Source organism: Pipistrellus kuhlii, unplaced genomic scaffold (assembly GCF_014108245.1).
Source record: "Pipistrellus kuhlii isolate mPipKuh1 unplaced genomic scaffold, mPipKuh1.p scaffold_m20_p_62, whole genome shotgun sequence".
NCBI lineage: Eukaryota > Metazoa > Chordata > Mammalia > Chiroptera > Vespertilionidae > Pipistrellus > Pipistrellus kuhlii.
The window spans coordinates 817939-888633 of record NW_023425565.1 but is presented as its reverse complement, the minus strand read 5'-3'; the positions used below and the strand labels follow the sequence as shown (position 1 = coordinate 888633).

General features: G+C 46.3%; 2 protein-coding genes and 1 pseudogene across 3 annotated transcripts; 2 read left to right on the top strand and 1 right to left on the bottom strand.

The window, feature by feature from the left end:
* Nucleotides 1-16607: 16607 nt before the first annotated feature.
* Nucleotides 16608-24482, top strand: CDK20 (cyclin dependent kinase 20). Of its 2 annotated transcripts, XM_036420117.2 has the most exons (8): nucleotides 16610-16937; nucleotides 17384-17497; nucleotides 19779-19967; nucleotides 20444-20565; nucleotides 20735-20797; nucleotides 21535-21658; nucleotides 22082-22237; nucleotides 23553-24482. In XM_036420117.2, exons 1-8 carry the CDS (start codon nucleotides 16863-16865, stop codon nucleotides 23748-23750), a joined length of 1041 nt encoding a protein of 346 aa, XP_036276010.1. In that variant the 5' UTR covers nucleotides 16610-16862; the 3' UTR covers nucleotides 23751-24482. The 2 variants fall into 2 exon arrangements, with proteins under 2 accessions (XP_045430995.1, XP_036276010.1); XM_045575039.1 differs by lacking the exon at nucleotides 19779-19967 and having other exon boundaries at nucleotides 16608-16937.
* Nucleotides 24483-27933: 3451 nt separating this feature from the next.
* LOC118708694 (F-box/WD repeat-containing protein 12) lies at nucleotides 27934-64028 on the top strand. The gene is made up of 11 exons (XM_036420111.2): nucleotides 27934-28079; nucleotides 31398-31435; nucleotides 36978-37141; nucleotides 37495-37613; nucleotides 49176-49385; nucleotides 53653-53811; nucleotides 54920-55130; nucleotides 56208-56386; nucleotides 56470-56597; nucleotides 63484-63593; nucleotides 63785-64028. The coding sequence occupies exons 1-11, from the start codon at nucleotides 27990-27992 to the stop codon at nucleotides 63802-63804; spliced, it is 1428 nt and encodes a 475-aa protein (XP_036276004.1). The 5' UTR covers nucleotides 27934-27989; the 3' UTR covers nucleotides 63805-64028.
* A 5423-nt stretch (nucleotides 64029-69451) lies between these two features.
* Nucleotides 69452-69999, bottom strand: LOC118708701 (annotated as a pseudogene).
* Between the last annotated feature and the right edge of the window lie 696 nt (nucleotides 70000-70695).

Here is a 70695-nt window from a genome sequence, read left to right as displayed (position 1 = left end):
GCAGGAAATCAACAGCCAGTCCAAGGCAGACCAGTCCAGACCTGGTCCCCTTTCCAAACAGTAACTTTTATGCTTAGCTTGGTCTTAGCTTGAGTAGGCACTCACATGCCAACCTGCAATTAAGAAAACTAAGCTCTAAGAGAAGAACATTGCCCAGGCCCTACATCTAGAAAGTGTGGGGGCTGGGACTGAACCCCGCCCCAGTCCTGCCTGAGGCTCTTCCCCCTACCCCTCAGGTTTACTCTGATCAGCTGCCTGGCGGACAGCTCAGGAGCCTGGGAGGGGAGGGAGGCAGCTGGCCACGGAGTTGTTAGTTCGAGTGATACCAGAGGAGCAGAACCTTGGTGAGTCTTCCTGCTAGTGGCATATTCCAAAGCATTTCCTACTAAATACCAACTCCCTAAAGACCTTCCCCCTGGTGAGGACAAATCCCTGCAGAGAATCTATACTAACGAAAGGGTAATATGAAAATTGGTCAGGACACCTTCATGGTAATGACTGAACAACAGGCTGTGTGGAGTGACAAGACCAGCAGGGGGGTTAGTGAGGGACAACCAAATGAATGAACAGCTGGCTGCCTGGGGTGACCAGGCCAGCAGGGGGGTTACTGAAGATGACCAAGCAACTGAACAGCAGGCTGAATGGGATGACCAGGTTGGCAGAGGGGGCCATGAGAGGTGGCCATGCTGATGGGGGGGAGGGTGTGTGAAGTTGGGGGTGACCGGGCCATGGGGGGGAGGCAATTGGAAAGCACCAGGCTGGCAGGATGGGGGAACAGTGAGGGGCAACTAGGCTGGTGCGGGCAGTTAGGTGTGACCAGGCCAGTAGGGGGGAAAGTTGGGGGTAACTAGGCCAGCAGTGGGGGTAGTTAGGGGTGATCAGGCCAGCAGGTAGAGGAGTTTAGGGGTGATCAGGCTGATGGGGGCGGGGCAGTTAGGGGCAACCAGGGAGGCAGGCAGGTGAGTAGTTAGGAGCCAGCAATCCTGAACTGTGAGAGGGATAGGGCCTAAACCGGCAGTCAGACACCCCCTGAGGGGTCCTGGATTGGAGAAGGTGCAGGCTAGGCTGAAGGGACATCCCCTCTCTCTCCCCTACCCCCATGCATGAATTTAATGCACTGTGCCTCTAGTATAAAAAATAAAAGAGAGAAAGCAAGAGACAGTACCTTCAGTTCTTGTGCCTCTGCAGGAAGCTTGGGAATACCAAGGTCTCCCTTTTGAGAAAGAACATCCTATAATGTGGGAGGAGAGGGAGGAGGATACATATGCAATACTTTAAACTAGGGGTGTCGAACTCAATCAGAGAAGGGGCCAAAATCTAAAATCCAGCCTAAATCGCGGGCCGAATGGTTTACTGAACAGTCATAAACTGTCATTGTGATGGAAACGCAGTGGAGTGCAGTGATGACAGCGAGGTGTGGGCCACATTGCAAGGCCTGGCGGGACGGATTTGGCCCGCGGGCCTTGTGTTTGACACATGTGCTTTAAACAATGAAGAATTTTTAAAAAGTAGAACACCTGAGCACCTTAGCGCAGGCGTATGGCACGTGGTTGGTGAAGTATCTTCTCTCTAGTCCCCACCCCCACCTGGCACATATAAGGGCCAATCAATACTTGTGCATCCGTCCCAGTGTGGACTGCACAGGTCAGAAGGTGTTTCAGAGGCAGAAAGACCCAGTCAGAGTAGAAACCTCACCCTTGAGGTCAGCTTTCAGCCTTCACTCTGCTCCACCTGACCCAGACAGCAGCTGGCCCCTCCACACAGCCCTGCCAGGAAGTCCAGAACATCCTCTCAGAAACAGAAACACCAGTTACCCCACTCAGCTGAGACTGTCATCAGGGGAAGGAAAAGAGGGTGGGGTGCCCTGAGATGTAGGTTGGAAAGTTGCATACAGACCAACACCCAGGCAGTTTGGATCGAGACCTGTGGTGCTACTGTAGACCCAGTTTTACATTCGTGGGGCTGAGGCAGGGCCAGGGAGCCTCCCTGGGCCTCGCCGGATAGAGGGGGACAGGCAAATGCATGTGATTGCACCCAGAAGCGGCTGCATCGTCACACAGCAGTCCTGACAGGTGGTGGACACACAGCCTGTCTTCACAGTGGCAGGTAGCAAAGAAGGTGAAATGTGATTGGCAGATCATTTCTGCCAACAGCCGGAGCTCAGCTCCAGGTTTTTCTTCAACAAGACGGTGCAGGGGAAGGTAAGCCTCCCGTGGCTGTCTCTGACTTCACCAGATCCTTGCGCATAAATCGGGTAAAGCTCACTATGCTTCTCTGTAACCTCGGAAGGTAGGGTCACTCAAGTGAGTGGAAGAGGAATCACCAGCAGGCCTCCTGCCAAGCAGACAGCTTCAGAGCTGGCATGTTGCCCACCCTCTCCCATCTGGCCCCTCCCCTGGCGTTGGACCGCTCCCCTTCCCCACAGACTGGCCCTGCAGAGAGTAGATGCACTTCATTCAGTCTCCTCCTCTCCTCAGAACTGTTCTTTTCCCGCCAGGGTTTGCATCAGGCCCTGCAGGGGGCGTGGGGAGAGGAGGGCTGGTTATGGGGAAACTGCCCAGCAGCAGGCAGCTCAGCACTCAGAGAGAAGCCACGTGTGGCCAGACACAGGGAGAGGCGGAAGCTGGCCATGGAGCACTGCGAAGGCAGGGCCGAGGGAGTGGCCACCGCACACAGAGGATGGACTGTTGGAGATGCACAGAAACAACCGAGGTTGAATGTCACATTTTATTGATGGCCAGATACAGTTCCCTATAGCATTCCTCCCCCCAAACCCCACCCCTTCCGCCGAGGGTTATAAGTGGTCCATATTTACAAGACAATAAAAGGCAGGACAGACAGATTTTTAAAACACCTTTTCTCCCATCGCAGAAAAGCCCTTAGGTCTTCTGCCCTGAGAGATGCCTCCATACCAGTCCACAGTCTTCCCCCCGCCCCTGCCCCCATACAGTCCACAAGTCTCCCCCGTCCTGCTGTGCAGTATTAAATGCGCAGAGCAGAGGAACCACGCTGATTTCCTGTCTCTGGTGACTTCACTCGGCCCATTTCCACTGCAGGCTGCGGTGGCAGCTTCAAGTGCCCCTCCTTGAGCTGCAGGGGGTGGGGGCAGGGTGCCCCTGGGCCTCCCACTAAGGTCCTGACTCCAAGGACCTACTGCACATGCCCAGCAGGCACCTCCTCTGCCTTGATAAGAAGAGGGAGAGGACTTGAATCAGCAAGACCCAGCTAGTGTTCCTGGGCTGGAGCGGGTAGGGGCAGGGGTGACTGCTCGGGGGCCCCAGGGTGCTGGGACAGTGGCTCCAGAGCAGGCGGAAGCTGCCAGCTCCCCAAAGGCTGCAACTCAGAGGGAGGCGGCTGCCCCCACCCATGTAGGGCCCAGCCCCTTGTGCCATGAGTGGCCTGGGGTCCCCCAGATGAGTTCCTATGCCACCAGCCTCCACCTGTGAGAAGGGCTGTTGGAGGGGAGCAGGAAGTAGGTCCAGGGCTGCAAGGTTGAAGCCTGAAGACAGAGAGTGATGGAAGCTTCCGGGCTTCCCCAGTGCCCTAGCTGGAGTCTCCAGGTCACAGGAGGCCACATTCATGCTCAGGACACTAGCATGCCCTGTGGAGATTGCTTGGCTAGTAAAACCCCCCGCCCCTCTGGGGAATTGGCAGGCATAGCTCTGGAGAGTTCTGTTGGAGTCACGTCTGAGCAGAAGGCCCTGGAGGCCAGAGCAGTGGTGAGGGGCATAGAATCCACCCTGATCGGGTCCTGGGGCTGCAGGGGCTGCCTGCCCATGGGGCCTCCTCTGGAAGTTCTTTCGTTTCCGATTCTGAAACCAGGCCTGGGGATGGGGGTGGGGTGGAGAGAGGGAGAGAAAGAGAGAAGATATTTTCTAATTAAGCCCAGTACCAAAATTATCACCAAGCAGCCTGTGGTCTGAGATTAAACAGTTGTCCAATGTAAGTTCCGCTAGAGCTTAAAAGTAAAATCCTTGGCTGATTCAAACCCTTCTCCGTGTGGCCTAACCTACCTTCCGGACACATCTCCCAGAGTGCTCACCTGCAGCCAGGTGCTGAGTGAGCACACCTGTACATTCGCACAAACACAGGGGCGCAAGCCAGCACTGGCCCCCACTCCCTGCCCTTGAAATAGCCTCCTTCCAACTCCGGACTGGCTGCTAAGTATGCTCCCCAAACCAATACACAGGTTACCTTCTCTAGGGGTGTCGAACTCAATCAGAGAAGGGGCCAAAATCTAAAATCCAGCCTAAATCGCGGGCCGAATGGTTTACTGAACAGTCATAAACTGTCATTGTGATGGAAACGCAGCGGAGTGCAGTGATGACAGCGCGGTGCGGGCCACATTGCAAGGCCTGGCGGGATGGATTTGGCCCGCGGGCCTTGTGTTTGACACATGTGTATCTAGCCGGTAACAGCAGCGCCCCAGCACGCCGAGCCCACAGCCTCCCTGCGGGTCTTGGAGATGCCCGCTTGCTGGGCCCAGCAGCCAGCAGGGTACTGGTGCTAGTTTATCACCAGAGTCGATCTTGCTTTCCTCCCTCAGCGCCTTTGCAAACCTGCTTTTCCAGCAGCAAACTTTTCCAGTCCCTCTGGGCCTAGTAGTTCCTGCCTCCCAGCTGGGCCAGTCACCTTCCGCGTTTCACATCCTGGCTCCAGAGCGGCGAGTCCGGCCCACGCGCCATTGCGGCCTGGCAAGGCCCGCTCTTTTGCCTGGTCTTGAAGTTGTAACTACTTCTCAGGGTGTGATGACGTCCTGGCAGGCTGCCTGCCCCTCCCTGGGTCCTGTTCCCTGGCTGCCTGGTAAGAGCCCACTGCAGGCTTTCGAGTCTGTAACTCAAACAGCACAGGCTGTGGACTAGCTCTTTCCCAGTTCACTTGGGAAAGTTTGGAGTTGGGGGAAGGCACTGTCAGAAAACATTTCTGGAAAAATTTTAAATATCAACCAGCTGCCTCCTGCACCCCCCCCACTGGGGATGTGCCCACCAACCAAAGTACATGCCCTTTACCAGAATCGAACCCAGGACCTCTCAGTCCACAGACCAACGCTCTACCGCTGAGCCAAACCGGTTTTGGCCATTTTTGGAAAAATTTAGTTCAGGTTACCGCTGCTTCCAAAAATAGGAAGCCCCAAAGCCTGCAAAGTCCAAGTTTATCTTTCTGCATGTGCTGGGTGCTGCTGGGAACCCTCCCCGTCTCTGGACTGCTTCATTAACTCTGGGTTGCATGAAGTTTTTTTAAAGTAAAATTTTTAACAGAGCACTTGACAGACAGCAAACCCTCCGTGAGCGCTCATTCCTTCAGCAACCCCAGTTCACCCCCCACCCCACCCCCACCCCCACCCCCACCCCCAATTCATCAGGCACCTTAAAGGGGCTGCTAGGAACTGGTGGGATGAGGCCCTGGGGATCAGGAGAAACACCGGGGGGGGGGGGGGGGGTGTTAGAGCTGCCTGGCCCAGGTAAAACGCAAGATGCCAACACCATAAAGCTCTCCAGGTAAGAACAGCACTCAGTCCAGGCCAAGGGCAGGCATGGGAGCTGGGGGGTGGGGGGCAGCACACTGCGGTCAGCTGAGGCTTACAAGCTTCTGCAGGCAGGCTCCCAGAGGTTCTGACTGGTAGTTCCAGTTTGAAAAGCACTCAGGACACTCAGCAAACCCTGGTTACACATTAATCACCTGGGGGCTTCCCAGGCAACCTACCAATATTCCAGGCTCCACATTTCCCTTCAGGCAGGGGTTCTCAAACTCATCCCAGCAGGTTCCTGGAGGCCGCACCCAGTCCCCCCTTTCACCCATTGCCCCCAGGATTACAGTGTTCCCTGGGGTGGGGGCAGGGGATGAGATCCAGAGGACCAAATGATCCAGGATTCCTGGGATTCCTGACTGCCTTTTGGGGACCCCTGTGAGGTTAAAACCAGTTTCTTTACAAAACCACACTCAGGTGTGATCGGCCTTTGCCCTTTGCACCTAGAGCAGCCGACACTCCAGTCTCCACTGCCACTCCTCTGACCACATGCACTTTCTGGCTGTGAAAATATGGTTACTTTTCTTAAACAGGTTAACAAGTCATGTTTTGTTATGGTTATTTAAAAAGTGTATAGATCCAGAGACATTGAAGCATGCAACAGACTGGCGAATTTCAGGGGTGTGGGATTAACCAAAGAATTTATATGCATATGCATCACCCATGGACACAGACAAGAAGGTGGGGAAGGCCGGGGGAGGGGGCAGGAGTGGGGTCAATGGGGGGAGGGGGAGAGAAGGGGGATGAAATTGTAAAACTTTCAACAGCAAAGATAAATTTTTAAAAATTATAGTTTTAATTTTCTGAGTTTCAATTCCTAACATGGTAAATGTTTGGCCGATATAACCCAGATAGATTCTGTCCCTAGCCAGAGCTGTAATCTAAGCTCCTAACCTCTCTGATCTCCAATGCTTACTTCAGAGGGGCATGGGAAGGTTAATTCGGGTGTGTGTTTGAAGCTTGCATGTTCAACGGGCTCTCCCTCCCTTCACGAGCACAAATGGACACTTCACCTGGATTCTTGGCTCAGGAACCTGGATTTGCCTGGCTAACTCTTCTCTCCTAGTGACATCCAGGTTTGGATCCTTTTCAAAGGCCTCAACAAGAACCTTGAGTTGGTTTTTGTTATATCTGATCCTCGTGGGCCTCTGGCCTCCTTGGAGCCCTGGGACAGTCACAGCAGAAGCGACATCAGCCTCCGGCCTCACATGTAGATCTGCTAACACTTGCTCCCCGTCCAGGGCAGCCTGGAGCAGCAGCCTGCCACGCCAAGGAACTTGGTTGCAGGCAGAGGTCTCTGGGCCCTCCTGAGACTCTGCCTCGGGTGCCCTGTGCTCTACAGAACCTGCTCCCAAGTCGGCCTCAGTGCCCAACAATGGGGGGCGGGCAGGAGAGGGAGAGGAGGTGTGCCATATAAACTATAATCACAACCGATTGCCCCTCTGGCACAGCTGGTCTGCCAAACCTCCACTTGTACTAGGAACCAGATCCACCAAAAACCAGATCCTCCAAAACCAGAACATGAGGAATTTCCACCGGGGAAAAACTAACAGGGGGATTTCTATACACTCCCGTTTGTACTTTCTCTTTGGACCTGGGCAAGCTCCACAGACCTCAATGTTAGCTTTGGGCCCCTTGAGTCCATCAGAGCTGGGCTCACCGCGACTTGCTGATTCAGTTCAAAATGGAATTTCTCAATGGAGAAAAGTGAGCAACACACGAGCCCCAAGCAAGCCAGGTTTCCCCTCCCTCAGCCCTCCGCTGAGCTCCGGAGGCTGCGGAGCAGAAGTTTCCACACCTCGACAAATCCCTGCAGCTCCTACCTGGACGCCTTCTCTCAGGCAGCCTTTTAGGGTGCTTAGCCTCTCCCTTTCCAAGTGTCAATGCCAAACGTCACAGTGAACTTCAAACCACCCCTGGTCGGACCCGCCCCTGTGAACCCACAAGGCATTGCCCAGAGAGACCACCGGGCTCCCCACCACGCCCAGCCCGCAGCCTCCTCAAAAATGTACCTGTGGGGTACATGTCAGGCTGGGCTCAGCTCACCCACCAGCCACGACCCAGGTGAGAACTTCCTTCCACGGGGACTCTGGTAGGAAGTGCAGAACCCACCCAATCGGGCCCCTTTAAAGCGCTGTAGGACCCACCCTAATACTAAAGAGGGGCAGGATGCTCAGGGCGCAGGCCTGTGCTCTCTCTGCTCTGGCCTCGCCCAGCTGCGGAAAGGCGAACACACCTGGGTGGGCGGCTCAGCTGCAGGACCCATTGCGAAGGTGTAGACCACACACCATCACCCACGGAGAAGGCCAGACAGGAATTACTGACCCAGTCCCTAGCCAGGGCAGCAAACTCCCCAATAGCAGAGGTGGGCTGAGACCCAACTTTCTTCCTAGTGACGCCCTGCTGCTTTCCTGTGGGACTCTCCACAAAATGGATTTACAGGAAGCAGCTGCTTATAGAAGATGACAGTCAAGATTTAGGATTAGGGTTATGCGGTGTATCAGAGCCTCCTCCTAACTGGATAGTCTGACCAAGACCCAGGGTTTTCAGTAGCCAGTAAACCCATGTAAGTAAAAAGAACACTGGGTTGAGAAATGCCCGGGGCTACAGAAGAAGGCGGAGCAATAACACAGGGTGGGAAGCTGCTGTCAATTGGCTTTTCTCATTTTGGAGATTAGATTACTTACAGTCACATTTTTTAAAAATTTAAATATGGTTGGTAGTAGACAATGTATTAGTTTCAGGCATACAATACAATACAGTGACTCGACATTTATATGCCCTATGATGTGACCACACCGTGAGGTATATGAGTCAAGTGCCCGTCTGTCACCTTGTAAATTCACCACAGTATTACTGACCATATTCCCCTTGGCCTTTTTCACCCATCCTCCCACCAGAAGGTCTGGTAACCATCAGCCTGAGCTCTGTTTCTATGAGTTTTTGTTTTGTTTTGTTTGTTACTTTGGGGTGTGTGAGTATGTGTGTGTTGTTTTGTTTTAGATTCCACATATAAGTGAAACCATTGGTATTTGTCTGTCTCTGACTTAGTTCACTGAGCATAATACCCTCCAAGTCCATCCCTGTTGTCACAAATGGCAGGATTTCATTCTTTTTTACTGCAGAGTAATAGTTCATTGTATATATCTACCACATCTTTTTTTATCCAGTCACTCATTGATGACTGTCTAATTTGCTTTCATATCTTGGCTATCTATAATAATAAATGCATAATATGCAAATCAACTAAGCAGCCAAACAGCGGAAAGACCATCTGGAAGACCATGCTATGACACTCACTGGCGCCAGGCCAGCCAAGGTGGGTGCAATGCTATTAGTCATGGGGCCCCGCCATCACCCCATGATCACCCGGCAGAGGGAGGCCCAGGCCACCAGCTGGCAGGGCAATCAATCAGGGGGCTTCACAATGGACCCCAAGAGGGAGGCCCAGGCCATTGACCAGCAGGCTGTGGTGGGTAGGCGGGGCCCCCCTTTTGTGGGGCATGATTGATTACCCCAAAGAGGAAGGCCCAGGCTACCCAGACAGCAGCACTGTGGCAGGTGGGCAGGGCTCCTAGACTGAGAGAGGGCGCAGGCTGGGCTGAGGGACCTCTCCCCTCCAGTGTGCAAATTTTGTGCACCATGCCTCTTGTATATGTATAAAAGGCTAAGCAATTGGCCAACCAGCGGGTAGGTATGACATGCACTGACCAGCAAGGACCAGATGCTCAACACAGGAATTTCTAAGCAAGAGCAACTTTGCAGAGTGCCCTCTCACACTCGGGACCCCTCAGGGGGATGTCAGACTGTCGGTTTAGTCCCAATCCCTGCAGGCCAATCCAAGGGACCCCACTCACTCTGCAGACACCCTTCCAGCCCTGGCACTGCCCCAGATGCGGTCGGCCAGGGAGGGACCAGGGGAGGTTGGCTCCAGGGCGTGTACAGCCCATCTCACGCAGTCCTGCCCTGCCGGCCACCTTCTAATTAATTTCTTTTCAATGTGCACGAATCCATGCACCAGGCCTCTAGTTGTAAATGATACTGCAATGAACATAGGGATGTAAATATCTTTTCAAATTAGTGTTTTCATTTACTTTGTATAAATGCCCAGAAGTGGAATTTCTGGGCCATAATATAGATCTAGTTCAACAATATATTTTAGAGAATTTCCATATTTTTATTTTATTTTTAATATAGTTTTATAGATTTCAGAGACGGGAGAGAGATCTAGAAACATCAATGATGAAAGAGAATTGTCAATCGGCTGCCTCCTGCAGCTTCCCCCTCCCCAGGGGATTGAGCCTGAAACCCAGGCATATGCCCTGACTGGGAACTGAACTGTGACCTTCATGGTTCATAGGTCATTGCTCAACCATTGAACCATACCAGCCTGGCTCTCATTGTGGTTTTGACTTGCAATTTCTTATTTTCTTGATGATTGGTGATGTTGAGCATCTTTTGAGGCAGGATAGTAAGAAGCTGGGAAAATTTCTTGGCAAGTGAAATGGGAAAACTGAGACAGGTGGCTGATTCAAACTGGCCCATCCAGCGCCCTGATTCACCTGCCTCCTTCTCCCTTGCATGACTTCTCCCTATGTATTAGACCTCAGGACAATGAGGTTCTGGTGAGCATCACATAATCTTAGAAACAAAGCCTCAGGTCTGTTGACCACAGAGACAGAGTTTTAGTCAAACTAGAGGTAACAGGCTGGCTGGTAATCTCAGTGGTTAGAAAATTGGCCTGGGCATTGAAGGGTCTTGGGTTTGATTCCCAGTCAGGGGCATGTACTTACCTGGGTTGCAGGTTTGATTCCTCACCCTCTTTAGGGCACATAGGGAGGCAACCAATAGAGGTGTTTCTCTCATCTCTCTGTCTCTGTCTCTCTCTCTCTCTCTCTCTCTCTCTCTCTCTCTCTCTCTCTCTCTCTCTCTCTCTCTCTCTCCTCCCTCCATTCCTTCCATTCCCTCTCCATAAACAAACAAACAAACAAACAAATAGGAAAAATATCCTGGGTGAGGATTAACAACAACAAAAGCAACAATAACGAACTAGATGTAACATCTAGGTTTCAATGTTTTGGCACCAGAGAAGCAGCAAAACCAGATGAAGCAATGACATGATTCACATCAGAACCAGACACAATGATCAATGACCCCCCTACCCTAGTCCCAACCAGTCAGCAGAAACCACAACCCTAACCCTATACAATCATTTTGATGAATCTCCATATTAAAGGACACCCTGAAAAACATGAATATTCTATCTCCTCCCCAGAGATTTCCCCTTAATTCCCACCTTTAGAAAATAGATAAAAACCCTTAAGGCAAAGGACCCAGTGTTCACTCTCTTTAGAGCATGCCTGAGCCTCCCCCTCCTTTGCTAAGGCACTTATCTTTGCTTTCTTTCTCCAAAGAACTTTTGCCTTGGTAACTTGTTTCCTAAGTCCACAGAGCCAGCTGGCTCACATATCCCTCTGTGACTTGCTTTCTAAAAGGCTAAATAAACTTATTCTGATAGAGTTCTTGTCTGTGAATTCTTTCTTTGCCAAACTAAAGAACCGAGGTCTAATACCACAGCTAACATTTTCAAAACATCTATATGCTGCCTTTGAAGAAATGTCTCTTCATGTCATCTGCCCCTCCTCCTTTTTTTTTTTTTTTATCAGATTGTTTACTTTTTGTTCCTGAGTTGTATGAGTTCCTTATATATTTTGGACATCAACCCTTTATTGGATATACGTTTGCAAATATATTCTCCCATCAGTAGATTGTCTTTAATGGGTTCCATTAAACTAAAAAGCTTCTGTACAGCAAAGGAAACCATTAACAACCTCATTTTAGTGACATCAGATGTTCCTTTTAAAGTTATAGCGTTCTGTTTTCTTTTGGCTGTATTAATTTGTAAATAAAATGTTACCTCATGAAGACAAAGAAAGAAAAATAAATTATTTCTATCAAAGACTGTGCTGAGCTGAAAGATTGAAATATCAAAAGCCTTGGCAAGATAAAGGGGTTGAAGAGTAGAGTAGGAACTATTCATGAGAGTTGCTGAGAAGACAAACTTGAAATGCCAATATAATGCCTTCCTGAGAGTCTCAAGTTATGCCATTTTAGCACAAAAGCCAGTGATAGAAAAAGTGGATTTAATATTTGACTTAATTGCCTTTTCAATTCATAGTCTCAATCAACCTGTTTGGAATGTTCTAGTCAACACCAAGGAGGTAATCTGTCACATGGTCCCTCTACATCCCCATTTTAATTTTGTTTTAATGGCTTCATTATGAAAATCACAGAGGAAAATATATAATACAAATGAAGTCAAAAGCCAACAATGATCCTACACAGGTTTAAAAAATGATAAAAATCAGAGTAAAACATCATTCTCTTTCCCACAGTCCTCAATACCTGTTTCTTTCATTGTAAACCCAGGGGTAACCATTTATATTTTTCTTCCAAAATTTATATTATCTCTATTACAGAGTTTATCAGAAAAAATAACTCAGTATGATGAAATTTTTGTAAGTAGTATAAACATACATGAATGAAAAGGGGCTCTGTAATAAATCTGACAAGCTCAGTGACTGAAAATAACCTACAGGGTATTCTGGTCATATATTTCTAACTGGGCAGGTCAGGGTGAGTAATCATGCAGGCTTTAAGCAAGCTGTATTTATTGTCTTGTGCATCTAGACAAGTGGTCAGCAAACTCATTAGTCAACAGAGCCAAATATCAACAGTACAATTGAAATTTCTTTTGAGAGCCAAATTTTTTAAACTTAAATTATATAGGTAGGTACATTGTCATTAACTTAATTAGGGTACTCCTAATCTGGCCTTTATTAAAAACTCAAGGGGCCAAAGAGCCATATGTGGCTCGCAAGCCACAGTTTGCCGACCACTGATCTAGGGTAACACACCTTTAGAATGTTAGTAGCAATCCTCTTTTGCAGCCCCTTTGAGACAGTAACCAGCCTTAATGGAGCAAATAATCTTGTTAACTATCTGTAATCCAGTTATAGAATTTCTAGCCTGGCTTTCTCCCACCTTCATGCCATCTTCCTCAATTCTCTCCTTAATTCCAAATGTATGAAAAGAACCACAAACCTGTAATCTCTGGAGCATTTGAGATCTTGCTTCCTGGTATGTCATCAATTTTGTTCAAATAAACACTTACAAAAATTGGTTTTGCCCTGGTCAGTATGGCATAGTTGGTTGGAGTGTCACCTCATACACAGAAGGTTTTGGGTTCAATTCCCCTTCAGTCACATACCTAGGTTGTGTGTTTGGTCCCTGGTTGGGATATGTACAAGAGGCAAGCAATTGATGTGACTCTCTCACATTGGATATTTCTCTCTCCGTGTCTTTCTCTCTCCCGTCCTTCCTCTATGCCTGGCTGGCATGGCTCAGTGGTTAAGCATCAATCTATGAACTAGGAAGTCACAGTTCAATTCCTGGTCAGGGCACATGCCCAGGTTTTGGACTCTATCCACAGTGTGGGGCATGCAGGAGGCAGCTGATCAATGATTCTTTCTCACCGTTGATGTTTCTCTCTCTCTCTTCCTCTCTGAAATCAATAAAAATATATTAAAATAAACAAATGAAATAAAATGGGGTCCCTAGTGGTTTTCATTTCTCTCAAATGTCATCAGAAGTTTGCTTCTGTCTCAACATTGTCACCAAATCTATTAAGAAAAACAAAATTCAGTTGAGTAAAATTGAACATTTACTTGGCCTTATTATTAAATAACTAGAGGCCCAGTACATGAATTTGTGCACAGGTGGGGTCCCTTGGGGTGGCCTATGGAGATTGGGCCCCAGCTCGCGCCCCCAGCCTGGCAGTCCCTCGACCTTACCTGACACCCCGCCTAGGCCTGGTGCCGCCCCCTCACCTGTTCCACCATCCCACCTGCAGGGTGATCCATCAGGGCCAGGGCCCCCACCTGGCTCCTTCAGTGCCTGGGAGCTGGTCTGTGGCCTCGCTCCATGCCGCTGCAAGATAGGTGTCTTTAGGGTGATCGGGCCCCCAACTCGGGCCCCCATCGGGGCCAGCAGCACCTCTACTGCTGCTCACTGTCAGTGCCGCATCACAGACGCTCGCCATGTTCTGCACTGCCTCCTGGTGGTCAGCTCACGATATAGCGAGTGGTCAAACTCCCAGTAGGGGTCAAACTCTTGGTGGAAAGGCTGTCCAAGGGGACACTTTGAATATTAGCCTTTTATTATATAGGATTTTCTCTTCTTTCTTGTATCTCTACACTTAAGGTATTATTTATTTTATAAAAATGTATGGATGCTAAATCTATTAGACTGCAATATGTGTTTTCTTCTCTTGGACATCATTTCCAGTGAAGAAGCACATATAATGGCTGCATAAATTCAGTTGTATGGATTTACTCTGTTTTAGTTCATCCTGCCTCCACTAATGGCTGTATACATTTTATTTTCAATATTTTGGAGCTACACCCCATCCAAGCCACTGAACTTGAAAGTTGTCTGAGAAAGTGAATATACATGGAAATGTAGGGTTCCACAGAGCTCCCTATGATTCGATGAGACCTACCAGTTCTGGAGAAAACTCACTGTTGAGTACTGGTCAGGATGCTTCACACATTATTCCACTGAATTCTCCCAGCATCTCTGTTAGAATGATAGCATTCACCAATATAGATGGTAAGGTATAAAGGGAATCCCTTGCTATTCTATATAATAAAGATGTAATATGCAAATTGTCGTTACACTGTGAAGTGTTAAAGTCCAACCATAGAAAGACCAAATCATGGATCAGCAGGAGAGTGGAGCAGCGAGCTACAAGCAGGTGGCAGAGAGCTATAGGAGGGGAAAGGGCAACAAGCTATAAGGGGGGTGCGGGAGAGGGGGCAGGGGAGCTACAGGAGGGAGGGGTAGTGGGCAGAGAGCTACTGGAGGGCAGCAGTGAGCTACTGGCACATGGGCTCATGTGCAGGGCTACTAGTATTCATATAATAAATAAGAGGGGGAGAGGGAGGAAAGCAATATAAAGTAAGCGAAAATAAAGTCCAGAGATGAGTAGTCTATTGACATTACTGCTGAAGGACAAGAAGGTATTGGATGAGTCTTGGGCTCCTGAACTGATCCTATCACTGGGACTCAATCATGTCAGTGGAGCCAGAGAGGGACAGATAAGCAAAGAAGTTTCTGATTAATGTAGCTGGAGGCTGAGTGAGGGAAGGCAGAAGCCTAATGCTGAAGTAGTTTTGAGTTGACTCCTCTGCCATCACTTTTGTCCGGGATTCAAATTTGCATCAAGGCATGAGGTTTGCTATTCACTCACATTCCTTCACGTTCACACAGACCACCTCAGTCAGAAAGAACCCCTGGACACGGTCTGTGCTGGCTGAAGAAAGGAGCCCGCCTACTGAAAACCTCTCCCCAATTGTTAGCTGACACCTATGCTGACTGAGCAGAGATTTCAGAGACCACACATAAAACAAACAAACAAACAAAAAACAAAACAAAAAACAAACAGATATTGCACAATTAAATCGGGAAATACACTAAACAAATAAGCAAATGGACTACAACAACAAATCCTGAAGATAGAAGATAATCTGATTTCCAGAGTTAGCCAAAAATATATTTGGTTTCTTATCTGGCCTCTGTTAACATCAAATGGAGTGAATATCTTTGTGTGGACATCAAGACTTTCTTCTGAAATTATTAAGAGTGGAATTTCTAAAGAATTAGTAAATTATACGGCTCAAAACTCAAAGAATACAAAGAGGCCCAGTGAAAAGTCTGCCTCCCACCCTGTCCCCAAAGCTTCCAGTCCTATCAGGTAACTACAATCATAAAAACTTGGTATCTTTACAGATATATTGGAATGTATGAACATACATTTATTATTTTTATATATGCTTTTTATTTTATATATTTTTATTGATTTCAGAGAGGAAGGGAGAGGGAGATAGAGATAGAAACATCAATGATGAGAGAGAATCATTGATTGGCTGCCTCCTGCATGCTTCCCACTGCAACCCCGGGCATATGCCTTGACCAGAATTGAACCCAGGACCCTTCAGTCCACAGGCTGATGCTCTATCTACTGAGCCAAACAGGCTAGGGCTATATATGCTTTTATTTATATTATTTTCTCCTTTTCTTTGACACAGTTAGTGGCATGCTATGCTGTTTTGCATCTTGCCTTTTTAACTTAATATAGTTTAGAAATCTTCCCATTACTGTACCTTAAAAGTTTTCTCATTCATTTTTAAAACTGCTTAATATTTCATTTGATAGGTGTATCACAATTTAATCAGTCTCTTATTGATGGGCATTTGTAATGTTTCCAATATTTTGCTATTCACGCTATGCTTCATTTAATAATTTTGCACATGTCATTTCACATATGTGCTATATATCTATCGGAGGAATTTCTAGAAGTGAGCTTGCTGAGGCTAAGGGGATTACATTCCACCAGCAATGCAGGACAGCTCCTGTTTCCCCATAGCCTGGCCAGGCTGTTAGATCTGGAATCTTTGGCCATCAGTTAGGTGAAAAGTTATACATTATATTGCATTTATCTTGTGTGTGAGATTGAGCATCTTTTCAGAAGTTTAAGAGCTACTTCTGTTGTGTGTGCGTGTGTGTGTGTGTGTGTGTGTGTGTGTGTGTGTGGGTGGGGGGAGTGTTTTGTCAACATCCTTTGATGATATGCATTTCTTAAAATCACTCAAGTTGCAAATTCCTTCAAATGTTTTCTCATGGGAAGCCCTTAGTCATAGATTTTCTGAGTCAGAGTTGGCACTTTTTTTCTTTTTGTGGAGTTTGCACTTTTCAAAAGTTATCTCTGTATGTTGCCATTCGATCTTCCAGAAGAGAGGCCTCATTGAGGGTCCCTCTACAACTCAGCCCTGGCTCTCTCCCTTTACCATCATTGCTGGGAGTTTCCAAATCCTCGTGGCCCCGCCCTCCAGGCTCCGCGGCCCCGCCCTCCAGGCTCCGCAGCACCGCCCTCCAGCCCGCGGCCCCGCCCTCCAGCCCGCGGCCCCGCCCTCCAGCCCGCGGCCCCGCCCTCCAGCCCCCCGCCCTCCCGGCGTGCCTTGCGCATCTCCAGACGTGACTCCCGCGGCTCGGGCTGGGTCTGTTGTGGTTGCCGCTCCGCGCTCCGCGCAGGGCGGGCGTTGCGGCTCTGGGGTGACTGCCTCCGGATGAAGCGCCCTGCGGCGTTGCGGCGGGGGCCTCGGGGAAAGCACAGAGGAGGCCGGCGCCGTCCCCAGCTGCACTTGGCCGCCGGCCCACGACGCTTGGAGGCCACCCAGTCGCTGGGCAGCCCGGTCCGGGCACAGGAGGGCGGGCGATGGACCAGTACTGCATTCTGGGCCGCATCGGGGAGGGCGCCCACGGCATTGTGTTCAAGGCCAAGCACATAGAGGTGAGCTGGGGAGGGCGCCCACGGCATTGTGTTCAAGGCCAAGCACATAGAGGTGAGCTGGGCCCGCGCGGCTCCGGGCTTCCCCCCTTGGGTCGCGTTCCTCTCCCTCTGGGAGGTGTACCTGTTCTCCGAACCCAGGCGTGGGCCTTTGCGCCGGCCTCCCCGTCACCCTCCTCTCGCCCTGTGTGCTCATCACTTTAACCCCTTTAAGGGCTGGGCGTGGGGGTGGAGGCGTCCAGACTGGCCAGCTGCATCCCACCAGTGTCCCCTAGGAGCGTGCTGTGAATGCTCTGAACTGTCTGATTTCCCTCCAGGAGGGATGGGGCACTTTCCATCTCACGAGGGCCTCAGGCCTCTGCGTCTCACCCAGAGGGCACGTTTCTCGCCCCCTAGCCAACCTTTCCCGGGGGCACGGGGTGGTAGTGTCTGCATTCCGTCCTGCACAGACTGGAGAGATCGTTGCCCTCAAGAAGGTGGCCCTGCGGCGGCTGGAGGATGGCATCCCCAACCAGGCCCTGCGGGAGATCAAGGCCCTGCAGGAGATCGAGGACAATCAGTATGTGAGTGAGGCCGGTCCGGGCATCTCCTCCAGCCCTCTACTCACTCCCACTCTGGAGGACCTACACCTTCTCTACTGGCTCATATGCTCCCTTCTCCCCTCCTCCCCCCCCCCCTTCCTTTCTTATCCACGTATTCACTCTTAATTTACCAATTACTTCATTCCTCACCCACTCACTTTCTTGTTCATCCACTATTTCTTTCTGTACTCATCCATCCATTCATGAACTTTTGCTTTATTTCTCAAACCTGTTTAGTGATTTCTAATAGCAATGATAACTGCCACCTGTTGAGCTCCTGTTATGTTCTGCAGGCTGGATTCGCTGCTTGGCCTCCATTGTCCTTCTGAGTTTTCTAGCTACTCTGCCAGGGAGGTTCCAGGATCTACCTCTCAGACCAGGGAGCAGGGCCAGCCACCTGCGTAGTATGGGGGCTCAGCTTGTCTGTGAAGGCTTTGGCCCAGGTCTGATTGAGGAGTCCGGATGTTTTAACTCTGGGCTGGGCACTGGCAACGAGGGAAAACTGCCCTCAGCGGGCTCTTGAGAAGTGAGGTGCGGGAAGGGAGACGGACAGAAGCTACAGGGCCCAGCGGTGTGGTTTGTGCTGCGACAGGACTGGGAGGGGCTGTGGGCACATAGAGAGGGACATCTTATATTCCAGCCTCATTCTCCTTGGCTCTCTCTCTTGTCCATGTCAGGTGTAGAGAATGTGCTCAGTTTTCCGGGAGTGACAAGGATGGGTCGACCTTGGATAAGCCATACTCTGATTTGTTCCTTAATCTCTGAAACTATATATTGGGTGACAAAGGCACGCTCTAAGACTGTTTGTCATCCCGGGTTTATATGAAAACATCATGTGTGTATGTGAATGTGTGTCTGTATGCCGTATCTATTGTGAAGTCTGGGGGAATATACTCTGGGGTTGATTATAGTAGGTAGGATTTTCCTTTTGCTGTTTTAAAAAAAAAAGTAATATTGGCCTTAGCTGGCTTGGCTCAGCCTGCAGACTGAAAGGTCCCAGGTTCGATTCCAGTCAAGGGCACATGCCTGGGTTGTGGGATCAATCCCCAGTAGGGGGCTTGCAGGAGGCAGCTGATCAATGATTCTCTCTCATCGTTGATGTTTCTCTCTCTCTTTCTCTCTCCCTTCCTCTCTGATATTAATAAAAATGTATTAAAAAAATTTTAAGTAATTTTGTGTATCATCTGAATGTATGTGTGTGTTTCACTCTGTACTAGTAAAATGATATGTACTAAAAAAATGATATGTACTCGCCTCAAAATCAGAAAAATAGCAGTAAGGCCACTCTCGTTTTTCGAGGAGAGTAACAGGGCTTGCTGACAGCAGTGGTGTGGCCGCCTGGAGGCTGGTGATGAGGCCCCGCATCCTGTGGTCAGTGGGCCTGAGCTTCTGTCTTTGAAACACTCCAGATTTCACCCGCCCAGGCCCCTGTCACCTTTCTCCAGAACAACCACAGCAGCCTTCCCGCTGCCGCCCTGCCCACAGCCAGAAACATGGAGGTGAAGGTGTCCATTCCCAGTGGCTTGTCTTCACACGCCCACCCCCTCCAGCCTCCCTTTTCATTCATTCAGCACAGCTTCGTAACTGTCCCTCCCATCTAGGCTTTGGGGCAGAAGAGAACAAAGGGCCTTCCCACTTGTACATGTCCCTCCCTTGGTTTTGTGCTTGCTGTCTGCTGCCCAGAGCTCCTGTCCAGCTCCTTGTATAACCAACCCACCCCATTCTTTCTCCTCTGTCCTCATTAGAACCATTTGCCAGTAGTCTGTTCCCCTGTGCTGTGAGCTCCTAACGGCCCCTTTCCTTGCTCATTCCTGAGCAGCCCAACCCCTGTGACCTGTGGGCCCTTAGTACATATGACGTGTCTCCAGCTGTCACAGTTCTGAGGAGTAGTGATCGCCTTTTCTTGGTGCTGGGATTTAATGGCCCTAGAGGAAACTGGAGGAGACTTGAATTCCTGTGTGTGTGTGTGTGTGTGTGTGTGTCTGCATGTTTGGGTGAGTGTTAATTTTTCAGTTTGTGGGCTGTGTGGGGGAACCAGACATAGCCCTAAGTGGCCTTCCACCTCCTTTTCCCTGAGTGTGAGTGGAGTGTTGGAGTAGGGGCCTGTGTTCTCCCAGGAGACAGGAACACGAGAGGGCACCCAGCTCCTTGGTCTCAGTTCAGATCTACCGTCACCCCCTCTGTCTGCCCTGTCCTCTGCTGTGGGTTCCAGAGGGAGCCTGAGCCATATGAGTCTGGGGCTGACAGGATGCCCTGCCTGCAGGTGGTGCAGCTGAAGGCCGTATTCCCGCATGGGGCAGGCTTTGTGCTGGCCTTCGAGTTCATGCTGTCAGACCTGGCTGAGGTGGTGCGCCACACCCAGAGGCCGCTCGCCCAGGCTCAGGTGAAAAGTTACCTGCAGATGCTGCTTAAGGGTGTCTCCTTCTGCCATGCCAACAACATCGTGCACCGGGTCAGTCCCAGCGGGGCCGGGGTGGGCCTGAGGGCCATGCCCCGGGTCAGTCACAGGGGGGGCCAGGGTGGGCCTGAGGGCCGTGCCCCGGGTCAGTCCCAGCGGGGGCCGGGGTGGGCCTGAGGGCCGTGCCCCGGGTCAGTCCCGGGGGGTGGGGTGGGGGGGGTGGGGGGGGGCCTGAGGGCTGTGCCCCGGGTGGGTCAGTCCCAGCGGGGCCGGGGTGGGCCTGAGGGCCGTGCCTGGGGTCAGTCCCAGCGGGGCCGGGGTGGGCCTGAGGGCCGGTTGGATTGGGCTGGACCAGCCCTTGGAGAAGACAAGGCCAGAGAGGGGGGGAGAGGGGTGGGCCTGTGGGTGAGCACTCCGGGGTGTGTCCTGCAGCCGGTGGGGACTTGGGCTGACCCAGGCGCTCAGCCTGCCACGCCACCAAGGTCCTCCTGGGGCACTGGAAGAACAGATGCTCCCTTTGGTGCTCTCAGGACCTGAAACCAGCCAACCTGCTCATCAGCGCCTCAGGCCAGCTCAAGATAGCCGACTTCGGCCTGGCCCGGGTCTTTTCCCCAGACGGCAGCCGCCTCTATACGCACCAGGTGGCCACCAGGTAGGGAGGGCTGGCTCCCAGGCAGGACCTAGCAGTGCTCCCCCTGGGAAAAGATGCTTCCGGCCTCTCTGGACATGGCTCCTGAGGCTGGTATGGGGGCCAGGGTGACCTGGGGCAGCCTCCTGTCAGGCTGGTGACTTGGCTGTGACCACCTACCCTTCTCTTGCAGATGGTACCGAGCCCCCGAGCTCCTGTATGGTGCCCGGCAGTATGACCAAGGGGTCGACCTGTGGTGAGACTGTGGGCGGGGCAAGGGGGGAATGTGGGTGGAGGAGTCACCTTTTCCTCTCTAAGCGGCTTAGGGGTGTTTTCCTGCTGTGAGCTCCAGGCTGTCTCCCCCGGTTCGGGTTCGGGTGTCTCTGAGGCGTTTGGATCAGTGTTCCTCTTCAGGACATTTTGGAGCTGGATGGGGGCTGGGTGGGATCGGAGTGGTTGTCCCAGTGGGAAGTTTCCTGAGGTGTGGCGCCTCTAGCTACTGTGCAGGGAACTGGAGTCCAGGATGCGAGGGCCTTTGCGATCTCGAGGCCTGGGTCCCTGGGGAGTAAGGCTCTGAGCCTTTGCTTGAGACAGAGTGGCGCACACGTGCCTGAGAGTGAGGTGTGGCTGTGGAGGTCTGCCGGGAATGCGAGGGGGTGGCTGTGTGTCCCAGAGTGGGGAGCTCTGGGAAGCTGGGAGCTGCCAGGTGGTTATTGCCGTACATGGAGGCGGAGACCTGCTTGGAGGGGGGTTATGCTCTGGTCAGGCAGGAGCTCTTTGATTGTGGGGCTCCGTCTTGGCCGTGAGCCCCCTAGGCTACGTTGCGCATTCGTGGAGAGGTAGTGCTGGTGTGAGGAGACGTGTGTCCGTGGTGGGGAGTGATGGAGCTGGTGTGAGTAGGCCTGTGTTTAAGGTGTGAGACCATGGAGCTGGTGTGCGGAGACCGGTGCCCGTGCTGTGAGTCTGTGAGCTGTTTGGCTTCTGTATCTGCAGGGCCGTGGGCTGCATTCTGGGGGAGCTGTTGAACGGGTCCCCGCTTTTCCCAGGGGAGAACGACATCGAACAGCTCTGCTGTGTCCTTCGCATCTTGGGCACCCCTAGCCCTCAAATCTGGCCGGTTTGCAGGGGCCCTCAGTGGGGAAGAGAGGGGGAGGTGCCCTTCATTCCCCCCAGTAACTGGTGACTCCCCTCTCCTGTACTTTCTCTCTTTTGGCCCCATGCCGCCCTAAAGTCCCAGACCACTGTCCTGGCCCAGCTTGGGGGCTCTCCCTCCCTGCTGCCCACTGTCCCATCCTGCCTGCCCCTGGCACCTGCAGTTCTCTCCCAGTTGGGGGTGGAGGAAGTTCTGGAAAGGGTGGAGGCCCGAGGGACATAAGTTCTGAGGTCTGAGGACTGAGTGAGCGTGTGAAGACGAGCGATGGGGTGAGAGGGGGGACACGGATGAGGCAGCAGCAGTGGCCTGAGCAGGTGGGCGACAGGGAGCGAGGACTGACCGAGGGAGCCGGTGGGCAGTGCTGTTCCTGAGCGCCCATTCTCCTAGGAGATCACGGAGCTGCCCGACTACAACAAAATCTCTTTTGAGGAGCAGGCGCCGGTGCCCCTAGGGGAGGTGCTGCCGGACGCCTCTCCCCAGGCCTTGGACCTGCTGGGGCAGTTCCTCCTCTACCCTCCACGCCAGCGCATTGCAGCCTCTCAGGTAGGGTGCCCCATGGCCCTGACCCTCCTCTCCATGCTCATGTGACTCAGGAGGTCAAGGTCCTTAGAACGTGTGGTGGGGGCTCGGAGCCACCTGCCTCTCTTGAGCAGACCCAGAGGGGCTGCGGGCAGGACAGGGTGGCCCATTGGAAGGGTGTGCCCACCTCACAGAAGACAGCACCTCCGGTTACTGCTGACTCGCTTCCTCGTGCCTTCGTTCCTTCAGCAAGTATTGACTCAGCACAGGCATATTCCAGGCGCTGTCCCGGGCCTTGGTCCAGAGCGGATGAGTGGTCATGGCCCATCCCTGTGGGGTCTCTACCTTGTGGTGAGGCAGGGCACCCAGGCAGTGGGGCTCAGGCTTCCTGGACGATAGGTTAAAGCACGGGAGGGGTTTTCTCATGAGAGATGATGAGGCCCGGAGAGGAGCACCGGGCAGGACGGGTTGTGGCAAGGAGGCAGTGAAGGCCTCGGGGGAGGGGGGGTGGTATGGGCAGTATGGGCCAATGGTGTCAGAGTCTCTGTGGCTTGTACCACTCCCCTCCCCACCTTGGCACTAGCAGTGTGTGTTCATGCATGCGCCTGCTGAGTACCATGTCATCAGTGCCTGCAGAGCATCCTGAGACCAACTTAGCGCTTCTCAGCCCCAGTCTAAGTCCCTCCCATTGTTCCCAGAATCTCCTCCTGCCCATTCAGTGTGTCCTCCCACCCGGCAGAGGGCTTGACCTTGTGCTGACAGCCAGCCCACCCTCTGCAGGGCCCTCCCGTGTAGCTCCCTCAGAGGAGAGCCCAGGCCCTGCTGGCCCACAGGAGTCACGGGCTTGCGGCTGTTACCTCTGTGACTGCCTGTGACTCGCCCCCAAGGCCCACTCAGGGCCTCCCGGTGTCCGTGACCGCCACGTGGACCGGTCCCTCGAGGAGTTGCTGTTGAACCCTCTCTGGCACCAGGGCTCCCTCTGTGACCTAGGGTCTGTGCACTCCGTCCTCGGGCTTCACGTACTCCTCTCTCGTCTTTGTTCAGTGCCATCCCAGGGCCTCATCCACTGCTGCAGGCCTGCACCTCCTCAGCACTAGGCATTTGACACACTGACTCTCTTCTTCTCTATGTTGTTTATGTCCCCCACTCCCAGCACGCGGAGGTCTGTGCACCCCCAGCCTCTGGAGCCGTGCTCAGTCAGCACTCAGAAGTGAGTCAGATGAGCGGGTGACAGAGCAAGCCCCGCAGGGCAGCACTGTCTCCCTGGCTCGGGAAGTGAGCTGAGGCTGGGACAGGGAAGGTTTGGTTTCTATAAGCTGTTCCTTCTTGTCACCCCCAGGCCCTCCTGCACCAGTACTTCTTTACAGCTCCCCTGCCTGCCCACCCTTCGGAGCTGCCAATTCCCCAGCGCCCGGGGGGACTGGCCCCAAAGGCCCACCCAGGGCCTCCCAACGTCCATGACTTCCATGTGGACCGGCCCCTCGAGGAGTTGCTGTTGAACCCAGAACTGATTCGGCCCTTCATCCCGGAGAGTTGAGATGCTGGGCCAGGCCCCACTGGCCTGTGTTCCAGAGCCTCTTGTCCTTCAGCTCCAGTCTCACTCAACTCACAGCCACACTACAGCCACACTGGGCTCACTCCTTACCTGGTCCTGTCCCAGCCAGGCAATGAGGATGTCCAGCCCCAGCAGAGATGGAGGCCCGAGGCTGACATACCATCAGAAAGGGGCAGTGCGCCCACTACCGTGCTGGCCGTGGTGCTGCTGCTCCAGGCCCTGTCTTTCTGGCCTGGTGAGCACCGAGTGAGATGTCTTCAATTCAGAAACCCAAGGGGGAAGGGAGGTTTGGTTTGCTTTTCTTTTCAAGGATGTTAAACACGACTTCAGTTTTGAGATTTATTAAAAAAAACCCCAAGGAGTTCTGCCTGGTGTCTGCCTCTCTTCCATCCCTATCAAGGGAAGTGGCCGAGGTGGCACCCTCCCTGGTCTTCGCTCCTCTGGTGGCTGGGAAAGTGACCCCATTCACGGCCACTCTAACTTTGGGGGCTTCTTAGGGGCTTTACACGACGGCCTTCCATTTGGAGGTGACCTGGCAGAAGTCCAGGCCCAAGTATGGCTCAGGTTGTGAACCAAACACCTTAATCTGGTTTACAGACAATCTCCACTTTTGGCGAAGGGTGAGCCAGAATCAGTGTGCCATCTTCCTTAGAGAAGAAGGAGACAGGCATTCCTGAAACTCATTTGTTAACTCAATAAATCACAATACAATTCCATCTGGCTCTTGTTTTTTTTATTTAATAATTTGGTAAGACAGTTGTAAAATATATGGAAATGTAAGTGTTGAAAGGAAGTAGAAATAAGAATAGTGAAAGGGCTTACCTATTAGATACCAAGACTTGTCAGAGGGCTGTAATAATTGAGACAGTGGTGTTGGTTTAAGGATAGATAAAAACAGGCAGATTAGAGAAATTTATTCTTAGTAATCTTTTATTCTTAAAACTAGAGGCCCAGTGCATGAAAATCCATGCACTGGGGGTTGGGGGTGGTCCCTCAGCCTAACCTGCCCCTCTCACAGCCCAGGAGCCCTCAGGGGATGTCCTACTGGTGCTTAGGCCCGCTCCCCACAGCCTGGTCACTGTGCCCTGCTGGCCTACTCGCCCCTCACTGCCCCCCTGCCAACCTGGTTGCCCCATGCAGCCTGCTGTTCAGTTGTTTGGTTGTCCCTCACTAACCCCCCTGTTGGAAGCTGCCCTTTGTCTTCACTAGCAGAGAGGTGTGGACAAGGAGCCCGGAATGCTGGTGACCCTTGAGCCCAGGCAAAGGTCAGAGCTATGCACCAAATGGAAACTGAAGCAATTTCCTGATCAGGTAGTCTTGTAAATCCTTACTGATAAAATAGTCTGTTTGTTGCTGGAATTGCCTGCCTAAGGGCTATGGCTGTATCCCAAATTGAATAAAAGATGGCAAGGCCTGAGCACAAGTAGAGTCCTTCCTGTTGCATTGGGCTCCTGCCTGGTCCCCCCAATTTCCAAATTATTATTTCTTGTCTAGTTTCTGTCACCGGCATAAGGCCCTTCTCCAGAGCCCGAATCCTGAACCAAGCGGGACGTGGGTCATCGCACCCTCTGCTGGCCTGGTCGCCCAATGCAGCCCAATGCTCTCGTTTCTGCGAGGGCATCCTGGCCAATTTGCATATTATTATAGTATAGATATTCATTCTGTGTCCCATGTGAATAAACTAAGCACTGAGGACAGAGGTGACTAGCACTGCCACCTCTGCTTTTAGAGGGAATGTGAAACACAAACTCGTTGTTGCTTTCTGGAGGGGAAAGTGACCATCTCATATGTCTTTAAAGATGTTTTCAGGATCTGGCCTCTGCCTGTTTTCTCCAGCCACATCTGTGTCAGAATGTCTAGCTCAATTTCTGTTAACTCACCTCCATATAAATGGGGACTTTTATCCATACCCTTGACCATTGACCCTCAAGCAGCCCCACCCACATAAGACCCTAAACCTTAACCCACCCTGACCTTGACCTTGAACTCTGTCCTGACCCTTATTCATCACCCTGACTGACATATATACTCACCTTCACCCAATTGTCAGACCCTTACCTAAACCTGACCTTGATCTTGGCATTGACTGTGACCCTTACCATAATTCTGACCCCACTTGTCATAGAACTTAACCTTTTTCATGAACTTCCCCATCACTCTCACAATAACATTGACCCTCTCTAATTGGCATTCATACTTTGATCCTCATCATGACCCTGATCCTGATGCTTAACATGGCTGTCATACTTATCCTGACCTTGACTTACCTTTGACAGTGACTGTTACACTGGTCATGACTCAACACTATCATGAATGATACTCTTACTACACTTAATCTGATTGTGACTCAACTTCACTCTATCTCTACCCCTAGACTGAATTCTCATCTTAACAAGGACCATCATAGTCATCCACTCTAACCATAGAGCCTGACCTTGAACCACTCACACTGAAACTAGTCTGCACTTCAAACCTTACCGGGCCCCTGATCCTACATTGACATTAACACAAACCTCAATTTCACCCTGACCTTGATCCTCATCCTAACACTGACCTTTGAGCAGAACCTGGACTCACACTTGGCTGTGAACTTGCCATGAAATCAAACTTGACCATCATGATGACCATCATCTTCAGCGTGGTCAATGACCATGTCTTGACCCATCCTGACCTTAAACCTGACAATAACTGGTAGGTGCAATAATGCTCATCCCTCAAAGATGCCATGTTCTAACCTATGAAAAGGTTGCCTTATGTAGCAAAAGGGCTTTGCAGATGTGATTAAGCATACAGACCTTGACAAGGGAAGAATATCTTAGATTATCCAGGTGGGTATATACACAAGAGAGAAGTGAAGGTATGGGGTCTGAACTCCAGCAGCAATAAAAAACAAACCCCACATTGACTTAATTGACCTTGACAATGAACATTATGCTCCCCCTGAACTGACTATCCTAACCTTGATCTGGACCCATAACCTGATACTGACCCTAACTATCCTGAATATCAGCCTCACCTGAATCCTGAATCCTACACAGAATTGGGCATTCACTGTCAACTCAAGCACAACTCTTAATCTTACCTCACCCTGAAAATAACCCCCTGACCTCCAGCCTCTCACCGATCCTCTAATGGACACTCAACCTGATCCTGGTCCTGACCTTGTTCATGATCTTGAACTTAAACACCCTGGCCCTAAAATTTCCCTTACACTGATATGAACCTGATTCTGACACCTCTTTCTCATCCAGATCCTTAACTTGATACAGAATTTTACCCTGAACTAGACACTTGCCCTCACTCTGATTCTGACCCTTATTACTCTGTCCCTCATCTTACATTCATCCTATGACTCTGACCTGCTCTGACCTTGAACTTGGTCATGACCTTCACCCTTACACTAACTGATTTGATGTGGCCCGGGCCAGGATCAAGTCTCCAGTGAAGTTCAAGGTTAGGGCCCAAGGCAAGGGTGAGGACCTGGTTAGGGACCATGATAAGGAAGGCATGAGGTTTAGTTAGGGCTAGGGTCTGGGCAAGCACCAGCGCCAACGTTAAGAGAGAGGCTGAGGGTCATTGTGAAAGTAAGGGTCAGGGCCAGGATGAAGTTCAGGGTGAGGGTGTCAGGATTAGGGTTAGGTGAAGGAACAAGGGGCTAATAAGGACTAGGGTGATGAGAGGGCAAAGTTGAGGAAGAGGGTCAGGATAAGGGCACATGGCAGGACCAGGGCCAGAGTGAAGGCCAGGTATGAACCAGGTGAGAGGGCCACGTCAAAGGTTAGGTTTAGAGGGGCGGGGTGAGGTGGAGGTGGAGGACTGGACACTTATTGGTAAGGGGTGAGACCACGGTGCAGGGCCAGCACCACAGCGAGGGGTCCAGAGGTGCAGGTTCGGGGCCACTGTAAGGTCCAGGGAAGGTGAGGACGAGGTGGATGTTACTAGAAGGGGATCGGCGAGGGTCTGTGAGTGTCAGCATGAGGTTCAGGGCAAAGGGGGGACCAGGTGGCGTCAGAGGCAGTTCCAGGGCCAGGGAGCGGCATTAGCGCGGCCGCAGCGCAGCGGGAGGAGCCGCGAGGAGCGGCGGACGGGTCCCGGATTGGCTTAGCGAGGCGCATGCGCGGCTAGCAGGGCGGGTTCTGCCCGGGGCGGGACCGCAGAGGCGGGCCGGGCGGGGATTGGCCCACGGGGCGGAAGCGGGGCGGGCCCGGGACTGCGGAAGCGATGGGGCCGCAGCTGGGCATACACGAGCTGCTGCACGTCTTCTCCTTCCTGGAGGCCCGAGACCTGCTCCGTGCCGCCCAGGTGGACAAGGTAGCGCATCTGGGCTGGGGACGTGGCCCCTGAGTGCCCAAGGCGGCCCTTCTCGGTCCCGTTTCCCCGTCCGGGGTGGGGCTTTCGGCGACTGGAATCTGTGACCGGCAGAGGGCGCCCTGGGCCCGTAAGGTGGCTGCTGCCGCGGCCGCTGGAAAAGTCGCTCGGAAAGGCCCCCTCCCTGCCTACCGACCACCCGCGCGCTTACATCTGGATTTGCTCCAGAGATTAGTTTAGGGAGCGGTTTTCTGTCTGGAATTTTCCTCACTGGCTCAGCCCGAAAAGCCACGCCCCTAGCCCTTCCTCTAGGGGGCGACCTCTTCCTGTTTTTCTGCAGCCTTGGAGCCCGCACACTGCCTGGCTGTGCTAAGTTCCCATGGAGTGCGCTAGTCTCGCCTGGGCTTCATCCCTGGTGATGCCTGCACTCAACTCCTCCTTCCTGGGACTCGGCACAGCTAGAAGCGCTTGTTTGTAGGGTTTATTTGGTAACTGCTCTCCCCGTTACTCATTCCTAAGAACAGGGGTTTTGTCTTTTACATCACAGACTCTTGGCGGCGGTGGTGAGACTGGACCTGGATTCGGCAACCTCGGTGCTTGAGTTCTGGCTAGGAAAGAATTCACAGCCAAGACTCAAACTATAAGAGAAAATTTACTTAGAAAAGCACAGAGATAGAGTAAGTAATTAGTAGGTAGAGGCAAAGAAAGGGCCCTTGAAGCTTTGAAGTGAGGATGGTAAAGTGACACCTGGGGGCCTGGGAAAGGGAAAGAAAAGCTCAAATGTGCTCCCTGGAGGGAGCGTCCTCCTTCAGGTTTTAAGCGGGGAGGTGTTAGGGGAGATTCCAGGGGAATAACTCAGGGCAATAGTCAGCAGCTTTTCATGTCCGTCCTTTCAGGGTCGGGGTCTCCAGTGATTGATTGGATGGCACCAGGGCAGGTGATCAGTATGCAATGCAGCTGGTCCCGAGGTCAGCCCTGCTGTTGCTTATCTGGTTTTGTTGCTTTTCTGGGCCTGGAGCTTAAATACAGCTAACTTAGCTGCTAAGGCCTAGATGTTGTCTCGAGGGAGGAAAAGTTAGGGGCAGGGATCTAAACCAAGTGCCCAGAGATATGAAAGACCAGGGGGGCCAAACCACATGACCAGGGAAATGCTAGGGGAGGAAAAGTCACCCTGGGGAGGAGGGCCCACCCTGCAGTTGTCAGGCGCTACGACCTTCTGTACCTGGCCCTTAGTCCCTGCCTGCTCTTGTCTGTCCCACTGCCTATCACACTCTCAATAAGTATTTGTTGAGTAAGTTTTAAAATGATTATTTTTACAAAAAGATTAATAAACAGATGATTACCTGAGTCCTATAATTATAATTTTAAATGTGTCAAGTAAAATAGTGTTTTTTTAACCCCGTGTTCACCACTAAGGTGAGTATCTCAGTTCCAGGACGCCCACGTGGTCCCACACAGGGAGGGATCTGCACCTCTGGCTGCTTCCACAGAAGCCGAGTTTGAAAGGGGTGTGCCCTAGACTTTTTTACAGCACCAACATCCCAAGTTGTAGATCCCCTGTTAGGTAAAGTGAGGTCAGTAACCCCTGCCTCAGGGTGTACAGTTAAGGCCAGGGTTAGGAGAAACAAGATCTCAGTAGTGTTTTGAACTGGGAACTATAGAAAAGGGAAATGGATACATTTTCTTGGCTGGTTTGATTTTGTAAAGTACAAACATTACATTCCTACCTGCTTTAATCCTCACCTGAGGATACGTTTTTGTTGATTTTAGAGAGAGAGGAAGGGGAAGAGAGAGAGAAACATCAATGTAAGAGAAACACTGGTTATCTCCCATATGTGCCCCAATCTGGGATTGAACCCACAACTGGATATGGCCCAAAAGACTTCTTAAGGGCTGAGATATTTTGACTTAGGTGAGCAAGGGCTGTAAAAATGGAGCCTGGGCTCAGATGGGCGGCCGTCGTGTCTTCCAGGGCCTGGAAAGCTACGTTTCTGGGATAGGACCCTCAGTGGGCCTGGGCCACAGAAATTTCCACAGTAGTTCCCAGTGAAGCTATGTAGGCTCCAGAATCCAGGGTGGCAGAGGCCAGGGAGTTCCAGAATGCAGGTGTGGGCCTTCCACATGCCACCTGAGCCTCTTCCAGAGCTTCTGCTGAGGGCACTTTGTAGACCAGGGCCCATATGGAGGCCTCCCCTTGGCAGCGGTTCCATTCCACCATCTTAGCATCTTGGCATCCCTGGGGCCAGTGCCTTCATTTACTCCATCGCAGCAGCCCTCTTATAACCTGTGCCCTTGTTCCCAATCATTCCTTCTCACAGCAGCCAGAGTGATTTTCCTAAAACAGTTTGACACACCACTCTCCATTCACAATTCTCAAGTAGTGTAACACTCTTTTTGCCATTATGACTTCCAGGAATTAGTCTTCAGCTCCTTTCCCCAGAACTTTATGTTCTAATTAAGGCAAATTACTTGCTGTCACTCATCTGAATCTTTGCACAGGTGGTTCTGTCTCTCCCTGGAATGCTTCAGCCATTCTCTTAAAGTGCAATGACCCATCCTTTGGGACTTGATCAGTAATCATTTCATTTCTGAACCCCTTGGCTGCACTGATTTGGTCATTCTCTCCTTTCTCACTTATTTGGTGGTTTCTATTTCAATACCAGAGGCCCAGTACATGAAATTCATGCACAGTGGTGTGTGTGTGAGGGGGAGGGAAGGGGAGAGAAGAAAGATGGGTTGTCCCTCAGCCCAGCCTGCACTCTCTCCAATCTGGGACCCCTCAGGGGATCCGGCCTAAACCGGCAGTTGGATATCCCTCTCACAATCCACGACTACTGGTTCCTAACCATTCGCCTGCCTGCCTAATTGTCCCTAACTGCTTCTGCCTGCCAGCCTGATTGCCCCCTAAACATTCCCCTGCCAGCCTGATTGACCCCAAATGCCCTCCCCTGCTGGCCTGGTCCCCCACAACTGCCCTCTCCTGCAGGCCTGGTCCCCCACAACTGCCCTCTCCTGCAGGCCTGGTTTCCCCCAACTGCCCTCCCTTGTAGGCCTGGTCACCCCCAGCTGCATCCCCTGCTGGCCATCTTGTGGTGGCCATCTTGTGACAACGTCGGGGCAGCCATCTTGTGACGACGTGAGGGCATCGCGGGAGAGGTGAGGGCCACCTAGGCTATTTTAAGTATAGATGTCCCAGGAGGAGTTTTCATGAGTGCAGGCACTGAGTCTGATTTAGCTCTTCCCTTCATAGGGCCTGGCAGGCTAAGTGCTAACTGCATGGTGACTGAACAGCTATTCTTTTCTCTCTTCTCTTGTTAATAGGTCTGGAATGAGGTTTCAGGGACCAAGGAATTGTGGAGGTGAGTGAATTAAAGAAGAGCCAAATGTGTTTGGGACAGTGTCTGAAAAGGGGAGATTGGTATATAATGTTCACCTGTTAAAATAGGGAAGAACCCAACCCTAGTCTTTGTTCTCATCTCTGCTGATAAGCTGGGCAGGAATTTCCATTTGAGGCATAACTAAGTATATTTCAGTCAGCAGCTCAAAAAAACTTACACTAATTTTTTTGAGTATACACTATGTTTCTGGGTCTATTGAATATACAAGAAGTAATAGCCCCTACCAGCATGAGACTGCTCTTTATTTGGGGCAGGAGACTTTTCTTTATAATGTTCTAAATATAAGAGATTTTATTAATTGAGTTGGAGGTTGATAGAAGGCAGGAGTACCAAACTCAGGGGAATAAATACACAGCAAATGAACACATGATAGTAGACAAATCAACAGACAACTAAACCACTTTTATTTTCAATCATCTCTGATATAACAACATAGCTATATAGGCATGTGTGATATTAGAACTTAAATAAGGAGAAACCAAGATGGCAGCATAGTAAACACCTGAACTTGCTGCCTCAACAACTTCAAAACTACAACTAAAAGACAAAAGGGACATCATCCAGAACCACAGGAAGACTAGCTGTGTGGAAATTCTACAGCTAGAAGGAAAGAAAAAAGCACACAGACTCAGAGGAGGTGCGGACAGCAGAGATACAGAGGCACGCGTGCGGAGGGGGAGGTGTGCGAGGAGAGGGCTGGCAACTGAATATGTGGCTGGATTTTTCAAGCCAGGGAGACACAAGCTCCCGACTGCTCTGAACTCAAGTTCCGGGTGACACTCTGGGGACCCAGACAACATATGAGGAGAAACTACTGTCTGGCAGCAGGTGGAACTCGAAGGTGGCTTTCTCCCAGAGGTGCTTGCAGTGATTACTGCAGGACACTGTGACCCGGCACCATCTTAGGGCAGGGCTGATGGGAAACCATTGCTGTTTGCTCCACCCTTAGACTCCACCCCATCCAAGCTGAGTGCAGAGGCTTTTGCATATGAATGGCCTGGTCCTTTGAATTCTAAACTTACCTGTCAAGCTGCAGCTGAGTCAGTGAGACCCAGAACATCCAAAAGAAGGCCCAAGACCCCACTGCAGCTTGCGTTGCTTCACAGCTGGGCCTCATCTGGGCACCTCCGAAACCCAAACAGAGAAGAAGAATCTGCAGATCTCTTCATAGCTCCTGCTGGGTGGCCTCAGGCTGAGGCTAAATTAGCACCTCCTTGGAGATCCAAGAGCCAGTGTACCCAGGGGTCAGAGTGGGATCATCCAGATTACAACTCCTCAGATCCATAAAGGACACACTCAGGGGCACCAAAGTCCCACTGAAGCAAGTCTTGCCTCATAAGGGTGTCTCCAGCACAGAAGTTTTCCCAGCTGTGCTGATCCTCACAGCCAGTTGGCCTAGAGGTCAATTCCTCCAGTGTTACCAACAACAATCAAGGGTTAACTACAACAAGACTATGCACACAGCCCACAAAGGGGTACACCAAGAGTGTCCACCTTAGGTAACTGGGGAAGCTGAGCCACTGGGCCCTATAGGACACCTAGCACACAAAGCCACTCTGTCAACTCAGGGAAGTGTCCGAAATGCGGAGACAAAAAAACAGGTCACAAATGAAAGAAATGGAGCAAAGCAAATGACTGGATATAAAGTTCAAAACCATGGTTATAAGAATTTTCTAGAAAAGGCTGATAAATTTAGTGAGACCCTTGAGGATATGAAAAAGGACTAACTAGAAATTAAGCATACACTGACTGAAATAAAAAATAATATACAGAGATCCAGTAGCAGACTAGAGGATCACAAGAATCAAGTCAAAGATTTGAAATACAAAGAAGCAAAAAACACACAACTGGAAAAGCAAAAAGAAAAAAAAAATCCAAAACTATGAAGATAGTGTAAGGAGCCTCTGGCACAACTTCAAGTGTACCAACATCCAAATTATGGAGGGCAGAAGAAGAGAGAGAGCAAGATATTAAAAACCTATTTGAAGAAATAATGACAGAAAACTTCCCCACCTGGTGAAAGAAATAGACTTACAAGTCCAGGAAGTGCAGAGAACCCCAAACAAAAGGAACCCAAAGAGGACCACACCAAGACACATCATAATTAAAATGCCAAGAGCAAAAGACAAAGAATATTAAAAACAGCAAGAGAAAAACAGTTAATTACCTACAAGGGAGCATTCATACGACTGTCAGCAGACTTCTCAACAGAAACTATGCAGGTCAGAAGGGAGAGGCAAGAAATATTCAAAGTGATGAATAGCAAGAACCTACAACCAAGATTACTCTACCCAGCAAAGCTATCATTCAGAATTGAAGGGCAGATAAAGAGCTTCACAGACAAGAAAAAGTTAAAGGAGTTCACCACCACCAAAACAGTATTACATGAAATGCTGAAAAGTATTCTTTAAGAAGAGGAAGAAGAAAAAGGTAAAGATAAAAATTATGAACAACATATTCATATCTATCAACAAGTGAATCTAAAAATCAAGTGAATAAAAAATCTGATGACCAGAATAAATTGATGAATATAATAGAACCAGGGACATAGAAAGGGAGTGGACTAACAATCCTTAGGGAGAAAGGGGTGTGGGGGATGCAGGAAGAGACTGGACAAAAATCTTATACCTACTGTTGACCAGAAGCCTTACCAATAACATAAACAGTTGATTAACATATTTTGTACATTATATATACTATATCATTATAATAAAGTAAGCTAGAGAAAAGAAAATAAGATATAAGGAACAGAAACTACATTAATAGTACTGAACATTGAAAAAAATCTGCTTATAACTCTGGCCGACATGGCTCAGTTGGTTGACATCATCCTGTGCACCAAAAGGTCACCAGTAGTTTTTCCCGGGTGAGGCACTTACCTGGTTACGTGTTTGATCCCTGGTCAGGGTCAAATATCAGTGTTTCTCTATTTATCTTCCTCTTCCTTCCTTTCTCTCTAAATCAATAAAAATATATTAAAAAATCTGCTTTTGGTAGCTCTGTGCAGGTCAAACCCACGTTGTTCAAGGGTCAGTGGTATGCCCAAAGAACTATAGGAGATTAGTGGTACAATATCTTATTCAATAGAGACTATCAATAAAGAAAATTACAAAAAAATAACTAAATAGAAATTACGGAGTAGATAAGTACAAAAATACAAATTAAAAATTAAAGAGCAGTTTGGAGCAGGCAGAAGAATCAGTGAACTTGAAGTTAGGTCAGATTATTCAGTCTGAGGAAGAGAATGAACGTAAAGGTGAAAAAAAAAGATGAGTACTGCCCAAGAGCCTTTGGCTCACCATTAGGTGTACCCTCAATGCATAATAGAAGTCCAAGATTGATAGGAGAAAGGAAAAGGGAAGTATTTAAAGAAGTAATGGCTTAAAACTTGCCAAATTTGATGAACATTATTAATTTACACATCTGAAAGCTCAATGAACTGCAAGTAGGATAAACTCAAAGAGTTTCCCATTGAGACACATAATCAAACTTGAAAGCCAAAATCAGTGAAATTTGAAAGCATCAAGAGAGAACAATTCATCATGTATAAGGGACCCCAATGAGATTAAAATTGACTTCTCGTATAAAACACATAGAGCCCAGCGGCAGTGAGATTACAAATGGAACAAAAAAGACTCACACAGAATTCTGTATCTAGCAAAATGAAGGAGAATATTAAGACATTCCCAGATTTAACAAAAGCTCAGAGAGTTTGTCGCTTGTAAGCTTGCCCTACAAGAAATACTAAAGGGAGTATTTCAGGTTGAGGACATTAGATAGGAACTTGAATTCACATGAAGAAATACAGAGTACCATAACGTGACTACACGGGCATACATAAAAGGCAGTGTAAACTTATTTTTTTATAACTTTCTCCTAGGTGAGGTAAAAGACTGCATAAACCAATAGCTGTAAATTCCTTTTGGGTACATGATGTATAAAGATATAATTTGTATGATAATAACAGCATGAATGAGGGGGCAAGAAATGGAGCTATACCAGAGCAAAGTTTTTGAATACTGTTGAAATTCAGTAATTATTAAAACTAGATTGTTATAAATTAGTTTTTCAATGTAAATAAAATGTAAATAATGAGTGACTGGTCAGTGTCACTCATTATTTAAAGCATTGGCCCAAGCACCAAAGGGTCGTGGTTTCAATTCCTGGTCAAGGGCCCATGGTTGTAGGTTCAATCTCCAGCCCTGGTTGGGAAGCATGCGGGAAGCAACTAATTGATGTGTTTCTCTCACATCGGTGTTTTGTCTGTCTGTCTATCCTCTCTTTTTCCCCCTCCCTCCCTTCCACTCTCTCTAAAAATCAATGGGTAAAGTATACCCAGGTAAGGATTAACAAAAAGAGAAAAAAAATTTGTTTAAATTATTAAAAAAAGATAAATATCTTAATAGTAATTTCCAAAAACTATGAACTCAAAAAACTATGGTGTGAAAAGCAACAGGGAATTAAAATAGGACACTAAAAAAATTTAATATAAAAGAAGATAGTGATAGAGTATGAGAAGGAAAAAATGCATAGAAATATAGAAATAAGTAAATAACATATGTAAATACTATCTTGTTAGTATATGGATTAAATACTCCAATAAAAAGGCAGAGATTGGCAGAAGGGATTAATACTTTATTCTGTCAATAATAAACACAGTTTAGATTCATAGGCTCAGGTTGAAAATAAAAGAATGGAAATAGATATACTATGCAGTAATCAAAAGAGCATTGGAATGGCCAACCTAATAGCAGATTTTAAGACAAAAAGTACAAGTTAATCCATCAAGATCTAAAATTTATAAACAGCCCAACTTTGCTCAGCAGTTGAGTGTTGACCCAACCAGGAGGTCAAGATTCAATTACTAGTCAGGGTTCATGCCCAAATTGTGGGCTCCATCTCCAGTATGGGGTGTGCAGGAGGCAGCCAATCAATGATTCTCTCTCATCATTGATGTTCTCTCTCTCTCTCTCTCTCTCTCTCTCTCTCTCTCTCTCTCTCTCTCTCTCTCTCTCTTTTTCTCTTCCCCCCCCCCCCCCGTCCTCTTGGAAAGCAATAAAAAATAAGATTTATAAACATATATGCACCTACTTTCAGCATCAAAATACATGAAGGGCTGACAGAATTGAAGAAAAAGATAGACAATTCAATAGTAAGAGTTAGATACTTCAAAATAAGCAGAGCCTTGGAATGGTCATGGCTGCATAACCCTAGGTAAGTGTTTACCTCTGTCTGCCCCTCTGTCCTCGGGCAGAATGACAATCAGGACCTAATCTAATTCACAGAGTTGTCCTGCAGATGGGCTGGATACACACAAAGCACTGTACCTCACAGTAGTACACACTCCCTGTTACCTCACCATTTCCCCCTTTAACAGTAGGGGAAATGTGGTCTGCACAGGCATAGTGAGATGGTGAAGCCGGGGATTAGAGCCTGGCCTGCAGGTACCACAGTGCTTTCTGATGACCGTCCTGTCCTGCCTGGGCCTGTGGTCTGTTTGCAGGCAGCTGTGCCTGAGACGCTGGTCCTCCTGTAAAGACTCCCAGGTGACGCGGGGCACACAGACATGGAAACAGTACTACCTCTGCCGATCTGAGTTGGACTTCCGCATGCAGTCCGGGCGGCCAGAGAAGGACTTTGTCTGCAAAGCCCTTGCCGGGCACAAAGGTAAGGCGTTGGGAGTGTGGTAGCTGCACGCTTTCCCACCACTCACTCCCCTGGTCCCGTCCCCTGGCATTTTGTGTTTGAGCCAGTGGGCTGGAAAATGCCACTTGACGGGTACGTTCCATGCTGGGTGCAACATGTGTGTTAAGTCATTGACAGTCACTGTAACCCTGGGGGCAGGGGGTCATTGCATCTATTTCATGGTGATGGGGCTGGCAGGCTGTGGGCAGTCCTGCGCATGCAACCCAAGTTGTAAGTCTTAAGGCCTAGCCCTTTCTGTCCACCGCTGTCTCCCAATTCGCGCCTGTTGTGCTGAGGAGACAGAAAGGGATTGAGGCAAGTGTGTTCTCTTTCAGGAGAGATAGCGAAGCTGGCCTACGTCTCCCCCAGCGAGTACTGCTTTGACAGGCGGGAGAAGTCTGTGGTGTGCACCGCGTCCTCGGACGGCACTGTGCGGGCCTGGCATCTACGTGAGGTGAGAGGCTGGAGGGGGCCAGGATGAGTCCCGAGTGTCTTCAGTCTCATTTAGCCATCACAGCGACTTCTGCGGTGAGGAGGGGGAGCCCCATTGTACAGATGAGAAATCTGAGCGGCAGGAGGCTCAGACGCCATGCCAGGTCATACTTCAAACCAGAGTCTGAGTGATCACAAATGTCCTGCTTCTGACTTCCTCTGCACGGGCTTGTTTGCACAGTGTGGGGCGCTGCTGTGCTCAGTGCTGTGACTTCCATGTGGAAGCTGATGCTGGCCCCTGGGCGGTTGAGCCCAGGGAACTGCAGCTTTTAGTCACCTCCAGAGCAAGCTTAGTGTGAAAACCCTGAAACGATTTCACACGTTGCTGGTGCTCTTAGTTTAAAAGCTTTTTCTCATTTGAGTCTCACAGCCGCTGAGCAGACTACTCGGCATTACCATCATCCTAATTTTATACAAGTGGAGACTTGAGTAGTCTGAGTTTGTGGTTCCTTGCAATTTCAGGGTTCTGCCTGGCCACACATGGGTGTAACCTGACTTCTTACAATGGGTCCTTTCCTGGAAAACGGTACTTACTTCACATTTCCAGAATCCCTAGACGGGCAACGGCTCCCTAGTACCACATGGTGAGGTGGGTACTTCTCTCTCTGCTGCTCAGTTCTGCTGGAAGTGACAGGTTCCTAGCACTTGAACATGGTGCACAGAGCAGAGGGTGCTCTCCAAGCAGAATTCTTTGAGCCTCTGCCTAACTCCCCACAGATCGTTCCTCTGGCCCGTGGAGAGGGCACCCTGGATCTCAGCGACCTTGGCTGTGACCTGGGCCTGCCTTTTCCGTCTGCATGAGTAGTTGGCTGGTGGGAGTTGCATTCTCGTACCCCTGTGCCAGCCTCGGGTCACTTTCCATTAGAGACCGGAAGAGAACCGGGTGAGGGGTTTCTTTGGTGATGGCAGGTGGTGCTTTTGAAATGGCCCATGAGATCGGAGGCCAGTGGTGGCTGTTGATGTGCGAGCGAGTCTCTGGGAGCCCTAACTGCACACCAGCCCAGGATTCCAGATGCTGAGGGATTCCAGACCAGGTCCTTTAGGGACTCCAGGAACCTGGTGGGACTTGGGAAGGAAAATCAGAGAGGGTGTGGGAGGAGGGCGGGAGGGCTAGAGCAGTTTTGGAATGACTTATAGTTGTCTTTTTTTTTTTTTGCTTTTGAATATATTCTTTCTGATGGTATTTGGGATTCTTAGGATATACTGTTAGCAGTGAGATCACTGGGTCAAATGGCAGTTCCATGTTTAATTTTTTAAAGGAAACTCCACATTGTTTTCTATAGTGGTTGTACCTGTCTGCATTCCTACCAGCAGTGGACTAGGGTTCCTTGTTCTCCACATCCTTGCCAGCACTTGTTTGTTGATTTATTGATGGTAGCCATTATGGCAGGTGTGAGATGGTACTCATTGCTGTTTTAATTTGCAACTCTCTGATGATTAGTGATGTTGAGCACTTATTCATATGTCTCCAGGACATTTGTATGTTCTCTTTAGAGAGGTGTTTATTTAGGTCCTCTGGCACATTTTGATTGTTGGTTTTCCTTTTGTTGCTTTTATATATATGTCTGGGGTGTGGGTTTGTTTGTTTGTTTGTTTTAGATTAACCTCTTACCAGATGTATTGTTGGCAAAAAATGTTCTCCCAGGCAGTGTGTTCTCTTTTAAATTTGAGGCAGCTTTCTTTTGCTGTGCAGAAGCGTTTTAGTTTGATGTAGTCCTATTTGTTTATTTTTTCCTTTGTTTCTCTTGCCCAATTAGATGTATGTGTGAAAATTCTGCTACATGAGATTTCTGATATTTTGTTGTCTATATTTTCTTCTAGGATTTTTATGGTTTCCCAACTTACATTTAAGTCTTTAATCCATTTTGAGTTTATTCTTGTGTATTGTGTATGTCGCCTGTACCTGTCCAGTTTTCCCAACATCATTTATAGAAGAGACTGTCTTTACCCTCTTGTCAAATATTAATTGAGCATAATTGGTTGGGTTGATTTCTGGGTTCTCTGTTCTGTTCCATTGATCTATATGCCTGTTCTTGTGCCAGTACCATGCTGTTTTGAATACAGTAGCTTTATAATATAACTTGAAATCTGTATTGTGATTCCTCCAACTTTGCTCTTTCTCAAGATTGCTGTAGCTATTCGAAGTCTTTTTTGATCCCATATAAGTTTTTGAAGTATTTGTCCTAGCTCTGTGAAATAGCTATTGGTATTTTAATAGGGATTGCATTGAATCTATAGATTGATTTGAGGTAATATGGACATTTTAATGATTTTGATTCTACCAGTCTATGAACACAGTATATTCTTCCACTTGTTTATATCTTCTTATATCCCTTTTTTCAACATCCTATAAGTTTTCTGAGTACAGGTTAAGTTTATTCCTAAGTATCTTAATTTTTTTGTTCAAATGGTAAGTGGGATTGTTTGTTTGGTTTCTATTTCAGAAAATTCATTATTGGTGAATAAAAAAGCCATTGATTTTTGGGTGTTGATTTTGTATCCTGCTATTATATATTGCTAAATTCATTTATTAAGTCTAGTAGGTTTTTTTTTGGTGGAGTCTTAAGGGTTTTTCTATGTACAATATCATGTCATCTGCAAATAATGACAGTTTTAATTCCTCCTTTCCAATATGAATGCCTTTTTATTTCTTCTTATTTGATCACCATGGCTAGGACTTCCAGTACTGTGTTGAATAAGAGTGGTAAAAGTGGACATCCCTGTCTTATTCCTATTCTTAGAAGGAATGCTTTTAGTTTTTGCCCATTGAGTATAATATTCATGTATGGATTGCTGATTTGTCATATATGGACTTTATAATGTTGAAGTATGAAGCCTCTATTCCAACTTTGCTCAGAGTTTTTATCAAAAATGGGTGTTGGATTTTGTCAAATGCTTTTTCTGTGTCTATTGATTTGATCATGTGATTTTTGTCTTTCAACTTGTTTATGTATTGTATCACATTTAATGATTTGTGAATATTGTACAGGCTTGCATCCCTGGAATTAATCTCTCTTGGTCAAGGTGTATGATCTTTTTAATATATTGCTGGATTTAATTTGCTAATATTTTGTTGAGAATTTTAGGATCTATGTTCATTGGGGTATTGGCCTATAATTCTCTTTCTTTGTAGTGTCTTTATCTGGTTTTGGGATTAGAGTAATGCTGGCTTCATAAAAAGAGCTTGGAAATGTTCCTTCCTCTTGGACTTTATGGAATAGTTTGAGGAGTATAAGTGATAGTTCTTTGAATGTTTGGTAAAACTCCCCTGTGAAGAATGCTGGACCAGGCTTTTGTTTGCTGGGAGTTTTTGATTACTGCTTCTGTTTCATCAGTTGTTATTGGCCTATTCAGGTTTTCTGATTCTTCCTGATTCAGTTTTGAGTGACTGTATTTTTCTAGAAATTTGTCCATTTCATACACATTGTCCAATTTGTTGGCATATAGTTATTCATAGTATTTTCTAGCAATCCTTTGTATGTCTGTGATGTCAGTGATTGCTTCACTTTCATTTCTGATTTTATTTATTTGGGTCATCTCTCTTTGTTTCTTGATGAGTCTGGTTAAAGCTTTTTCAATGTTGTTTATTTTTTGAAAGAACCAGTTCATGGTTTCATTGATCTTTTGTATTTTTTTTAATTAGTCTCTAATTCTTTCTCTTAGTTGTAGTGTTAGATAGTTTATTAGAGCTTTTTCTTGTTTATTGAGGTAGGCCTATAATACTATGAACTCCGCTCTCAGAACTGCCTTTGCTGTGTCCCATAGATTTTGGGTTGTTGGGTGTTTAAATTCATTTATTTCCAGGAAGTTTTTTTTTTTTATTTCTTTTTTATTTCATTGGTAACCCATTTATTGTTTAAAAACATACTATTTAGTCTTCATGTGTTTGAATGTTTTTTAGTGTTTTGTATTGTTGTTGATTTCTATTTTCATGCCACTGTGATTCAAGAAGATGTTTGATATGATTTCAGTTCTCTTGAACTTGTAGAGACTTATTTTGTGTCCTAACATGTGGTCCGTCTTTAAGAATGACCCATATGCACTTGAGAAGAATGAACATTCTTCTGTTTGGGGTAGAATGTTCTGTAAATGTCAGTTAAATCCATCTGATGTTTTTTAAGGTCACTGTTTCCTTGTGTGTTTCTTTGTCTGAAAGATCTAGCCAGTGATGTCAGTGGAGTGTTAAAATCCCCTATTATGACTGTATTGTTGTGATCTCTCTCCTAAAGTTCTCCAAGAGATAGATAGATAGATATATATATATATATATATATATATATATATATATATATATATATTTTTTTTTTTTTAGGTGATCCTATATTGGGTGCATAAATGTTTACTAGGGTTATTATTTCTTGATCCCTTTAATATTTTGTAATGGACATTTTTGTGTATTGTTAATGCTATTGCTTTAAATTCCATTTTTCAGATATAAGTATTGCTACTCCTTGCTACTTCTTTTTTTTTCTTTCCCATCTGCATGGAATATTTTTTCCATCCCTTCATTTTATCCTGAGAGTCTTTTGAGATAGCATATATGTCAGTCATATTTTCTTATCTATTGATCTATCTATTGATCTATGTCTCCTTTTGATTGGAGCATCTAATCCATTTACATTTAAAGTTATTATTGATAGATACTTATTCATTGCCATTTTTATTCTTTATGCCTATGTTTCTCTTTATATATGTTTCTTCTTATTACAGTAGTGCTTTTAACATTTCCTACTGTGCTGGTTTGGTGATAATAAACTCCTTTAGCCTTTTTTTTTTTTGTCTGAAATTCTCTTTATTTCTCCATCTATTTTGAATGATAACCTTTCTGGATAGAATAGTCTTGATTTTAGATTATTTCTTCTCATTACTTTGAATACTTCATGCCATTCCCTGCTGGCCTATAGTGCTTCTGTTGAGAAATCAGCTGATAGCCTTATCTTATGGCCCTGAAGATTCTCTTTTTGTCCTTAGTGTTTGCAATTTTAATTATGATGTGTCTTGGAGTGGGTCTCTTTTGATTCCTCTTGATTGGTACTAGTCATGTTTCCTGAACATGTGTAACTTTTTCCTTCCCCAACTTAGGGAATTATCTGTCATTATTTCTTCCAGCAGGTTCTCTTGCTCACTCTCTTCTCCCTATGGGTACATTATAATCCGAATGTTGTTTTGTTTCATGTTGCCCCAAAGTTTCCTTAAACTGTCCTCATGCTTTTAGAAAGTACTTTTTCCCCCTCTTTTTCTTAAAATATTTATTGTTGAAAGTATTACATATATCCCCCCCTCCTCCATTGTCCCCTTCCACCAAATTCCCTCCTCACCTCAGGCCTTCACCATCCTATTATCTGTGACCATAGGTAATGAATATGTGCATATATGTTCTTTGGTTAATCTCTTTCTGCCCCCCTTTCCCATTCTTGCTGAGATTCATTACTCTGTCCCATGTTTCCATGCCTGTGGTTCTATTTTATTCATAATTTTATTTTATTCATTAGATTTCTTGTTCATTTATTTTGATTTCTAGCTTCAATTTTTTTTTGGTCTTTTTGATTTCTAGTTTCAGTTGTTGGTAGATATGTATTTATTGCCATTTTATTCATATTTTTTTATCATCATTCTTTTTCTCCTTCTCTTTTTCCTCCTCCCTTCCTCTTCCTCTTCTCTTCCTCTTCTTTCTTCTTCCTCTTCCTCTTCCTCTTCTGCTTTCTCCTCTTAAGGAATACCCTTCAACATTTCATCTAATATTAGTTTGGTGGTGATGAACACCTTTAGCTTTTTATTGTCTGAGAAGATCTTTATCTGCTCTTCAATTCCAAGTAATAGTTTTGCTGCATAGAGTAATCTTGTTTGTAGGTCCTCACTATTCATTACCTTGAATATTTGTTGCCATTCCTTTTTGGCCTACAAAGTTCCTGTTGAGAAATCAGCTGATAGTCATATGGGCACTCCGTTGTAGGTAACTGAATGCTTTTCTCTTGCTGCTTTTAAGATTCTCTCTTTGTCTTTAGCCCTTGCCATTTTAATTATGTGTCCTGGTGTGGGACTCTTTGAGTTCCTCTTCTAAGGGACTCTCTGTGCTTCCTAGACTTAAAAGTGTATTTCTCTCACCAGGTAGGGGAATTTTTCTGTCATTTCTTCATGTAGGTTTTTTATATCTTCCTCTCTCTCTTCTCTGTCCAGCACCCCCATAATGCGAATGTTCATACACTTGTAACCTATCTTCATATTTTTTTTATTCTTTTTGTTTTTCTGATTGGGTGTTTTTGCTTCCTCATATTTCAGATTGTTGACTTGATTCTCAGAATCCTCTACCCTACAGTAGAATCCCTGTAAATGATTCTTTATTTCAGTTAGTGCATGCTTAATTTCTGACTGGTCCTTTTTCATGTCTTTGGAATTCTCACTGAGATCCTTGAAATTCTCTTGAAGTTCTCATTAAGATCCTTGAGCATCTTTATAACCATTGTTTTAAACTTGGTATCTAGTAGTTTGCTTGGTTTCATTTCATTACTTCTTTTTCTGGATATTTCTTCTATTCTTTCATTTGTGACATGTTTCTTGGTCTCTGCATTTTGGCTGCTTCCATGTATTTGTTTCTATGATTTGGGTAGAGCTGCTATATCTCCTGGAATTGGTAGAGTGTCTTTATGTAGTAGGGGTCTTGTAGGGCCCAGTTTTTTTATTTTTATTTTTTATTTTTATTTTGGTCTTGAGTTATAGGAGAAACTTGCATATTTTGAAAATTAACCCTTTTTCAGATAGTTTGTAAATATTTTCTCCCATTCAGTATATTGTCTTTTTATTCTGTTTATTGTTTCCTTGCTGTGCAGATCTCTTTTGAATTTGATACTTGCTTTTAGAATCTGGTAAATATTACCTAGTACATAATTGTCCTGTATTACTTAGAGATTTTTAAAAAATCAGGAATTGCTGCTGAAATTGGAAACAGGTACCAGTACTTTTGGGGCATTTGTTGATTATTCCCTATGGTTCTCCAGTTTAATTTGAATATATAATAAATTATTTGAACCTTCCTTGCATTTTTATAACCAGCTCTAATAGAACATAATATATGTATTGCTGGGGCTCTGAATAATAATACTTAAATATTTTTAATCTCTATTCATAAGTTATATTTGTCTTTATTTTGTTTTGGTCCTAGTGTTACAAAATGAATCAGAGAGCTTTCTAACATTTTTTTTTTAATAACCTGAAATAGTAAAAGAAATGTTATAGGAGTTATACATTTCTTAAGAGATGGATTGAGTCATTTGTGAAGTAACTGGGCCTTTTGTCTCTGCTTTTTCAGTTTCCTCTGTAACTCCTCTCCAGGTTTTTACTAGGTGTAGCAGTTAATAATATGGATTTTTTTTCAATAGATGGAGTTACATATATGTTGATATATATGATTTGATATGTATGCTATTTTGTTGTATTCATAACAAGCTTCAAAACTTCATATATCAAATTTGCTGAAGGTATTAACATTATAGATATTCTTACACTTAAAAATATCGAATTTCATGTAAAAAAGAATTTGTAGGAAGTCATAATTCATTATTTTAAAGAAAACTGTTGCTTAATACTTCGGAAAGCTTATGGTGAACATGCTCCATCTTAAGACACTTGTGAACGCTGGTTTAAACACTGTAAAAGTGATAATTTTGGTGTGAAAGACAATATCCAGGTCAACTGAAAAAGTTTGAAGACCAACAATTACAAGCATTATTGAATGAAGATTCATGCAAAACTCAAAAACAACCTGCAGAAAGATTAAACATTGCTCAGCAAACAATTTCAGATCATTTACAAGCAATGGGAAAGATTTTAAAGGAAGGAAAATGGGTGCCACATTAACTGAGTGAAAGGCAAACGGAAAACCGAAAAATCAGTAAAATGTTGCTTATGTGGCATGAAAGAAAGTATTTTTTGCATGGAATTGTGACTGGTGATGAAAAGTGGATTTATTTTGAGAATCCCAAATGCATAAAATCAAGGGGAGATCCAGGTCAACCATCTACTGCAAGGCCAAATCAATCGCTTCAGAAAGAAGACAATGCTCTGCATTTGGTGGGATCAAGAAGGTGTGGCGTATTATGTTTGAGCTTCTAAAACCAGGTGCAATCATTTTGATTGCTACTGACAACAAATAATCAATTTGAACCTAGCTTTGATCGTGAAATGACCAGAATATTCCAGAAGACACGGCAAAGTAATTTTGCTTCATGATAACGCACAGTCATACACTTCAAAACCAATTAAAGACATGTTAAAAGATGTTGCCTGGGAAGTATTAACCCACCCACTGTATTCACTAGACCTTGCTCCTTCAGATCACCACTTTTCCAATCGATGGCACAAGCACTTTCCGAGCAGCACTTCAAGACATATGAAGAAGTGGAAATTTGGGTCTCTGAATGGTTTGCCTCAAAATAAGAAAAGTTCTGCCGAAACCGGTTTGGCTCAGTGGTAGAGTGTTGGTCTGCGGACTGAAAGGCCCCAGGTTTGATTCCGGTCAGGGGCATGTACATTGGTTGCGGGCACATCCCCGGTGGGGGGTGTGCAGGAGGCAGCTGGTCAATGTTTCTCTCTCATCGATGTTTCTAGCTCTCTATCTCTCTCCCTTCCTCTCTGTAAAAAATCAATAAAATATATTTAAAAGTTCTATTGGAATGGAATCTATAAATTACCTGAAAGATGGGGAAATGTGTAACTAGCGATGGACATTACTTTGAATAAAGCACTTTTGATGTTTCTCTTGAAATTACCGTGTTTTCTTTGATTACAAAGTCTGCATTATTAACTGGCACACCTAGTACTTGTTCTTCAGTAAAGTTGAATCACTATATTTTGCTAGAAAATTATTTCTTCTAAATCTTCAAGTTTTGTGCCTTAATACTGCTTATTGCTAGACATGATGTTCTCATCTCATCTCTGTCTGTAGTAGGGTCCTTCCTCATTCTCACTGTGTATGAGTCCTTTTATGTAGAACCACTGGGTACTATATAAGTTTTGCCATCATTCATATACCGTCTTTTGGAACTATATTCAGGAATACATTTTTAAAATGTTTTTTTTACTTGGAAATGTTATGACAATCTTTTTTAGGAAACACTAAATGCATTGTAACATGTCACCTCGTGGATTAGTGATAGGTCGAGATGCTACTAACATTGCAGCATTACCCAGAGTAAAGGTCAAAGATTTGAAAGGCTTGTTAAAAAAAAAGGAAAAAAAAGAAAAAAAGAAAAAACACCTCAGTCAATCGTGCCACTTTTATTTCCCCAACCCTAGAGGAAATGATGTTCCCAAATTAGGGGATAATGATTTTGCTTTTCTTTTTCTACCTCCATACAGAGTAACCTTGCTGTCACAAAAATAATGGCATATATTTTCTATCTATACTAATAAAAGGGTAATATGTTCATTAGACATCTTCCGGTCATCCTACCTTCCTTCTGGACAAAGCCACGGTAGTAGAGCCAAGGCAGAGGCAGTTAGGGTCTATCAGGCCGGCAGGGGAGGGCAGTTAGGGGTGATCAGGCCAGCAGGCCGGCAGGCAGAGGGGTTAGGGATGATCAGGCTGGCAGGCAGGTGAGCTGTTAGGAGCCAGTGATTCCAGATTGCAAGAGGGATGTCTGACTGCTTGTTTAGGACACCTCCCAAGGGGTCCCAGATTGGAGAGGGTGCAGGCCAGGATGAGGGATTCCTCCCCCGCTAGGGGGGGCACAAACTTAATGCACTAGATATCTAGTGTTATTATAATTATGTGCCAGGGCTGACCAGCAGACCCTGAGTGACGGATGAATGATTACTCTGACACACATTTCTGTGAAAGAGAGGGCTAAGGGACTGCCTGGCAATAGGAAATAGTCAGCCTCATTCACCTGCCTCTTCAGGCTTTTATTGTTAACAGCAGTTCGAGATAAAGTTTAACTTTTAGATACAATCTGTAGGGTAAGCATTCTGGGAGGACAGGTGCATCTTCAGTGTCCTTTAAACAGGATGTCTAAAGAGTAGGCATAAAGATTCCGGTAAACACCCGAGGGTCTACACGTACACGGACTTGTTGGGAAAGGTCAGTGAACAGTTAGGGGCGGCCACCTTCAGCCAACTCCCCTAGGTTGGAATTTCCTTCTTACAGCTGTTCAAACCAAGTCTGTGCTTCCTCATAGTTATGTGAATGCTTTTCACAGCCAGGCCTTGAGGTAAACTAACATTTTGCTCTTCCTGCAGTTAGTAATTATTCTTTTAAAATTTTTTCTTAGTTTCTTATGTACTCACAATATTTGTCTCCACATTTTACTTGCTGTTCCCTGGAGAATTCTATGGTTTGAGTTTGCCTTTTTCTAGCATTGAAGTATCTGGTACTACCAGCAGCTCCCAACTGTCCCCAGCCCCACGCCTCTCTTTCTGGGCCATAGCAGGTAGAGTCAGGGACCCCAGGCCATCACTGGTCAGCATCTTTCTGCCCTGTTCCGCTGGCCCCTGCTTCCCATTCTGAAATAGGCAAGGGAGTTTAACTGTTCCTTCGCCACTTGCTGCTACTAACCACGGGTGAACACCCTTCGTCCTCCAAAGCTCACCTTCAATCTGTCTACAGGCGAGTTCTGTCCCACTGATGGCATGTTAGCTGAGCAACAGAAATCAAGTGTTGATTTGTTGGCCTGTGAGAAAGAAAGAAACTAGTGGAAGAATACTGAGATATCAGGTGTGGGAAAGGAGACAGAGACCATGATACAGAGATAACATAATAGAAAAAGGGTCAGAATAACCCCAAATTGGAAAGAATCCTTGTGTGTGAGCTCTGGGAGACTCAAGGACAGTGGCTAGTGAGTTGGTTCTCGGGTGCCCTGTCTTAATGGACCATGGTCCCTCTGGCACTTGGGCTCTTTACCTCTCCATCCCAGTTCTCAGAAACCTGGGAAGAGAACATGGAATTGACGCAGCTTGGGCCACTGATTTCCTGTGGGCATGGGCCTGGGCCTGAGCCTGGGCTTGCCTGTGGTGTTCCTGCTGGGTTCACTGTAGGGAAGTGGGTGTTCTGGCCAGGGCAGATGAAGATATGCAACACAAACTTTCATATCCACAAGCCCGGTTAGCTTATCAGTGAAACTGACTACCCAGATCTGAGAGAGATGCTTCGTGTGGAGGCCCTGTGTGCGGCCATTCATGGCCAGGCCCCAGCCAGGTGTGCAGTGTTGGATCCGCCTCCCTGCCTAGCCTTCCTCAGCTGAGCTGTAGGTCACCACTGGAAGTGCAGCAGACATACTGGCCAGTGTGCATGCAGGACCCCACCCTGGGTCCACTTGGGGATGCCACCCAGTACCCCCAAAGTCTCTACATATACACACTCAGCCACCTCCATGGTATTCCCTGCCCTGCTGTTAGTCCCGTGAGGATGGGGATAGGGTCCTTCCATCTGCATGTCCCAGTGTGGGCTGGTTGAGGGATGAATGAAAAGAATGTGTGTTTATGAAATAAACTGCTTTATGTAAGTTCTTGTATTAATTTTGTTGTTACCCAGGGCAAGGAGATCTGGTCTAGCCCTCTGCAGCCTGCTGCTCTGGTGAATTTGGTGACCTACCCTCAGCTGCAGCTGGTTGTCACTGTGGACGCACAAGGACTCATCAAAGTGTGGGAATCAGAGAGCGGGAGGGAGTCAGCCTCCTTCTGCCTGCCTACACCCTCGTCTGCATTGGAGGCCTCTGACCACCCAGAGGGCCCCTTCCTGCTGGTGAGCGACCTGGCTCTCAGGAGCCTCTGTGGGTACTAGCGTCTCCCCAGCAAAGGGCACAAAAAACATTGCAGTGCAGGGCCACGGAGAGTTGGAGATTGGGTGGATTATCAGGTGTTGTAACCTGGCAGTAAGGTGGGCCGAGAGTGAACAGTCTTCGTACCTGCTGCAGCTCAGCACTCCTGTCACCTGGTCTGAGGAAACAAAAGCCCTTTCTGGAGAAGGATACCAGTAGCCCAGGCCTCACATTATTTCTCTTTTCCGACACAGTGTCCATCACACACCTAAAGCTAACTAGGGGATAAGAATAGTACCTCCCTGACTGGTTTGGCTCAGTGGATAGAGCATCGGTCTGCACACTCAAGGGTCCCAGGTTCGATTCTAATCAAGGGCATTTAGTTTGGCACTAAGTACAGGAGGCAGCTGATCGATGTTTCTCTCTCATCGATGTTTCTAACTCTATCCTTCTCCCTTCCTCTCTGTAAAAAAATCAATAAAATGTACTTAAAAATAAAAAATAAAAATAAAATAATAGTACCAACTAGCCCTGGCCAGGTGGCTCAGTTGGTTTGAATGTCATCCCATACACTAAAAGGTGGTGGGTTCTGTTCCTGGTCAGGGCACATACCTGGGTTGCAAGTTCAATCCCCATTTGGGTAAAGTACAGGAGGCAAACTGATCAATGTTTCTCTCTTTCTCCCTTTCTCTTCCTGTAAAACCAATAAAAACATATCCTCGGGCAGGGATTAAAAAAATGAAAATAATATAGTACCAACAGAACTAGCAGGTTAAACAGTAGACAATTTGAGAGAGCTATAGGGGCTTCGGGTAGTGTGGTTATTTGACACAGACAATAAGACACCAATGATTGTTATGATCAGGGAGGTGAATTTCAGCAGATAACTTAAAGCTATAAAAAATGACACAGACACAGACCACAGCATGGTGATTACCAGTGGGAACAGATTGTGGTGAGAGGTGGACTAGGATAAAGGAGGGATAAATGGTGATGGAAGGAGACTTGACTTTGGTTAGTGAACACACAATACAATATACAGATGATGTATCATAGAATTTACCCCTGAAACCTATATAATTTTATTAATCAAGGTTATCCCAATAAATTCAATTACATTTTTAAAAGCTATAAAAATGATTTAGAAAAGAATCAGAACAGGAAAACTGAAAAGCAAAGGTGAAGAGATCAGTGAATGGACTTGATGGAGGGTGGAGAGTAGGACCACACAGATTGGGGAGGATGGATGCAGCTGTGGGCACTGGCAAGTTCTACTTCTTAGCTTAAGTGGTGACATGAATATTTTCTTTGGTAATAATTCATTGAGCTCTACGTTTGTTTTGTGCATTTTTCCATATATATGCTATATACATCAATTAGAAAGCTAGAATATGGAAGGAAAAGAGTGAGCTGAAGGATAACAATGGTCTGGAACAGAGCCGGGATAGCAAGAGTGTAATTGCGGAAGAGAGGGTAAGAGATATAGACAAACTTCTGAGACATTGTGGACACGATCACTCGTGGCTCTTGTGTAAAGGCAGCTTCTGATCCCATGGGCCCCTGGGGATGCCCAAGATGCTGACTTTTTAACCGGCCTCTTGGGAATATTAGGGCTGCCAGTTCTTTTGAGTAGCAAGACCACAAGGATCTATGAAAAAACCTAGTACTTGAAATCCCCAGAGTAGGTGAGGCACCCCTTTTCTGTAGTCTTGATGCTGAAGGATAGCCTGGCTGGGCACCAGATCCCTGCTCACAATTCTCTTGAATTTTGTGAAACTGTTACTTCACTGTTTCTGTTTCTGTTGAAAAGTCTATAGGTATCTGACTTCACTTGTTAGAAACTTGCATATTTAAACTCAAAAGCCTTCAAGATATTTTGAAATATTTAAAGTCTAGTAGTTTCATTGTGACATGTCTGCAGTGATCATCTGGGTCACCCTTCAGTACATAGATTCAGGTTTTTTTATTTATTTCTAGAGAGTTTCACTATATGTGAATTTTAATTATTAATCTGTTAATGAAGTGTTCCTCTGTAGGAACTTGTCATGTTTATTAGACATTCTTGCCTATCTTCTTAGATACTTTCCAATTCATTTTAGCCTTTCATTCTACTTTTGTTCTTGTATCTGTTTTCTTCTCTTCTAGTGCCCTTATGTGTTCAGAGAATGTTTTCTCTCTTAGGTTTATTATCTTCATTTTTTTCCCCTTAATTCTCACCCGAGGATATTTTTCTATTGATTTTTTAGAGAGAGTGGAAGGGAAAGGAAGAAGCAGAGAAAGAAACATCGATGTGAGAGAGACATCAATTGGTTGCCTCCCACATGCACCTGGACTGGGGCCAGGTGCCAAGCCTGCAACAGAAGAACAATCCCTTGACTGGAATTGATCCCGGGACCCTTCAGTCCACAGCCAATGCTCCGTCCACTGAGCCAAACTGACAAGGGCTATTACCTTCATTTGTGAAGTAACTTTTCTTTATTTTTTCCTGATGTTTTTATTGATTTTTTTTTAAGAGAGAAAGAATGGAGAGAGAGAAACATCAATGTGAGAAAAAACATTTATTGGTTGCTTCCTGTATGGCATCCTGACCAGGAACTGAACATGTAACCTGGGCATTTGCCCTGACTGGGAATCAAACTGGCAATCTTTTTGGTGCATAGGGCCATACTGTCCAGGCGAGATAACTTTTTCATCAGTGTATTTTGTGAATTAATTTCTCTTATTTAATATCTTGTGGTTTTTTTTTTTTCTGTTTCCATTCTGAGTGTTGAATTTCTGATTCCAGATGTCCCTTCATATGCTTGTATTGTGATATTTAACTCCTGTCCATGTGGCTATAGATCTCTGGTTCCTGGTGGAATAGTTTTACCAGCTTCAATGTGTTGCTTCTCTCTTTTGCTTTCCATGACCTTGTTTGTTGCCATTTTTTGTGTGTTGTGCAGAGTTTGTGTTTTCTTGGCCAGTACAGACAAGTGTTTTCAGGAATAGGAAGTCCAGATTGTGTTCCAGGTGCAAATGTCTGTGAAAAATGTTCTTCTAAAACAGTAGGTGATGTACAAGCCATTCAAGAAACGAGCCCTTGACCATTAGGAGAAAGAAGCTAATTTACTCCCATATCACTCCTCTGTGGAAATACATTCAAAATAATTAAAATTAAATTAAAAGGCAGTTAGCCTTAGCTGGTTTGGCCTGTGGACTGAAGGGTTCTGGGTTCGATTCCGGACAAGGGCACATGCCCAGGTTGTGGATCGGTCCCCAGGAAGGGGATGTGTGCCAGCCTATCAATGATTCTCTCTTATCATTGATGTTTCTCTCTCTCTCTACTCTTCCTTCCTCTCTGAAATCAATAAAAATATGTTTTAAAAAATGTAAAAGGCAGTTATAAAATTTTCCCAGGGATAATTGATTTTTAAAATCAATCTGGGATGTGCCCAGCCTTGCTAGGCAAGACAAAACCTGGAATTGAAAAAAATACACAGATTTACCGAAATTAAAAACATCTGAACAATAGGGCATTATAAAATTAAGACATAAAAAATCAGGAGAAATCATTATCTTATTTTAAAAATCATTAATATATTATTTGAAGCACAGAGATCTAGTAGAAAAATAGGTGAATACATGAATGGTCAACTCATAGAAGAAGTACAAGTGGCCAATAATGTGTAAATGTGAAACCCAATTCATAATCAAGAAAGTAGCATCGCAAGGCTTTTGGCCCACTGGATGAGCAAACATATTAAAAAAATTGGTATTATAATAAGTTTGATGAAAAATATTTTATACATGGCAAATAAGGATATAGATTGAACACTTTTAATAAAGCTTTCTTTTTTCCCCGTTAGTAGTTTTAAATGTGATACTCTTCAGACCTAACAATTCCAGTTTTAGGGACCCCTCGGGAGGAAATATTGGCGTTGTCGCACAAAGATCATTCATGGTAACGGAATTTGTAAACAACCTAAATTTCCATCATAATGGATGAAGTAAAAAGTCCTGGAAAAAAGTCCTCTGATGAGAAAAGATATTTGGAAACAGAAAAGACGGGCAGGCTGCAGAATAGCATGTGAGCGTGAGGGATAGCAAGGGCTTTTGTGTGGAGGGAGGAGAGGGCTTGCTCTCGTATTGTGTGAGTAATTCATTACTGTTGACTTAAGTGGCATTTCACCCCAGCGAGGAAGGCGTTGTGTGGCCCCTGTTCCTTGGGCGAGGACAGGAGTGCGCAGGTGGTCACCGCACTTCGCATTGCAGGTGGCCTGTGCCGACGGAACGCTCTGCACGCTGACGGTGCCCGGGCTGCAGCTGCTGTCCAGGGTGAGCGTGTTCCCGAACCAGCCCGCCAGCCTGCTCTGCTCCCCTGACTGCCAGTGGGTGTTCACATTGGCCGAGGACTCAGACCTGAGCCCCAAGGTCAGTGCTGGGCTGTGTCCCTGGTCCCAAGGGCAGGCTTTGTGTGCACAGGTGGTGGGTTCTGTGTCCGGTCTTGCACATGCATCTGGGAGGGCGCCTTCTCGCACAGGACCACGTCTGTGGCCGCTCAGGGCCCCCAGCTGGGCAGTGGGGGTGCCCGCTGCTCCCCGGAGCCGCTGTTCTCTCCAGGCTGCTGTACTGCCCACAGGTCGGAAGGGGTTCGTTGGCTAGAGAGGACAGAGTTCTGAAGGGGCTTAAGGCTTTAGGGACATCTCAGTGGAGTGTCATAAGACATTCAGCGGCTTGAGAACTGAGCTTCCATGAGAGAGGATGCTGACAGTGTGGGACAGCATCATTGCCTGGACAGGGCACAGCATGCCTGCTTCGTGGCCAGCCCATGGCACTGAGGACCACCACAAGCACCAGAAACCCGGGACCCAGGGAGCATTCTGGTGATTTCTGGGCTCGGAGGCGTCCAGCCTGAGTGCCAGGAACCGACCTGGAAAATTAGGGCGGAGTTGGAGACCACTGGAGAGGGTCTAAGCCATGCTGGCGGGTAGATGAGGCAGGCCAGGAAGAGAGCAAGGACAGGCAGGGCAGTCGGGCGGCAGTGCCGGGGCCTGGTACCAGGGAGGTGAGAGGTCTGCCGGGGCCATGGAGGAGAGGCTTCAGGCAGGGGGCAGGTGGAGGCCGGTCACCGGGAGTGGGACTGCTTGACAATCAGTCCTCAGGACGGACAGGAAGTGTTTGAACCAGACTGCCTGGAAGTAGGAAGAGAACCTGCAGGCAGACATGGGAGGCAAAAGTGAGACAGTGAAGTGCAGCTGCTCCACAGCAGGAGAGCCGTTTACTGGATCCACTCAGCTGCCCTCACTGGGACCCACGGACCCAGGCCTCTCTCGTGGCCAGACGTGGGCGGGGCTTAACCTCATTCCCTGGTTCAAGCCACGTGGGAAGGAGGGTCTGCAGTGGCACAGCCGCTCCATGACACCAGTAAGGTCTCTGTGGGGGCGGGTCCCTGCGCAGAGCCGCTTGGAGGGGCTTCAGAGTGCTCTGGGGTCAGAGACGTCTCCCGTCATCGCACTGAGGCCGCTGGTGGTGTCCCCAGGTGTTCCACTCGCAGTCCCTGCTGTGTCCCCCAGAAGACGAGCCTCCCGTCTCCACTGCGCTCCCCATCGGGCTGACCTCCAGAGCCTGCTGGGCCCCCGAGGAGGCAGCCAGGCTGGCGGTGATGCACAGAGATGACAACAGCGTGCAGTGGGTGGTCACCACCTACGAGCTGGGGGCTAAGAAGTGCAGGGATGCAATGAACATTCTGGGTAAGGATCCCCTATCAGGACTGTGGGTCTGCCTGGCACAACATTGCATAGGATGCTTCAAGCGCAGATCCCTCATGTTTCCATGGGGACCCTTTCTTGTCTTGCAGTGAATATAGTGACACAACAGCTGTTTCCTTGTTTGTGATGTTACATGCTGGGTGGGTGGTGGAGCACCTGCTTTGTGTCAGGCCCTATGCATAGCCCTGAATTCAGACATTAACTTCTGTCCGCTTACAGCCTGCCCTCTCCTAACTTACTCACCTTCTTCCCTTCACCCTGCTTCTTTTCCGTGTATTGAAGGCATGTTCTCAGTGCCGAGTGCCGGCAAAGATGAATAAAAGCCACAACTCTCTCTTCCCCAAGGAGCTCCTAGTCCAGTAGGAAAATAAGATCCACAGCCCTCTTCTTCCCTGTCTCCTAAACCCCACACTGCTCTAGACATGCCTTCCCGCTGGTCCTTAGCACATTTTCTGTGGTATTATGACATGTTTTCATGTCATCATTTGACCTTAATTTTCATTCTGAGCTTCCTGGCAGCTGAGGAAAACGGGAAAACGGGATATGTAATAATCCCTAGTCTGAAATGAGAAAGCGCATGCATTTTTCAAAAGAGGTAATTTTTCTTCCTGGTGCTAAATTCCATCAGGAAGTGATCAAGTTGATTAAAAAAAACACACACACAAAAAAACAAGGAATGCCATAGGTGTAAAAGACTGTGTCTTCAACGATAGTGTTTGGCAGATGTCGTAAGTGCCGTGGCTCTCATGTGGCCCTTTTCCATCGCAGCCTGCCCTACTGAGGAGGGGCAGGAGGAAGGGTGTTCACTCTCCCCGTCCTCTGCCCGGGCTGTGTGCCAGTCCTGTCACACACACGCACGGTCCCCTGGGAGACACCGCATTCCGTGCGCTGGAGCCAGGGCACGGGAGGCGGAGGGAGTAAACGCGGTTCAGCCGTGAGCGCTGCTTTCGCTCTGAAGCCTTGTTCTGTTCAATGTGCCGCGTCATCTCAGGCGGGGCACGCCTGTCCCGCGCTCCAGCGCTGCCAAGAATGACCAGGGTGTGTTTTTATTTCAAAAAGTACAACAGGTCACAAGTTTCATCCTGCCAGACACCATGATGCCCCCTCACCTCATGAAGGGGCACGGCTCCCAAGTGGTGCTGCTGGTGTCGGGGTCTGAGCTGGTGCTGTTCACCATGCACGGCCTGCGGCTGGCAGCCTTCCAGGACCATCAGAAGCCCATCACGGCCCTGTATGTGGTGAGTGCAGCACATCCGGCCCGGATGGAGGGCCTGCCCCGGACGGAGCCCACATGCCGCCTCATGTAGCTTTTCATTTCAAGGACCAGAGCCGAGTCATCACCTCTTCTTTCGACCTCTCCTTGCGAGTCTACTTGTGGAAAAAGGAGAATAAGCTTCCTGCCCTCAAGAGCTGCTGTTACTTGCTCGGGGGCTCCCACCGCTGGGCCAGGTAATTGCATCTGATTCCTCCTCTACCTGTAAGATGGCCTCTCCTGGCCTCCCTGCAGTACCTTTTTTAAAAATAATTTTTTATTTTTAATGTCTAAAGTTTTATGTATGTCTCCTTTTCCCCCACTGACCTCCTGCCCTAGCCATTCCCACCCTGGGCAAGTCCTCCCCCATTCCCCCCCCCGCCCGGCCCGGCCCAGTGTCTGTGTCCATTGGTTATGCTAATATTCATGATACAAGTCCTTTTGTTGCTCTCTAACCCCCCTCCCCCCCCCAATCTCCCCTGCTGTTTGTCTCTGGATCTATTCTTGTTCATCAGTTTAAGTTGATCATTATATTCCACATGTGAGTGAGATCATGTGATATTTATCTTTCTCTGTCTGGCTTATTTCACTTAGCATAATGCTCTCCAGTTCCATCCATGCTGCTGCAAATGGTAAAAATTCCTTCTTTTCTATATCAGCGTAGTATTCCATTGTGTAGATGTACCACAGTTTTTAATTCACTCATCTGCTGATGGGCACTTAGGCTGTTTCTAAATCTTAGCTATGGTAAGCTGGGTTGCTATGAACATAGGGGTGCATATATCCCCGCAGTACCTTTTCAAGGATTCCCTTGGAAAGAACGTGACTGGAACTTGGGAGTCCTAGCCTAGCCTGCCCCTCACTACTTGGGGACCCAATGAAAGGCACTGGTCAGAATCTCTTCCCTCCTCTGAAAAAAAAGATGTTCTGCATCCTCTACCCAGTCTCCTTTAATGTACGAAACCACCACCCACAGCTGGCATCACCCACAATGCCCCGATGCAGTGGGGGTGCAGGGGTGCGGTTATTTACCCAAAGACCCACAGGGATGCCCAGTGAGGTCCGGGGGGGCCTGACAGCCCTGCGGCCCAGTCTTCTCCCCCCTTCCTAACCCACACAATTCTGAATTCATTACAGACCCTGGTCGGGGAAGGCGTCTGTGGGGGCAAGACAGTGAAAGTCTGAAAGAAAGCTGTTTTGCAACATGTTTTCAGGTTAATAAGTTGGAACCACTTACACGAGCTTTCTTGCCAGAGTGCTATAGGAAGATCAGGGCTTCCAGAGTTCACATTCCCTCCGGGAGAGTTGTTAGTCTCTTGTCAGGAGATAGGCAGTAAATCCAACCTCCTGTGACAAACATCTCACAGCTATTTTAAATTTTATTTTATTTTTCCCATTACCATTTATTCCCCCATACCCTCTTCCACCTCCACCCCCCCTGCTCCCTACATCACCACACTTGTCTGTGCCCATGAAACATCATACAAACGTAAATGAAAAAGTACAATGCTCCAAACCAAATATTAAAAATTACAGATTTCTGTAACAAAGCTACGTATTTTTTGAATTGTAAATCAGTAGTTGTTTGAAGACAATTATTAGAGGAAATTCCTAAAGCAGGAGAATCTTAGTTCTTTTCAGTAAATAAATACAATTTTCTGGGAAGATTAGTAGAGTCAAATTAACTTTTAGGAGCATTGATCTGTAGGTAGTTTTTAACCCTCTCAACTTTCTAAACAAACGTAAGGCCAACTCAGGCTCTGCATTCTGAAAAGCATTGGCACCAACAACTGCTTCCCTCAGAATTCCTCAGTAAATCCCTTGCACGTTGGAGGTCTGGGCTGCACCGAAGTGTCTGGGAGCCCTGCCGTCCGTGTCCATGTTGGCAAGTGGTGCAGTTCTGTATGTACGTCTGCCAGTTCGCTTGGGGTACATTTGTGCCTAGGTTCCCTGTGCTTGGAGAGGCGCGTGGCCTCGCTCTGCTGTGTCTGCTTGTGACCGAGGCCAGCCCGTGTGAAGTGAGCCTCTGTCAGGAATAATGATGACCTCCGTCCAGGGGCAGGGTAACCTCCCGCTGGGGAGATGCATGCAAACGCCTGTGCCTGTGGCCTTGTTCAGGTCAGCCTTCGGGGGCTGTGCTTACGTAGCTTTCAGCCTCACAGATGCGCTGTTTCTTTCTTTTTTATTTATGACTTTACGGAATTCTCTGTTGCATTCTTTACTGCAATACGAGTAGTTAGAACATCCTCTCACTGACATAATACTGTTCTCAACTTAGCAAGCAAGTATCACATCTAGAAACTTCTTTATGTCTTTTTAAATACTGCACTGTATGCATCATAAAGCAACATGTACCCGTTTGCTGTATTGCACTGGTCTCGCCATGGTAAGCAAGCAGAAACTTTGGAATATTCCATTTCACATGTGCTTTTAAACACTGCAGTACATGCATTGTAAAATTGTAAGCACATCCATCTGCTGACGTGACACTATTTTCTTTTCTTTTTCTTTTACCAAATTGCTTTAATAGAAACAAGTTTCCTTATGTTTGAAAAACAAAACTTAAAAATCAGCAATACTTTCAACAAAACTTATAAAAACTAACTAGTGACTTTGAGCATGTTTTCATGTGCCTTTTGGCCTTCCTTCTGTCTTCTTTTGAGAAGATTTGATTTAGATTCATTGCCCATTTTTTTAATTGGCTCATTTATCTTCCTTTTACTAAGTTGTATACGCTGTCTGTAGATGTTGGAGATTAAACCTTTATCAGTGATAACATTTGCAAATATGTTCTCCCATACAGAGGGCTTTCTTGTTGTTTTGTTGATAGTCCTGATTTTTTAAAATAAATCTTTATTGTTCATATTATTACAAATGTTCCTCATTTCCCCCCTCCACTGCTCCCTTCCACCAGGTTCCCACCCCACCCTCTGCCCTTTCCCCACCCCTCATCCATAGTTGTACAGTTTATGTTCAGTCTCTTCCCGCATCCCCCCCACTCCCCTTTCCCCAAGAATCATCAGTTCACTCCCCTTCTATACCTCTGATTCTATTATATTCACCAGTTAATATTTTTCATCAGATTTTTTTACTTCCCTTGGTTTTTAGATTCACTTGTTGATAGTTATGTATTTGTTGTTCATAATTTTTATCTTTATTTTCTTCCTCTTCCTAGAGAACCCCCTTCAGCGATTCATATAATTCTGGTTTGGCGGTGATGAACTCCTTTAGCTGTTTTTTTATTTGTGAAGCTCTTTATCTGGCCTTCGATTCTGAGTGATAGCTTTGCTGGGTAGAGTATTTTTGTATGGCCTGCATGGTTTCTGTTGAGAAATCAGCTGACAGTCATATGGGTGCTCCTTTATAGGTAACTACCTGCTTTTCTCTTGCTGCTTTTAATATTCTCTCTTTGTTATTTGCTCTTGGGATTTTAATTATGATGTGTCTTGGTGTGGTCCTCTTTGGATTCCTTTTGTTTGGGGTTGTGTGCGCTTCCTGGACTTGTAAGTCTAATTCTTTCACCAGGTGGGGGAAGTTTTCTGTCACTATTTCTTCCAGTATGTTTTTGGTATCTTGCTCTCTCTCTTCTTCTGGGATCCCCATAATTCTTATGTTGGTTCGCTTGAAGTTGTCCCAGAGGTTTCTTACATTATCTTCAACTTTCTGGATTCTCTTGTCTTCTTGCTTCTGTGGAGGAGTGTCTTCTGGCTCTTTATGTTCCAAATATTTGACTTGATTCTTGCGATCTTCCAGTCTGTTTTTAGGACTCTGTATAATATATATATTTTTTTATTTTAGACAATGCATTCTTTATTTCTAGTTGATCCCTTTTTATTTCTAGTTGATCCCTTATCATATCCTCACAGGTCTTGTTTATTTTATCGGCCTTTTCTAGGAAATTCTTGAAAAACCTTATAAGCGTGGTTTTGAACTCTATATCCAGTCGCTTTTTGTCCTCCATTGCTTTCGCTTGTGATCTGTTTTCTTGTCTCGGCATTTTCGCTGCTTCCCTGAATTGGTAGGGTGGCTTTGTGTGCTGAGGTGTCCTATATGGTTCAGTGGTTGAGGCTCCCAGTTACCTGAGGTGGACACTCTTGGTGCCCCCTTTTGTGGACTGTATGTACAGCCTTGTTGCAGTTAAGTCTTGATGTTGGTATCACTGGGAGGAACAGACCTCCAGGCCTATTGGCTGTGAGGATCAGCTGTGTCAGTGCCAGGAGACTGCCTTATTCGACTAGACTTGGAAAATTTACCCTAAATTTACCAGCAACCGAGCAGCACTCCCAAAAGCCTCTGCTTGGCTTGGGTGGGGTGGAGTTTCAGGATGGAGCCTACAGTCTTGGCTGCCTGTCAGCCCCACCCTATGAGTTTCCTGAGTCTCAGTGTTCCTCAGTGTCCTTTGGTACTTGCTGCAAGCACCTCTGAGAGAAAGGTGCCCTCGAGTTTCGCCTGCTATCGAACAGTCTAGACTCTCCCCCAATGAGCCGGGAACTGGGGTTCAGTGCAGTTGGAAGTGGGGTTGGAAGTGGGGATCAGAGCAGTCTGGAGCTTTTGTCTTCTTCCCACTAGATCACTCCAGTGCACAGTCAACACTTCGTTCTCTGTGCGCAATGTGGGCGCCTCCAGGGCTCTGCCTTTCCCAGCTCTTTTGAGTTTCTGCCTTATAGCCCAGATTCCTTCCATATGAGCCTAGGTCCCCAGGGTCTGGCCTAGAACTGGGGTTCAGTACAGTCAGAACTGGGGTTCAGCACAGTCTGGAGCTTTTGTCTCCTTCCCGCTAAGGCAACCTAGCGGCAGAGTCAACAGTCCGTCTTCTGCGTGTAATGCGCGCACCTCCAGGACTGCCTTTCTCCTCTCCTCTGAGTTTCCGCCTTACAGCCCAGACTCCCTCCGTTTGAGCCTGAGTCCTCAGGATTTCGCCCAGAACTGGTGTTCAGTACTGTCAGAAGTGGGGTTCAGCACAGTCTGGAGCTTTTATCTTTTTCCCCGCTAAGGAACGTCAACCAGGCACTCAGCCTCCCCTCCTCTCTGGCTCCGTCCTCTCCCCGTGCACACCGATGTGACACTATTTTTAATGTGGCAGATGAGTGTCACATCTCAAAAAATGTATTTTAATCAGGACTCCAGAATGAATGGATCATGACCTCATATTATGCCCCTTCCCTGATTTACAGTACATACCTCCAGAAATCCTTAGTTTGAGTGATAATTTCTTTTTTCAGGAGCTTCATTTGGCAATAATAAACCCAGAAATCTAGCTTCATACTGTTGTTCCCTGTAAGTTCTAAGATGTGCAACATTTTATCTCCTTTTTTGGCACCTTAGTGAATACTGCAAGAAATAACCAACATTTTCTAGGAACTTTCCAGTTTCCTAAAATGTTGTCATATCTGAATACGAATTCTGATTTTCCAAAGAAAATGTGTATTAGACCTAAATTTACCAGCAACCCAGCAGCATGCCCTTAAGACCAAACCAGGAGAAACAGACATGTCTCCAGAAAGACGTCAGAGGAAGGTCCGTATGTACCTGAGGAAATAAATTCACCTACAACCAGACTTTATGTGAATGTTCACATCTACTCACGAGAAATGGACACACATCACACAAAGACTTGCAAGGGATGTTCTGAGCAGTTTTACTCAACCCAAAGAGTGCAGACAGTGCAAATGCCAGTCATTATGGATAAATCCATTGTGGTCCATCCATACAGGGGAATATTACTGAGCTATAAGAAGGAATGGCACATTGACATACACTTAACATGGGTGAAATGCAGAAACATCGTGCTACAGGAAAGAAGCCAGATGTATAAGATAGAACTGTGATTCCTTTTATGTAACATCCAGGAGAGGCAAGTCTCTAGAAACAGAAAATGAATTAGTGGCTGCCTGGGGCTGAGAGTAGGATGGGATTATTTATCAACCATAAACAAACAAACAAATAAATAAATAAACAAACAAATAAATAAACAAATAAATATTTAGATAAAGATTTTTTTTCTAGATTTATTTTAAATATTTATTTATTTATTTGTTTATTTATTTATGGTTAAGCCTCATCTGAAATAATCTTTTTTTTTTTTTTTTTTTTTTTTTTTTAGAGAGAGAGAGAGAGTGGAAGCTGAGGAGGAAAGACAGAGGGAGAGAAACATCGATGTGAGAGAGACAAATCAATTAGTTGTTCCTGCATGTGCCCCAGTTGGGGATCAAGCCTGCCACTGAGGTACATGCCCTTGATCAGAACCCTTCAAACTGCAGGCTCTAGCCACTGAGCAACTGGGCTAGGGCACAACAGATCTTTTTGGAGAGATGGAAATGTTCTAAAACTGTATCATGGTGATGGTTGCCCCACTCTGCAAATTTACTAAAAATCCATTGAGGAAAAAAAGACGTAAAGAGGAGGAATGATGATTCTAAAGAGAGAAAGCAGATGCACATTCAACCTTCTTTGTCCCAGAATCACAGTGATCACTGGCTGGCTGAGGGATCGGGGAACAGCTTTCCCCTGAATAGACCAGCCAACGCTGCAGTTTCCTGAGTCTGGAAACTGTTACATTCCACTCGATATTAATTTCTAAGTTGAATAGAACTTTAGTTGCTTCTGAAGGAAACACAAGAAGTTCCTTCTCTAATTCTGCTTTTGCTTCGTTTGGTTTGGTTTTCTGTATACCTGCTTTGATTTTTCTCTCATGCCTCAGCAGAACATTGTACGTTTGTCTAGGCAGACACAGGTAACATCACAGAGAATGGTGGCCTTATAGCTGCTGTGTTTATATCTTCACTGAGACTGATTAGGAACTGATGATTTTAAATGCTGGGGAAACGCTCAGACCTGCCAATATTACATCAGGAGAAGTTTCCAGAATAGTCAGGATCACTGCGATTCAGGCAGCTATTCCCAGGAGGGTCCAAAGCTGATATTCTCACTGCAGAAGTGATAGTATTTGCTAATAGTTACAAATGAATGTAGGCTCTCAAATGTGGCTGGGTGGAGGAGGCATGAGGATGTGTGTAAAGGCCCTATTGCCTACACATTTGTCCTTGTCTCAAGTTAACATGCAGCATGTCCTTCCCTTCACAGTGGATTTACCCAGGTGGAAAGTGACAGCATGAGCATTGTGGGCGTGGAAGCCAGAAACACTGGCACAAGTATTCTAAGGTCATACTACTTCCAACTGCAGCGAGACCAAGGTAACTGCATTAGTTAAAGATCATCTCACTTTGGTGAATAGCTTGTGTATATACAGACTAAAATGATCTTTTAATCAACATTGGGAAAGGAAGTAATTTTCATATGCCTTCTAGGGGTGGGCACTGTGCTATTTGAGTCTATGTAGATCATCACAGCAAGCCCATAACATAGGAATGATTCTGTTTTTCAGACAAGGAACAGGAAACGTAACAGGAGAGTCCTTAACCTGTTGTTGGCCTTCGTTCCAGCTGCCTAGCAACCTGCCCAGCGCTATTCAGATAGTAAGTGGCAGAAAGGAGAGAATGTCCACTGGGGGCCTAGAAAGCCCATGCTTAAAGTGCTGGGGGTGTAACAGAATCATTTTTGTTGTTCAAATATGTAAGTAAATGTATTTTATCTTCTTATTCTTGTGCAATGTGCTTTAGACACATTAATAGAGTTCTTGCTCTCATGTCGATGAGTTTCATGGCACTGCATCATACAATTGTAGGAAGACTTTTGTATTTTTTGACAGTGGTGCCCCTGGACTTGGCCCACCCAGAAGCCCTGACTGATGTAGTCAGAGTTCTAATTGTAAGCAAGAGGAATAGCAAGCTGGTGGGTCTCTGTGAGCCTTCCTCAGATCCTTTCATTAACTCCTGATGTAGCCCAAGATATTCTTTATTAAGTGGATATAAAACATTAAAATATTCTCTCTAGCAATTGACCACAAGTGAAGTCTTTACAAGTTTTAAAATAGTAATTGCTAACTATAGTTCAATAATTCCTTTTTTTTAAGAGTGCCTTTGTTATATACACACGGAAGATAGAAAACATTTTAAGATAGATGGATTAAGTAGAAATAAAATCTCAATGAAATAGGGGCAGAAGATAATTTTCTTGATAAGGGAATCTAAAAGAAACAGCAATCATGCTTAATTATTAGAAACATTTCCACTGATGTTAGGAGCAATGTAAGGATGACATCACCAATATAATTATTACCTTGGAGGTCCTAATAAATGAAATATGGTTTAAAAACAAAACTGGTTTTTAATAATATTAGAAAGAGGTATATTAACCATAATTTCTAAAAATATATTATCTTTAGAAACCCAAGAAAATAATTAGAATTAGTAAAGCAAAATTCCTCATGATTGGTGACTTAGTTATATACATATTAAAATTAGTATATCAACAATTAGAAAATACAATAGGAAAAGTATCCCATCACAGTAACAGCAGAAATTATATCTTGAAATGATCTTTTTTTTTTTTTTTTAATCCTCACCCAAGGATATTTTTCCCATTGATTTTTCTTTTTAAGGGAAGGGTGAGAAAAGAGAGAGAAACATCAGTTTAAGAAAGATACATTGATTGGTTGCCTCCCTCATGTGCCCTGACTGGGCCTGGGGAACAAACCTGCAACCTAGAAATCAAACCTGTCACCCTTTGGTCCATGGGCAACACTCTAACCACTGAGCAGTGCCAGCCAGGGCATCTTGAAATTATCTTTTTTTATTTTATTTTTTATTTTATTGCTTCAAGTATTTCAAAGAGTAGTACATATGTCCCCCCTTTTTTCCCCATTGACCTTCCCCTGGTCTACCCTACCCCCCAGTATCTTGCATCCATTGGTTATGCTTATATGCATGCATACAAGTCTTTCGGTTGATCTCTTACCTCCCCTTCAACTCTCCCCAGCCTTCCCACTGTAGTTTGACAGCCTGTTTCATGCTGCTGTGCCTCTGTATCTATTTTTCCCCCCTAACAGTTTATAATGTTTATTATCCATACTAGAAGCCCGATACATGAAATTTGTGCATAGGAGTGTGTGTCCCTCAGCCCAGCCTGTGCTCTCTCCAGTCTGGGACATCCCTCTCACAATCCAGGACTGCGGGCTCCCAACCACTCACCTGCCTGCCTGCCAGCCTGACCACCCCCCTAATCACTCCCCTGCCAGCTTGGTCACCCCTAACTGCCCTCTCCTGCCAGCCTGGTCGCTCCTAACTGTCCTCTGCAGGCCTGGCTCCCCACCAACTGTCCTCCCTGCAGGCTTTGTCATCCTCTCCCCCCCAACTACCCTCCTCTGCTGGCCTGGTCACCCCTAACTGCCCTCCCCTGCAGGCCTAATCATCCCCAACTGCTCTCCCTTATAGACCTGGTCCCTGCCAACTGTCCTCCCCTGCTGGCCTGATAGCCCACAACTGCCTTCCCACTGGTCATCTTGTGTATTGGAGTAATGGTAAATTAGCATATTCCCTCTTTATTATATAGGAAATGAGTGAGATCATGTGGTATTTTTCTTTCATTGACTGGCTTATTTCACTTAACATAATGCTCTCCAGTTCCATCCATGCTGTTGCAAATGGTAAGAATTCTTTATTTGTTACCACAGCATAGTATTCTATTGTGTAGATGTACCAGTTTTATAATCCACTCATCTGCTGATGGGCATTTAGGCTGTTTCCAAATATTAGTTATGGTCAGTTGTGCTGCTATGAACATAAGGGTGCACATATCCTTTCTGATTAGTATTTCTGGTTTCTTGGGATTTTTATATACTACTAGAGGCCAGTAATTCCATTTCTAGGATACTGTGCACACTCCCTCCCATGCACAGTATCCTAGAAATGGGATTACTGGCCTCTACCGTGTTTCCCCGAAAATAAGACATCCTCTGAAAATAAGACCTACATACAGGTTTCCTTCTGAGTGAAATATAAGACATCCCCCCGAAAATCAGCCCCCCTCTCCCCCCGCCCCCCCAGGCTAAACATGAGAGATGTGGTCCACTGATTCTGAAAGAAATGGAGTCACAAGAAATTCACCAGGAAATTCAGGAATTGGATTATTATGATAATGTTCCAGAAGATGATAACATGATTGTAATTGAATAAATGAGTAAATTCTTTAAAAAAATATATATATTTTTTATTGATTTTGTACAGAGAGGAAGGGAGAGAGATAGTTAGAAACATCGATGAGAGAGAGTCATCGATCAGCTGCCTCTTGCACACCCCCCACCGGGGATATGCCCGCAACCAAGGTACATGCCCCTGACCAGAATCGAACCCGGGAGCCTTCAGTCCCCAAGCCGACGCTCTATCCATTGAAACAAACCGGTTTTGGTGTAAATTCTTGATACTTTAGGATTCAGTTTGTCTGGTTTGTGTTGACAACTACTGTACTACCGTACTGTATACAGGTAATAAATTTCCTTTATTTTCATTTAACAATAAATGTGAACTGTATTCTTCTTCATGGAAAAAATAAGACATCCCCTGAAAATAAGACCTATCGCATCTTTGGGAGCAAAAATTAATATAAGACACTGTCTTATTTTTGGGGAAAAAGGATAGTAGTATATAAAAATCTTCCCATCTATGGAATGTTAAGGGGAAACCCAAGACAATAAAAGCCTTCCATATTCGATATCCCACTATTTTTTGGTTGTACCAAAAAATAAATCAGCAAATGATTTCACCTCTTTTTTTTATTTTTTTCCTTTTTATATTTATTTATTTATTTATTTTTATAAATCTTTATTGTTCATATTATTACAAATGTTCCTCATTTTCCCCCCTCCACTGCTCCCTTCCACCAGGTTCCCACCCACCCTCTGCCCTTTCCCCAAACCCCATAGTCCTCATCCATAGTTGTACAGTATATGATCAGTCTCTTCCCACACACCCCACTCCCCTTTTCCCCAAGAATCGTCAGTCCACTCCCCTTCCATACCTCTGATTCTATTATATCCACCAGTTAATGTTGTTCATCAGATTTTTTTACTTCCCTTGGTTTTTAGATTCACTTGTTGATAGTTATGTATTTGTTGTTCATAATTTTTATCTTTATTTTCTTCCTCTTCCTAGAGAACCCCCTTCAGCGATTCATATAGTTCTGATTTTGGCGGTGATGAACTCCTTTAGCTGTCTTTTTATTTGTGAAGCTCTTTATCTGGCCTTCAATTCTGAGTGATAGCATTGCTGGGCAGAGTATTTTTGTCTGTAGATTCTTGCTATTCATCACCTTGAATATTTCTTGCCATTCCCGTCTTGCCTGCATGGTTCTGTTGAGAAATCAGCTGACAGTCATATGGGTGCTCCTTTATAGGTAACTACTTGCTTTTCTCTTGCTGCTTTTAATATTCTCTCTTTGTTATTTGCTCTTGGGATTTTAATTATGATGTGTCTTGGTGTGGTCCTCTTTGGATTCCTTTTGTTTGGGGTTGTGTGCGCTTCCTGGACTTGTAAGTCTAATTCTTTCACCAGGTGGGGGAAGTTTTCTGTCACTATTTCTTTCAGTATGTTTTTGGTATCTTGCTCTCTCTCTTCTTCTGGGATTCCCATAATTCTTATGTTGGTTCGCTTGAAGTTGTCCCAGAGGTTTCTTACATTATCTTCAACTTTCTGGATTCTCTTGTCTTCTTGCTTCTGCGGAGGAGTGTCTTCTGGCTCTTTATGTTCCAAATGTTTGACTTGATTCTTGTGATCTTTCAGTCTTTTTTTTTTTTGGACTCTGTATAATATTTTTTTATTTCAGACAATGCATTCTTTATTTCTAGTTGATCCCTTTTTATTTCTAGTTGATCCCTTATCATATCCTCACAGGTCTTGTTTATTTTATCAGCCTTTTCTAGGAAATTCTTGAAAAACCTCATTAAGAGTGGTTTTGAACTCTATATCCAGTTGCTTTTTGTCCTCTATTTTTTTTGTTTGTGTTCTGTTTCCTTGTCTCGGCATTTTCGCTGCTTCCCTGAATTGGTAGGGTGGCTTTGTGTGCTAAGGTGTCCTGTATGGTTCAGTGGTTGAGGCTCCCAGTTACCTGAGGTGGACACTCTTGGTGCCCCCTTTTGTGGACTGTGTGTACAGCCTTGTTGTAGTTAAGTCTTGATTGTTGTTGGTATCACTGGAACTGACCTCCAGGACAATTGGCTGTGAGGATCAGCTGTGTCAGTGCCAGGAGACAGCCTTATTCGACTAGACTTGGAAAATTGCAAAAGCCTCTGCTCAGCTTGGGTGGGGCTGAGTTTCAGGGTGGAGCCTACAGCTTTGGCTTCCTGTCAGCCCCATCCTATGAGTTTCCTGAGTCTCAGTGTTCCTCTGTGTCCTTTGGTACTTGCTGAAAGCACCTCTGAGAGAAAGGTGCCCTCGAGTTTTGCCCGCTACCAAACAGTCTAGACCAGGCGTCTTCAAACTACGGCCCGCGGGCCACATGCGGCCCGCAGAGGAGTCTGATCCGGCCCGCCAGGTTTTTTGGGCAGTGAGCGCAGCCACGGTGTTACAGTAGGAATTAGTAGTTCATATAGTCCGGCCCTCCAACTCTCTGAGGGACCGTGATCTGGCCCCCACTTTAAAAAGTTTGAGGACCCCTGGTCTAGACTCTCCCCCAATGAGCCTGGAACTGGGGTTCAGTGCAGTTGGAAGTAGAGTTGGAAGTGGGGATCAGAGCAGTCTGGAGCTTTTGTCTCCTTCCCACTAGGGTACTCCAGTGGCACAGTCAGCTGTCTGTTCTCTGCACACAATGTGCATGCCTCCGGGACTTCCTTTCGCCGCTCCCCTGAGTTTCTGCCTTAGCCCAGACTTCCTCCATATGGGCCTGGGTCCCCAGGGTCTGGCCTAGAACTGGGGTTCAGTGCAGTTGGAACTGGGATTCAGCACAGTCCGGAGCTTTTATCTCCTTCTCGCTAGGGAACGTCAGCTAGGTACTCAGCCTCCCCTCCTCTCCGGCTCCGTCCTCTCCCCGCGCACACTGTGTCTCCGTACCTTAGGCTTTTACAGCTCCTCTGATTTTCCTTCTTGTTTTCTCTTTCCTTCAAGCTGTAGAATTTCCAGTCACTCAACTTTCCTGTAGTTCTGGATAATGTCCATTTTGTATTTTTATTGTATTTTTTTGAAATTGTTGTGTGAGGCTGCAGTTAGACATTTACCTATGCCGCCATCTTGGTTTCTCTTGATTTCACCTTTTAATAAAGCATTTCCACTTTTAAAAATGGGATGATGTGGAATTTCCTTCTTAAGAATGTTTCTAGAGCTACCAAAAAACCTAATAGTTGATAAAAATATTCCTCTGGATTGTACAAGCAGGGAGACAGGAACCACTGATAAGACATGCAATAAGATATTAATGAGACGTGACTTCCTTTTCTCTTGCTTCAGCTGAGGCTGGTCTCTCCTCATTTTAGTTTCTCCGTTGAGGCAGGTAAATCTTTAGGTTCCTAGTCTGCCGCTTTAGCCTCCTTACTCTTTGCTTCTCTTTTCCTTTTTGTTTGCACTTTTTTGTCTGCAGGTTTATCCTTTCCTGCACTTTTTCTGGCTTTGTTTTCACTTTTCCAGGAGCAGTTTTGGCTGACAACCTAGAGGAACTCTTCTTGGGCTCCACCTTGGCTACGCCCTGGGTTGAGCAGGCCTTCCTTTTGGGCATCGCTGTGGCAGGCTGACACATGCTGGGTACCTGAGGGCCATGGCACGTCTAGTGATTTTGTGAACCTGGGCTGCCTGGCTGCTACTGCTTCTCCCACCATCCAAGCTGCTCAGAGCAGTGAGGAACTGTTATTTTGAGAAATATGTCTATATAAATGTTACCACAAGCTATTCTAACTTGTACATCATTGAAATATTTCCCATTACAATCAGGAATAAAACGACCCACCATTATTTCTGCTGTTTCAGTATTGCTACTGGAGAACTGAGCCTGAGTATCATGGTAATTAAAATTAAATTGCATAATGATTGGAAAGGATGAAACATTCAGAGAAGAACTAAAACCAATCCTTCTCAGACTGTTCCAAAAAATTCAAGAGGAAGGCACACTTCCAAGCTCTTTCTATGAAGCCAGCATTACCCTAATCTCCGAGCCAGATAAAGACACCACTAAGAATGAAAATTACAGGTCAATATCCCTGATAAACATAAATGCAACAGAATTTTAGCAAACCAGATCCAGCAATACATTAGAAAGGTCATACACCATGACCAAGTGGGATTTATTCCAGGCATGCATGAATGGCACAATATCCGCAAATCAATAAATGTGATACATCATAGAAACAAACTGAGAGACAAAAATCATATAATCATATCAATTGATGCAGAAAGGGCATTTGACAAAGTCCAACAA

Excerpts from the sequence above, each read along its gene's own strand:
- CDK20 (XM_036420117.2), top strand. The coding sequence starts at position 16,863 with ATGGACCAGTACTGCATTCTGGGCCGCATCGGGGAGGGCGCCCACGGC. Across the intron at positions 16,938-17,383 it reads TCAAGGCCAAGCACATAGAG|ACTGGAGAGATCGTTGCCCT; the intron begins GTGAGCTGGGGA and ends CGTCCTGCACAG. Across the intron at positions 21,659-22,081 it reads CTAGCCCTCAAATCTGGCCG|GAGATCACGGAGCTGCCCGA; the intron begins GTTTGCAGGGGC and ends CCATTCTCCTAG.
- LOC118708694 (XM_036420111.2), top strand. The coding sequence starts at position 27,990 with ATGGGGCCGCAGCTGGGCATACACGAGCTGCTGCACGTCTTCTCCTTC. Across the intron at positions 28,080-31,397 it reads GTGCCGCCCAGGTGGACAAG|GTCTGGAATGAGGTTTCAGG; the intron begins GTAGCGCATCTG and ends TCTTGTTAATAG. Across the intron at positions 56,598-63,483 it reads GGCTCCCACCGCTGGGCCAG|TGGATTTACCCAGGTGGAAA; the intron begins GTAATTGCATCT and ends TTCCCTTCACAG.